This window comes from Dipodomys spectabilis, unplaced genomic scaffold (assembly GCF_019054845.1).
Source record: "Dipodomys spectabilis isolate Male_0828 unplaced genomic scaffold, ASM1905484v1 ptg000173l, whole genome shotgun sequence".
Lineage (NCBI taxonomy): Eukaryota > Metazoa > Chordata > Mammalia > Rodentia > Heteromyidae > Dipodomys > Dipodomys spectabilis.
The window spans coordinates 7,813,050-7,883,938 of NW_024870850.1; the positions used below are offsets into that span (position 1 = coordinate 7,813,050).

The 70,889-nt window shown below is 40.6% G+C and overlaps 2 protein-coding genes and 2 non-coding genes across 4 annotated transcripts; all 4 read left to right on the plus strand.

Moving 5' to 3' along the window:
* The first annotated feature begins 566 nt into the window (after window positions 1-566).
* Window positions 567-24,698, plus strand: LOC122119589 (vomeronasal type-2 receptor 116-like). Its single transcript, XM_042693603.1, has 7 exons — window positions 567-704; window positions 1,721-1,948; window positions 11,510-11,676; window positions 16,879-17,167; window positions 17,548-18,357; window positions 20,472-20,703; window positions 23,779-24,698. The coding sequence occupies exons 1-7, from the start codon at window positions 567-569 to the stop codon at window positions 24,696-24,698; spliced, it is 2,784 nt and encodes a 927-aa protein (XP_042549537.1).
* On the plus strand, window positions 5,392-5,477 carry LOC122119991. Its single transcript, XR_006149613.1, has one exon. It is a non-coding gene; the product is annotated as a small nucleolar RNA SNORD35 (small nucleolar RNA).
* Window positions 24,699-39,575: 14,877 nt separating the features above from the next.
* Window positions 39,576-39,661, plus strand: LOC122120020. The gene has a single exon (XR_006149642.1). It is a non-coding gene; the product is annotated as a small nucleolar RNA SNORD35 (small nucleolar RNA).
* A 4,537-nt stretch (window positions 39,662-44,198) lies between these two features.
* Window positions 44,199-57,317, plus strand: LOC122119590 (vomeronasal type-2 receptor 116-like). Its single transcript, XM_042693604.1, has 6 exons — window positions 44,199-44,401; window positions 49,315-49,603; window positions 49,984-50,793; window positions 52,959-53,186; window positions 54,180-54,303; window positions 56,398-57,317. Exons 1-6 carry the CDS (start codon window positions 44,199-44,201, stop codon window positions 57,315-57,317), a joined length of 2,574 nt encoding a protein of 857 aa, XP_042549538.1.
* The last annotated feature ends 13,572 nt before the right edge of the window (window positions 57,318-70,889 follow it).

Here is a 70,889-nt window from a genome sequence, read left to right on the forward strand (position 1 = left end):
ACTTGAGCCACAGCACCAATTCCATCTTTTTCTGCTTATGTGTGCTGAAGAATCCAACCCAGGACCTCATACATGCAAGGCAAGCACTCTACCATTGAGCCACCTTCCCAGCTCTTCTTTGTTTTCTTAACTTTCCTCACAAAAGAAAGATTCACTTCTTTGCAGAAGGGTGTCCCATCGGCAAAAGTGTGGCAAGCGAGCACAGACACAAGGCAGCCTGCTTTCCTATTTACTCCTAACACAGCAGGCCCTGCATCTCTGCTGATATTGGTTGAACTCTGGTGGACAATCTGCTCTCAAATGGAATTGAATTTCTTGAGAGTTTCTTCATATGCAAATCTAATTTTTTCCACGCTTCTCTCATCTTCTCTCACCATCATAGAAACACTGCTGGGTTTACCAATTTTATTCTGACAGAGACCTTGTGCAAGAACTCAGGAAATAATTCCCTTCCCAGGTCATGGATTAAGTCTGTTTATAGCCTACTGATTAAGTCTGACTGCAGAGACTTGGGGCACTGTTCCTACAATGGTTGTAGGAATTGGTTGCTGAGGCATATTTTTGACATGACCATGTCAAAAGAGAGTTACAACATCTATAACGCTGTGTATGCCATGGCCCATGCCCTCCACCAGATGTTTCTTCGTCACATGGAAGAGCCAGGAATGCACAGTGGGAAACCAAGGGCATTTCTCCCTTCACAGGTAATGGCATTGCTTTAAGTGACCTGCTCTAGGCATGCAGCTTTTCTATTGAAGGTTTCATAGCAGATAGTACAGGGCATCTGGCTCCATTTTGGAAAATACAAGAGACACTGGGCCTATAGTGCTGACCATGAAATGACTGTAGAATTTTGAAGACAAGTTCTTGAAGATCGCTACATCCAAGATAAGGAAATGCTGTGGCTTCTGTCTTCATCCTCACTCTGTGGGAAAAAAACCATCCCCTTTTCAATAGGATATATCCAAATTCTCCTTGTGCATTTTCAAAATAACAGATCAAGGGTGACTAGTTCTTGAAAACCTAAGATTGTCTGGACACAAGTGGCTCACACCTGTGGTTTACTCCTGACTACAATTAACCACCAAATAGATAGAGGTGGAATTGGGGCTCAATGGATGGAATGCTTACTTTGAAAGAAAAAGAAAAACACGTTAAGTTAAGTGCCTTGGCCCTTTGGTTGAGGCACAGGGTAGGCACACACACACACACACACACACACACACACACACACACACACACACACACACACACAAACACATACACACCATGAACTAAGTCTTGCTTAAGGTAATCTTTCATAGTTGTCATAAGTATTTTATGATTTTGCTTAGTTTATAGTTTATCTAGTTTTCAGACTGACTCTGATCACAATCATAAAATAAGTGATAGGAATTCATTATAAAGAGATGATGGAAGACTGTCATATAAAATGAATTCTAATATGAATTCTAACCAAATAATGATACTTAATTGGATGTGGCTAGAGTTTCATTCCCTTGAAATTGAGTTTCTCCATCCCATTTTGGATAACCAGGTTTTAGAAACTTCTTAACAAGTTAGTCCACTGTGGGTCTGAATTTGATACAGTTGATTGGATTCCTGTGATGTATGTGAATCATGTGGTGGGAAGGAAGGAAAATCTGTGTGCATCCATTGTTCTGGGGTCCTGTGATAACTCTGCGAAGCACTTTACCATACTGTAATGTGACCCTTTTAGCTGCATCCCTTTTTGAAGAAGATCAAATTTACCAATCTTGTTGAAGACCAAGTGATTTTGAATGAAGAAAGGAAATTGGAGGCAGAGTATGACATTATGAGCTTTTGGAAATTTCCAGAAGGTCTAGGACAAAGGGTGAAAGTTGACCAGTTTTCTCCAACTATGCCACATGGCCAACAACTGATTTTGTTTGAAAATCTGATAAAGTGGCCCACGGGAATTACCAAGGTGGGTCATTTATACATCTCCATTCTCTCCTTTTTTTAATGTATTGTTCAGGATGGAGAAATGGAATCATTTATAAGAAGAGAAAAAGAACCCGAAAGAGAGGACAAAAACATTAGATACGACAGACTCCATAACTTTCAGTGTTCTTTACAATTCTATGAGAACAAGAATGATTCAGAAGAGTCCCTTAAGACATCAAAAGTGTTCAGGAGCTTGAAGTGGGAATATTGTCAGGCCACCACTGCATTATACAGTCAGGAGTCCAAAGGACAAGCAAGCTCATACCTCTGAGTGCAGAGATCTTGACATCATTCAATGCTGTAGCTGTGGCTCAGTGGAGAGATGTCACCCACACAGTGTTGCCTCTAATTCTGCTGGGCCATTGCTGGAAAACAGAAAAGTATCTGCACAAAGATAGAAATGTCTGGAAGCCCAACAGATTATTCCATTTACAATGAATCAAAGAAGAGAGTGCTCACTGATCTGTAGGTGCTTGTGTAATGGCTGCTATTGTTGGACAACTATGTATTCAACGCAGAGGAGTTGATGAATTTTACTACAATAAAACTTCAAGGAGAACCAAAACAGCTTAAGTTAATAAAGTAAATGGGTGTTAGACTGCCATGTCAAATGTCTACAACAAACTGTATGAAATATCTGATCACTTGCCCACTAGAGAAATGAAAACTTCAAATCCAATAATTTTTTGCCCTTTATTGAGTATAAACTTACAATTTGGGGCTAATAATTAATAGGAAGTTGCCCTTATACATTCATCATACTCCAATAGTAAAGGAAGTTAGTATTAAGTCATTTCTAAGGAAAGAGTCTAAGGTATAAGGCACCTGTTCTTGGATTCTCAGGAAAATAAAATGAATGTTTACCTTGTCAAAGAGGACAACGTACCAGAATGATTCTGATCTCATGTCTTTTGCCCATTAGCAGCAAGCCCAATGCAAACACAGTTGTAACAGTTTGTGTTTAAACAGTCACAAGTTACATTAAAATTGCTCACACTTAGCTGAGTGCCAGTGCCTTAGGCCTGTAAACTTAGCTCCTCAGAGAGCTGATATGTGAGGATCATGGTTCCAAGCCATCCTGGGAAGGAAAGTTCATGATTCTTTTATCTCCAGTAAACCAACAAAAGTCAGAATGTATACATGGTTCAAGTATTCACAAAAACAATGCTCAGAAACAACACCCAGACCCTGGCTTCAACTATCAGAACCAGCACCAAAAAAACAAAACCCATAAGAACATCAGATCACTTTCATTTCTTTAGGTGGCCAAGATGGAAATTCACTGTGAAGTACAGAAAGCTGAAGCATATGAAATAAAAAGAACAAACAGAAGACAGAGATCATAGCTTGGAAAAAATAGGAAGTTCTGAATAATATCATTGATGCTGTTATTTTTTTGTCAGTCTTGGGACTTGAACTCTGGACTTGGGTGCTGTCCCTGAGCTCTTCAGCTGAAGGAGAGTGCTCTACTACTTAAGCCATAGCACCACTTCTGGTTTTCTGGTGATTAATTGGAGATAGTTTCAGAGACTTTCCTGCCTGGGCTGGCACTGAACCACAATCCTCAGATCTCAGCCTGTGAGTAGCTAGGATTACAGGTATAAGCCTCCAGCACCCCACCATTGATGCTGTTTTGATAAATGAGGTCCAGGCCTTTAATATTGTTGCAACAGTTCCTTTTCAGTACTCAGAAAGAGTTTAGAATAATACATGTATTGTAGGTAGGGGAAGACTTCAACAGGAAACAGAGCCAGTACAGTGTAGGTAGAAAAAAAACATTGGTTACCCATTCTGCTAACCAAACACAACTAAGGACGTATAAATCTTGGTGAACTGTGAATACAAGTGTGAAATAATTTTTGCTGGCTACCCAAAGCAATTATGTTCTTATGTATGATTAATAGGTGATATTTCCAAGACTCTTAAGGTATCAATTACATCATTACTTACTAGGTAGAGCTGCTTCTGCCTTTAAATACAACCAAGGGGTAAAGAACCAAAGATCTTTTCAAGCTTGGAGCCCAAGGAAAGCTCAGGCTCCATCCTCAGGACTGACGAACCAGAAGCTGGCCATTGCCAGCCTCTGTGTCAGAGGATACAAGCGTGGAACCTATACCTGTCTCTCCTTTACTCAAGTAAAGGAGAGGAAGGATGGGCTCATCATTGACTTCCATAGGACCTTGGTAAAATCAATGCCCAGAGCTCACAATGAGTCAATTTGTGCATCATATTGGACCAAATCTCTAAGGACACCCAAATAGAAATGGAAGAAGAGGAGAAAAGAGAACAACAGAAACACTAGATTTTTGAGGGGATCTCTTTAGCCATGCTGGCAAAAGATAGTGTGTCCTTTCTTCCACTGCTTTATTTTCTACTTACATTTTTCAGATCCAGTGGTGTTCAATCACCTCTTGATTGGACTAAATTACACATCTTAAAAGTGTTACTGTTTTACAATGAGATATGACAAAGTAAACAAGACACAAGAAACAAAGGTTGGCTTCCTAATTTGTTATATAGTTTCTAGATGACTCTATATACTGGACCGCATATATGGTGTATAAGCATGCACATCTAAGGGAAGCTAAGAGGAGGTCAAAGAACTACAGGAAAATGGGTGAAAAAATACAACAGAGGGGCCCATCAGCTGCACTGGTCATTGATGAAAGTGAACTAAGCAACTCAAGGCTGGTGATGGGAGGGAGGGAAAGCGAGAGAAAGTGGAAACAGCTGATCCTGAGCAAAAGAAAAGAAATGAACATATCACCTGATTTGGGAGAAACAGTTTTATTGTTAAAGTCTGCAGAGTTCATAAGCTTTGTAGATGAAGACAATGACAAGATGCATTGTGAAGGTTGAAATATGTTAGTGACTTCAGCTAAGTATCACTATGCCACAATACTGTGAAATTTATGTAATTATTCTCAATAAAGAAAAAGTGTTACTGTTTTAAAATACTGACTAAACCTTGAGTCATCTGTATTAACTTTTCACATTCTTGTGGAAGTCTATTATTAAATTCATTATTAATTTCAATATTATACACGCAATTTTTTTCAAGTCAGACACTAATGGCTACTTTAGAAGGCTTGGATCTGAGGATCACAGTTCAAAATTAGCCTGGACAGAAAAGTGTATGAGACTCCATCTTTAACTTACAAGTAAAAATACAGGACGGGAGATATTTCTCAAATGGTAAAATGCCACTTGTGAATTACAAAGCCAAGAAAGGGAGTTTGGGTCCTGATTTCCAGGGCTCGTATACACACACACACACACACACACACACACACACACACACACACATACACACACACACACACACACACACACACGATTTTTTCCATAAATTAATTTTTTATTCCCGTTTCTTCCCAGGACCCAACTCTGAAAACCATCAATCCTGTCTTTAATTTTTTTTAAAGCAAGTGATGTCTTTTCTCACGATGGTCTGTGGATGCCACTGTGGGCAGTGCCAATGATGTCAAAGGCTCAGCAGATACCAGGAAATAAAAATGCAGGGAGAGAAAAAATATCCAATATATTAAATGAAAGCCAAACAAGGGTGGGAGATGAAGGGTGGGGAGATGGAAGGGCAGGGATGGGAAGGGGAAACAAAGGAGGAGGCAACAATGCTTGATGAGAAATGTACTCATTACCTTGCTCATGTAATTGTAACTCCTCTGTACGGAATTTTCACAATAAAAAAAACTTATAAATTTTTTAAAAAAAGAAAACCAACCAAATATGCCAGAGCAGGAAAAAAAGAAAAGAGATGCCCATACGTTGCAGGTGAGTCATCTCAACCAGGAGAGGGGCCAGAATAGCAGGAATAGGCTATGGATCCCACCCGTGCTCCCTGGACCTGCTGCTCAGGATCTGCCCTGAGTTGGTGTTGCTGAACAAACCCTCAGACACGGACAAGGCCCTAGCCACATGCAGCCCCTCATGCTCAAGGCCCAGGTCTCCTTCTTATGATGCTCACTTCCCCATGCCCCAGGGCATGCTGGGAGTATCCTTCCCCTTCCAGAGCAGGACCCTGTGCCCCGTCTTCCCCAGAGGTGCCAAAGCATGTGCAGGAGCTAAGCAGCTTAGACATGCTGCTTGTCATGTCTGGGGACCGCTTGATGCACCCGGTGAGGCCTGCACCCTAGGTTGGTTGGCCTGGTAGGGGTAGATCTGGAAGCTCCCAGAGGCAGAAGCCGCACTCCTGCACTAACAGGTGGTGAATGGCTCATGGACCAACCAGACTGGGTACTGTGATCCAGAAGTATCTGCATATGTTCCCAGGAGGATCTGGCAATGGACTGGTAGCTTCCACCAGCCAAAGGGATAGAAGGTAGAAATTTTCTAACTGGCTTTGAGACCATCCAAAGCTAAGAATATTGCCTTGAGTTTTATGGTTTTCTTATTTTACTTCTCTTATTTTGCCACTTCTTGGCAATATTAACTCATCCAAACTCATACTTGCCTTCTTCCTCCCCGCCCCCCCGGAATCCTTTGACAAAACAATCTTGCAGTGTGTGTTCACATTTTCTACTTTCTTATAGATATGGGTCAGATAGATAACGTGCAGTTTGCTCTACATACATATTTTTCCCATTGTCGTTTCCTTTAAGAGTCAAAGAAAAAAGTAGAAACTACGTTTAAATTTTCCTGGCTTTGGTTCGTTATTTACTTCAATGTAAAACCTAATTTATGTTACTGGATTCTTTTTTTTTCTATTTTTTTTTTTTGTCGGTCACAGGCCTTGAACTCTAGGCCTAGGCTCTGTCCCTCAGTTCTTCAGCTCAATGCAAGCAATCTACCACTTGAGCCACAGCACCACTCCTAGTTTTCTCAGTGGCTTATTGGAGATTAAGAGTCTCATGAAGTTTTATGCCCAGGCTGGCTTTGAGCCATGATCCTCAAATCTCAGCCTCCTGAGTAGCTATGATTATGGGTTTGAGCCAGTGACTCCCAGCTATTGCTCAATTCTTTTATTATTATTATTATTATTACTCAATTCTTTACACACCAAAAGGCCAATATATGAGTGTTTTTAACTAAAAGTTGCTTTCCTTTAAATATTACCTGAAGAAAGTTACAAGAGTGATATGTAAAGTGATGCAATCAGCTGCATTTTGAAAACACCAAGAGATGGTCTGAGATCCCTCAAGTTTGTTAAGTTTGGACTCTTCATGCAATGTCAGTCTACATGTGATTCTCCTGTTCTCCCTGCTTTAAAACCAAATGGGAAATATCAATTTCCAACCAGTTTGTCTAAGGATTACTACTTTACATCTTTAAAAATGTCATTTTGAGATCAAATGTTTTCAAAGATTTAATTAAACATGTAATTTTTAAAAACTCAGTAAGGAATCCAGGTGAGAGTGATTCACACCTCTAATCCTAGCTACTCATGAGGTTGAGATCTGAGAATCAGGGTACAAAACCAGCCCAGGCAGGAAACTCCTTAGGACTCTTATCTCCAATTAACCACCAGAAAACCAAAAGCAGTGCTGTGGCTCAAGGGATAGAGCATTCTCCTTGAGCTGAAAACTGAGGGACAGCACCTAGACCCAGAGTTCAAATCTCATGACCAAGGGAAGTTAGTAAATGAAAGTCTTTTTTTCTTTTAATTTAATTTAATTTTATTTGTGAACATACTGTACAGAGGAGTTACAGTTACATGGGCAGGATAATGCGTACATTTCTTACCAAGCATTGCTGCCTCCTCCTTTGTTTACCCTTCACATCCCTTCCCAGCTTCCCCCCTCCCCCCCTAATCCCAATCCTTCTCCTTCCCCCCCTTTCCCCCCCTTCCGCCCCCCGTACCAACGTTGTAAAGCTCGTTTTGGACATGACAACTTGTACTTCTTATTGTTGCAACAGGTCCACCTATATCCTTAAACAACTGGTTTTTCCCCATCTCCTCCACAAGTTATATTGACATCAAATATAGTGAAAGCAGGGGTTACACTGTGGGGGAGGGACATACAAAGCAACAAAGAGATAATCTTATAAATGTGTTAGAAACACATGCATGAAAGAAAAAAACATTAAAATACACATCTAAGGGTTCATTTTCCTGACATCACATTATCTGACCTTTTCCGCTTGACTCATACATATACTAGATATTACAAATAAGGGAAACCATGGGACCTACGTTTCTTTGGGCCTGGCTTACTTCACTTAATATAATTTTTTCCAAGTTTTTCCATTTCCTAACAAATGGGGCAATGTCATTCTTTCTGATGGAGGCATAGAATTCCATTGTGTATATATACCACATTTTCTTTATCCATTCATCTACTGAGGGGCATCTGGGTTGGTTCCGTATCTTAGCTATGGTAAATAATGCTGCAATAAACATAGTTGTGCTGGTAGCTTTAGTGTGGTCTTGTTTGTAAACATTAGGGTAAATGCCCAAAAGTGGGATTGCTGGGTCATAGGGGAGCTCTATGTGAAGTCTTTTGAGGAACCTCCATACTGCTTTCCAAAGTGGTTGAACAAGTTTATATTCCCACCAACAATGAAGTAAGGTTCCTTTCTGTCCACATCCCCTCCAGCATCTGTTGTTGTTAGAGTTCTTGATTTTTGCCGTTCTAACTGGAGTGAGGTGCTATCTCAATGTTGTTTTGATTTGCATTTCTTTTATGGCTAGGGATGTTGAACATTTCTTCATGTGTCTATTGGCCATCCTTCTTTCTTCTTCAGAGAAGTTTCTCTTTAAGTCTTTCGCCCACTTATTTATTGGGCAGTTGTTTCTTTGAGGATTTGTTGTTGGGGGGTTTAATTTTTTGAGTTCCAAGTATATTTTAGATATGAGACCCTTGTCCGTTGTATGGCTAGTAAAGATCTTCTCCCAATCCGTGGGCTTTCTATTGATCTTGCTAGCTATGTAGTAAATGAAAGTCTTGAGAAAGGGAATTGATGAAACAAATTGGTTTCATTTGGATACAAAATGATTTCAAAAGCAAAAACAGTCTTCATTTTTTTTTTTGGTGTGTTGTGGGGCTTGAACTCTGGGCCTTAGCACTGTCCCTCAGCTCTTCAGCTCAAGGCTAGCACTCTACCACTTCAGTCACAGCACCACTTCCCATCTTCAATTTTTATACCCACAAAATGTTCAAGTAAGTAGCAGATGAGTACATTTTGAGTTTCATAAAATAAAGCTTATTATAAAATAATTGGTAATAAATAAGTTGATTAGTTATCAAGAAAATTAATAATAACAGACACTAATGGGGATGTGACCAAAAGGAATATTATAACACCATTGGTAATATAATATGACAAAAGATATAATATTACATGCATATTACACACACACTAGTATGGGTGTTTGTTATGTCTATGTTTATGACACTACTTAGAAGCTGATTGCAGAACCAGGCTCTGTTCCAATCAACACATGAATGGAAAAAGTAAATTGAGTCACACAGACACAAGGAGTCTTGAGTATGCAATTATATGTTTGAGTCAGGAATATGGGTGGAAGTGGAGAACATCGTGTTCAGTTAATCACCCTGACAAATGCAGCAGTGGTATATACTGGACACCATTTGAAAAATGAAGCATACAACCTGTGGGTGGGGTAGGGAGGGAAAAACTGGGTAACATTGTAAAAACAGAAATGTACTCAATACCTGATTTACATAATGGTAACTCGTCCGTACAACACATTTACAATACACACAGACAAACAGACATACAGAAAGAAAGCACACAGACAGATAGAGGCAACACAGATCCCCAAGTTTTCTCTTATTTTTGAAATGTAGGGAGAAGAAGGCTTAGAGTACTAGAGTAGACACCAATGACAATGAAGTAGAAATTGTTAGCTTCTCCAGCAAGGAAACTTGATACACGGTTCAGGCAGAAAAGGCAAATTGCCCACCCTCAGGAGATGGAGGCCCATGGAGAGGACAGAGGAAAAGGAAAAAGAAGAAAATAAAAAGAGAGACAAAGTGACTTGTGGTAAGCCAGGACCACAGCGGATGTGGAAGTGACCACAGAGTCTGGGGAACTTCTCACTGTCCTAGGGAAGTGTGACCAGGATGGTCCAGGAAATGACCTCCATGGATGAGGAAGTGACCTCAGATTGTGGGGTCCTTTGCTGACTCCCAGTCAGGTGATTGACAGGTGATTACTGGTTTCAGGCAGGTGAAGAGGAAGTGGGGAGGGCCTGTTCTCTTGGGCAGACTGAACAGAAATAGTTAGAGTAATAGATGAGGAGAATGGGATAAAAGTTTGTCCTCTGAGGCAGCCACAGGTTGCTCATACCGATAATCCTGGGTATAGAAGCAACAAAGATTTGTACCTCAGAGCCCGAGTCAGGCTAGGCCCCAGCACTGATGCTCTTGCAAGGTCTTGCTGGCTACCAACACCAACTAGCATTTGCATCCTTACTTTTCCAATTTACATTTGCCAAGACCTTCCTCATAAATATATGCAGCCAGTTCACAGAACCAGCCACCATGGTGAAGTCTATGCAGAGCAGGACCCTATGCTGTGACCTTGGTATCACTTCTAGTATGAGGAACTAATAGAGAAGACAGGTAGGGAGACATGGACAGAGCTGGCACCACGCGGTTGTCAAAGTGGGAACAAGAATTCCCGGAGCACTCAGGACATGATGTGGACACAGCACAGCAAGACCCATCCATACACCCACATCTACCAGGATCCTCAGTGTGCAGGCCTGCTATGTTCCCAGAAAGTCATAGATCATGGAACATCTCTGTCTAACAGTGGACTGCCAATATATTGATAGGTGCAGTCTGATGGTCAACAACATGCAAGCACTGAAGAAGTTCAAGGTTCAGAGTGCAAATGTCTAATTGGAAAAGTGCATTGACCTTGAAGTATTTATCTGTAATGGTAGAATTCCGGGACACTGTTGGTAATACCTGCAGCAGTAAATAAATACATTGAGCTCTTCTGAATTCTTATGCATGTGCAGTTGGTATAAAAACCTGAATGGGTCATTTCACATAACTTCTGTGGCTCCCTTATGCCTAGGTTGTGAGCCTGCCCATCCTCATCTTTGATGGTGCTCCAAGAACTCTGACTGGGCCTTTGCTGGCCATGGCGCTCTATGATCATTTGACCTTCACATGGCATCCACTGCTGTCATCCATTCCCATCATCCTTAGTGACCCTTGATTGGTTGTGCTTTTTTTGTTTTCAACTTTTTGCTTTCACACAAGTTTGTGAACAACTCAACAAGAGAGGAATCCATCCCTGGAGTTTCATTATCTACTGTCTTGGATGAAATCATGGTCCTGAGGGTGTGGAGAGGAAAATGGTACACATGTTTTCTAACTTCTGTTTTGACCTTGAATCTGGGCCCTAGATGCAGAGCCAGTGGGCAGAATGGGCTCTGTATTCCTCTAGGACAGTGGAAGCCTTCCATGTATCAAGAAGCCACAAAAACTGAAGATCCATTTAGACGCCCACCTGACACTGCAGGCACAGTCAGCATCCAGAAACACAGCTCCATGTCAAAGCAGCAGCAATGTTCCCTGTGGCTCTGACACTGCTTCTTCTCCAGCATCCTCTCCTGATCACTTTCTCTGAAGATGGCAGACACATTTGCACAGAGAAATCCGTAGCATGCAGCAAAGGAGATGTGGTCATTGCTGAATTTTACTCCCTCTATTCTTGGGAATTGGTCGTTCAAGGCTTGAATGACCCTACCCTGCAGCAACAGAACATTCAGTAAGTGATTTCTTGGATTTTCTTAAATTTTGAATTTTCTCTTTGTGTTACAGTCAGATATGGGGAAAGTTTGGACACAATCACTTATGTGCTCTGCATCTTCTACACTGCCCTCATTACAACAGCTCTACTTCATTTCAGGTGTTCCCAATGAATATTTTTCTTTCTTCCAAGTGTACAGATTTTGCTTTCTGTCTTCCACTCCACTCCCCTTTCCAGAGATGTCCCGACCACCCCACCATCACTGTGACTCCTCCACTCATCACTGTTACTCAGGGTCACTGGGGTGACCAAGAGTCCATACAAAGACACTAAAGTGCAATGTCCCCATCCATAGGACAAAGGCCAGGGAATCTTCAATCCATTCTGCTCTTTATACTTCTTAAAACAGGACCAATGTTTGGACCTCTTTCAGGGCAATGTTTCTTAGGATAGACCTGCAGTTTCTGTTTCTGGGGTTATTTCATGTCAGCAAAGCTGGGAATGGGGAGCTGCTGGACAGATCAGTAATAAGAGATGCATGACAGATTTGATTTTTTCTCCTTAACTAATGTAAGTAAGCTTCTGTCCTGCTATCCATGTCTTGGCCTGTCTCCTATGTCATTCCCAGAAACTCTGTTTCCATTCCTTATTTATTGTTCCCTGCCAATAACTTCCTAAACTAGATTTGAATGTTTTTTTTTCATATATATTGTCAGTAATGGGTCTTGAACTCTGGGCTTGGATGCTGTCCCTGTGCAATTCAGCTTAAGACAAGTGTTCGATTGCTGGCAACACAGTGCCATTACCAATTTTCTAGTGGTTTATTGGAGATAAGAGTCTCATGGACTCTTCTGCCCTCGTTGGCTTTGAACCCTGTTCCTCAGATCTCAGCCTCCTGAATAGATAGGATGACAGGTGTGAGCAAAGGTGCCTGGCTTTTTCATATGTTTTATACACACTTTCATTCATGCATTTGACCCAGGTGAGCTCACTACTTTCAGATCTATACAATTCACTGTAAACTAGGGAAGTCATGAATGAATCTTCTCAGACAAGTTGTGTGGAAACACCCTGTATGGGGTTTGTTCAGGAGAGGAATACTTTATTCCATGAGAGACTTATGAGAGATACTGAACCCAAATTAGTGTGGTGAGGAAGTGAGTGAGAAAGATGGGGCTCATGTGTAAACCCAGCATTAGAAACGTACCGCCATGGGAGGTGGGAGATGTCAGAGCTATCCTCTTCACTGTCCATTCTCAAATTGAGCTGTGTGTGTGTGTGTGTGTGTGTGTGTGTGTGTGTGTGTGTGTGTGCATGTCCACACACACTCTGGTACTCAGGCATCATCTCAAGTCCTTATGGCTGTTCCTTGGCATTTTTTCTGTCCTGGTTGGCACTCTACCACTTGACCTACAGCTCTGCAACAGTTTCTGTGGAGTTGCACAAAAAATGTGTCACAGACATTACTGCCGAAAGTGAATACAATACAAAATTCTCCTATATCATCCTTCTTAGTAGTTATAATTGCAGGCCTGAGCCACCAGTTCCCAGTTCATATTTAGTATTACTGATATTCTAGATGTCAAGCCTCAGTTACATTGCACACAATGACATCAGCAAACATCCATGAAGTTGAGATTCTCTCTATGAGAATTTCCCTAAAATGATTATATTGAATGCTAGGAGAACTCGTCGTTCTGGAACATTCTTGATTCATATTGGTATGTGATACCATCTGGCCTTTCAAATGTCTCCGAATTATACCAGTCTGTGCCTGTCTTTCCAGAAATTCCATGCAGGCTTCAGTGTTCCTGAGTCTGTAGTGACTTCCACAATGTCAACACTAGAGGGAGCTCAGGGACTGTGAGAAGTCAGCTGTAGGCAATAAACCACTTCAGCAGCAGAGAAAACCAAAAGCAATTTTGGTGACAAATACTCTGTGGTCCAAAAAACCTCACGAGAACCCCAATGAGTCATGGGTCCAAATATGCCTTCTCCTGGGTGCACAGGAGGCCCATATGCCTCATCCACAGGGATTCTGCCTAGCAGTAGCAAGATCTGTGTGCTGGAACAGGCCTTAGACACAGCTGTGGCCACCAGAACTCTATTACACCTGGAATACTAACCAACAGGGTCACCAAAACTGATGAAGGTTAATGAAGTTTCCCTCTAAAAGTAGGGACTCTTCAGTTGGGATCTTGGACTCTGATCACAGAAGAAGAAATTCTAGACAAGTCACAACAGTAAGAAAATGTGGCAGAGCTTTCCTGAGTAAGGAAGAAAACAAACAAGCAGGTAGACAAACAGGAAACAAAAAGGCAAAGACACACTCTAACTGAGGAGAGACACACAGCTCTTGGGCTGCCAGGGGTATACAGATGGTAAAGGCAGGACGTCTGACTTCAAAGTTACACAAACATCAGTTTGTCATCTTTGCACTAATCACTCCTGGTGTTACACTTTCTGAGTTTCTGTATGTTTTGGCCATTCTTTCCAGATGACAGGGAAGGAAGGTGTGCTGTTGTCTATATTTGGCGTAGGATGTTGCATATGTTTTGGGGGAGCATTTTGGGGGGAAGGCATTTGCCCTACAAGACAACTGATAATTCATATGATGAGAAATGCATCTCTCAGGAAGCAATGCAACCTGTTGCCTCTCTTTGAAGTAAAGATACTAGCCCTGTGTTTCTAAATCACATGTTTCTGAGTTGCCTTCTCTAGAACTCATTTTTTTCCTTAATTTATCCAGCTTCTTTTTGTGCTCAATGACTTTGGTCCCTTAATATTAAGTTATTTAGATGGATGAATAGCTCTCTGTTTACTGTGAGCTTCCCAGACCTCATTTTTTACTAATCTGTTCTATTCCATTTTCCCCTAAATGACTTCATTACCTTAATATTAAGGGAAGTAGATGGACAAGCTTTAAGCTTTGAGTTTTTGAATTCCTGGAATGCATTAACCAGGCCTCATTTTCCTTAGTCTATCCTGCCTGAGTACAGCATCCTCAGTCTACTGAGATCAAGACCAATACAGTGCTGGGTGAGGACTAAGACTGACTCAGCTTGAATGTGGTAGAGGTGTGCTCATGAGCCAAGATGCCCACAACAATATACAATTAGTGATAGCTAATATAGAATTCAGATTGTCTGGTTGTAGATGACTTTCTCAGGTATTGAGGTTATTACAAAGTCTGCCAGAGGCTGTCCTGGCTATATGGTAATGGCACAGTTCTAATGCTATTACCTAGCCCAAACTAAGCTGTGGGAAAATATCACCATCTTACTTCCCTGTCTTACCTATTATAATTGGGATGGAAAACCATGCAATGCTACAGCAGCATGGTAAATTTTGTAAAGGAAGCCACAAGCTGGGCATAGGTGGCTGACGCCTAGAATTCTAGCTACTTAGGAGGCTGAGATCTGTGGACCGGGGTTCAATGCCATCCCAGGCAGAAAAGACTGTGAGACTTTTATCTCCAGTAAAGCAAAAAAAAAGCCAGATGTGGCTCTGTGCCTCATGTGCTAGAGAGCTAGTCTTAAGGTGAAGATTTTAGGGTCAGATGCCAGGCCTAGAGTTCAAGCCCCACAACAAACAAAAAATAAAAGCAAGCCACAGGACCATCTTGGTGAACATCACCATCTACTCAGGCTATCTAGCATCCCCAAAGCCCAAATTGTCATGTGGATACACTTAAGCCACAATCTAGCTTATGCTGATGTAGACTAATGCACACTGGATTCCTAGAGAGCCTTCAGTTCCTGCCTGGTGCCATCTTGAGCACTGTCCTTCTAGGGCAGTGGTCCCTGAAATTATTCACTGTGCAACGAGACTGGACTGAGCCAGATAACAACAGAGTCACATAGCCACAGTGGCTTCACAACGCTAAGCAAGAAGACAGGTGTCACCCTACTCCACTCAGGGTGGAAACTGATGCAAATGGCATTTGGTTCTGCCTCAGCTACTTTCCAAAACCTCCTGAAAGATTCTAATGGAAGCTGTGGTGCTAGCACCAAACAGTGCCTCTAGATTATTCTGGATAATTGGTCCAATCATGACATGCCTGACAAAGGGTTCTAAGAAAAACTGTGACCAAATCTTCTGCCCTGCTCACTATAAGGTTGTATCCCACAGCTGCTGTCGTTCACGAGAATGGAGGAGGGAGGTTGAGGCAGTGTCTTCCTTCTCTGTCCTAAACCAGTTCTAGAGGCACAATCTAAAGGTTGGACCCAAGAGTAGAAACTATAAGCACATCCCCAGCACTGGTCTCAGTGTATGGGGATGGTGCTGAGATTTAACTTTAATTCTCTCCCTCCCTGCAATGTCGGAGGGTTTCAGTCCATAATGAGCTACTAATGCTGTTAATGGGGAGGAAAATGGAGATGGCTTCTTCCCCTTTTTCTCACACATCCTTTCCTGTTGTTTGTTCTACTAGAGAAGTATCTTCCAGTCCACACTCCCTTACTCTCTTCTGTTCATTGTTGGGAGAGGCAATCTTTATGTTATAGCTTCCTTGGCTGTCATCTTGCTCTGCTTCTAGGAATCCCCTTGAATGATGAGATACTCTGAGTCAGCTTAGTGTGCCTCTACCACATCAAATGGATTTTGTACTTCTGTGATTTCTTTACTTTCCTCACAAGGCAAGATTCACTTCTTTGCAGAAGGATGCACCATTGGCAAAGGTGTAGCAAGCGAGCACAGACACAAAGCAGACTGCTTTCCAATTTACTCCTAACACAGCAGGCCCTGCCTCTCTGTTCATACTGGCTGAACTCAGGTGACAATCTGCTCCCAATTGGAATTGAATTTCTTAAGATTTTTTCCATATGCACAGCTTATTTAAGGTACTAAATGATTTGGGATGTAAGCTGGGCCTGCTCCTATGTCACGGCACACAGCAGTGTTTTTCACTTATCCATATGGGGCAGAGAGGAAAAGCCAGCTGGCTCATTCCCCCCCCCCCGCCTCTCTCTCTCTCTCTCTCTCTCTGTCTCTCTGCAATCTCAGAAGAAAAGTCATCTCATGTATGCTGATCAAAACCTGTTCAGGAACTCTCCCAATTCTAAGAACTTTTCTTAGACTCCAAATTAGAATGCCACCTGGTTGGATCTATACATATTACTGTGTGTAGAAATCAACATTTGATTCAACAAAGTCATGAGATTTGCAGTTAATCATTTGTAATACTTGTATACCTACCCAAATTTTGTGATTTCTGTGCAGGATCAACTTAAAGAAATACCAATTACTTCTCACCCTGGTGCTGGCTGTGGAGGAGATCAACAAGAATCCCCATCTGCTACCCAACATGACTCTGGGGTTTGAGATCTATACTGTGCATTATTCAGGTACTGATCTGTTAGAGGATCCACTCACCTGGCTGTCTGGGAAGAATAAAAACATCCCTAATTACACCTGCAGAAGAGACAGCAAAGCTATAGCGGCACTCACAGGAACCTCAAGCACATTTGTCCCAATAGGGACACTGCTGGACCTCTACAAACTTCCACAGGTGAGGCTGGGAGGGGTGGGCAGATGTGAAGCCATATCCACAGTGACCCTGCCCTCAACAGGCTGAAGAGGAGGTGGTATCACAAACCCTTCTAAATGCATAATCTCACAGGGAGAAGCCTCCAAAAGTGGGTGGGACATACACATTTTTATTGCTGCAAATAGAAGGAGGGGTGTTGAGAGGAAAGGATGATCCAAAACTCTGAGCCTTATCTGTACATGTCTACAAAGACTTCAGAACATGGGAGATGACTTTGCAAATGGGATAAGCAAACTTTTGTTCCCACCACTGTACTACCAGTTGTTGTTTCATTCACATCAGGACTGAGATTTGCCTATGACCATCCTCTTCCTGATGTTGTTTCCATTTGTTCCTTGTAGTTCATCTTTGGGGCTTTTGATCCTCTCCTGAGTGACCATGGAAAGTTTGGTATTGTCTATCAGATGGCTGCCAAGGACTCAGGTCTAGCCCTGGCCATGGTCTCCTTGATGCTTCATTTCAGCTGGAACAGGGTGGCACTATTCATCACCGAAGAAAACTATGGAATGTGGTTCCTCTCAGAATTGAGGGAAGAGATGGGCAAGAGTAGAGTCTGCTTTGCCTTTGAGAACATGATCACTTACAATGTCCTTTCAGATATATCAGATGATCTATCGATGCAGCGCCAGCTAATGGACTTATCAACCAATGTGATTATCATTTATGGGGACAGTAAATTTCTACTAAGCTTTATTCTTAAATGTAGGCACTTTTTAATTACAGGCAAAGTCTGGGTCCTGAACTCACCCTATGATGATGTGACTATTGCTAAAAGACATTTTCTGATTGACTCTTTCCATGCACCTCTTATCTTCTCTCACCATCATAGAAACACTGCTGGGTTCACCAATTTTATTCTGACAGAGTCCTTCTCCAAGAACTCAGCAAATAACTCCCTTCCCAGGTCATGGATTCAGTCTTTTTATAGCCTACTGATTAAGTCTGACTGCAGAGACTTGGGGCACTGTTCATACAATGCCACACTGCATTGGTTGCTGAGGCACATTTTTGACATGACCATGTCAGATGAGAGTTACAACATCTACAATGCTGTGTATGCTGTGGCCCATGCCCTCCACCAGATGTTTCTTCATTACATGGAAGAGACAAGAGTGCACAATGGGCAACTCACGGCATTTCTCTCTTCACAGGTAATGGCTTTGCTTTTGGGTGACCTACTCTAGGCATGCAGAACTTCTATATAAGCTTTCATAGCAGATGCAACTGGGTTGTCTGGCACCATTTTGGCAAATACAAGAGAGTCTGTTGTGCTCTCCATGAAGTGACGATAGAGCTGTGAAGACAATGTTCTTGAAGAACGCTGCATCCGTGACAAGGGAATGTTGTGTCTTCTGTCCCCATCCTCACTATGTTTGGAAAAAACCGTCCCCTTTTCAATAGGATATATTCAAATTCTCCTTGTACCTTTTTAAAATAACAGATTAAGGGTGACTAGTTTTTTTATTGTGAAAATATTTTACAGAGGGGTTACAATTACATGGGCAAGATAATGAGCACATTTCTTACCAAGCATTGTAGTCTCCTCCTTTGTTTCCCCTTCCCATCCCTTCCATAACGACTTCTACATCCCATTGTTGCAATTGGTTCACCTGTATGCCTATTTAAACGATTTCTTTTTCCCCTTCCCCTCCACAAATTATACCGACATCAAATACAGGGGTTATACTGTGGGGGAGGGACATACAAAGCAACAAAGAAATAAACTTATAAATGTGTTAGAAACAATCACATGAAAGAAAAAAAACATTTGAATATATATCTTAGGGTTCATTTCCCTTACATCACCTTATCTGAACTTTTCTGCTTGACTCAGACATATACTAGATGTTGGAAATAAGGGAATCCATGGGACCTATGTTTCTTTGGGCCTGGATTACTCTACTTAATATAATTTTTTCCAAGCCTTTCCATTTCCTAACAAATTGTGCAATGTCATTCTTTCTGATGGAGGCATAGAGTTCCATTTTGTATATATAACACTTTTTCTTGATCTATTTATCTACTATGGGCATATGGGTAGGTTCCACATCTTAACTATAATAAATAATGCTGCAATAAGCATAGTCATGCTAGTAGCTTTAGTGTGGTCCTGTTTGTAAACATTTGGGTTAATGCCCAAAAGTGAGATTGCTGGGTAATAGGGGAGCTCTACGTGGAGTCTTTTGAGGAACATCCATACTACTTTCCAAAGTGTTTGAACATATTTACACTCCCACCAACAATGCAGTAAGGTTCCCTTCTGTCCACATCCCCTCAGCATCGGTTGTTATTAAAGTTCTTGATTTTAGCCATTCTAACTGGAGTGAGGTGATATCACAATATTGTTTTGATTTGCATTTCTTTTAAGGATAGGGAGGTTGAGCATTTCTTCATGTGTCTATTGGCCATCCTTCTTTCCTCTTCAGAGAAGTTTCTCTTTAAGGCTTTAGCCTACTTATTTATTGGGCAATTGCTTCTTTGAGAATTTCTTATTGGGGCATTTAATTTTTGAGTTCCAAGTATATTTTAGATATGAGACCCTTGTCTGTTGTATGGCTAGTGAAGATCTCCTCTAAGAGTGACTAGTTCTTGAAAACCTAATATTGCCTACACACAAGTGGTTCACACCTGTGGCTCACTCATGACTACAATTAACCAACAAAAAGACAGAGGGGGAGCTGTGGCTCAATGGACCGAATGATTACTTTGAAAAGAAAAAAAAAAAAAAAAACGAGTTGAGCACCTAAACTGTGAGAACACACCACAGGGCAGGCATGAACACACCACAGGGCAGGCATACACACACACACACACACACACACACACACACACACACACACACACACACACAGAGAACAAAGTCTTGCTTAGGTAATCTTTCATAGCTGTCACAAATATTCTATGATTCTAGTAAGTTTATTATTTACCTATATTTCAGACTGATTCTCTTATCAGAATCACAAAACAAGTGATTGGAATGCAATTTAGAGAGTCTGTTGGGGTCTATCATATGATAATTCATTATTTTGTTGGATGTGGCTAGAGTTTCATTCCCTTGAAATTGAGTTTCTGCAACCGATCCTGGATACCCAGGTTTTAGAACTTGGTAACAGTTTAGTCTGCTGTGGGCCTGCATTTGATACAGTTGGTTGGATTCTTGTGCTGTGTGTGAATCAGGGGATAGGAATGAAGAGTAATCCATTGTTCTGGGGTTCTGTGATAACACTGGGAAGCACTTCACCATACTATAATGTGTCCCTTTTAGCTGCATCCCTTTTTGAAGAAGATCCAATTTACCAATCCTGTTGGAGACCAAGTGGTTTTGAATGAGGAAAGGAAATTGGAGGCAGAGTATGACATTAAGAGCTTTTGGAATTCTCCAGAAGGTCTGGGACAAAAGGTGAAAGTTGGCAAGTTTTCTCCATCTAGGCCACATAGTCAACAACTGGTTTTGTTTGAAAATCTGATAGAGTGGCCCATAGGAATTACCAAGGTGGGTCATTTCTACTTTTGTTACTCTCTCTTTTTAAAAAAATGTATTGCTTTTAGGAAGTAGCTGTAGAAAGACCTTACAATTCCCTAAGTCAGGTTATGATCACAATGCTTCTAGGCAATGTCACCACATCCTTATTTCTCCCCCAGGGTCAGCCGTTTCTAACCATAATGGCATGATCTATATATAAATGAGCAGTAAGCTTATCCTGTTTTAAAGTTAGCTCAATGAAACTATGGCTCATTGGTGTACATTTCAAAACTTTCTGTTTCTGGAAGTTTCTTACTAACAGATTCATGGAAGGAACAGGGGAACATATCATGATCAAAATGTTGTTCTATGTTTGCATAGTGAATATCATAAAAGTTAAATGACACCTGTGAATCATCATTCCAGCACTGTGACAAAATATCTGAGGGAATCAAATGAGAAGGCAGAAGGGCTTGCTTTGCTTCTGCCTGGAGATTTCAAACCATGGTTGGATAGAGAGTTGCTTCTTAGTCTAGTGAGACAGGATGTAATGAAATGAGCATCTGCCAGTAAAATTCACCCACTTCATGACAGCTAGGAAGCCAAGAGAGATGTGAATGTCCCTGGGTACAGTAGCACCTCTACAGCAATCAGCCATGCTTTAGAGTGTGGGTTTGAAATTTCCCTGAGTGATTTTCCTCTCATGCTCTTATTCATCTGTAAACAGATCACATAATTCAAGAATAGGATGCAGGATTAACTTCCATTTCCTAATTTCATAGAGTTAACATCCAACACTTCAAGGCTCCATGACTTCCCGATAGTATGAGTGCTGGGTGTTGAGGCCCCACATATTCTTCAGCTCATGTCAGATGAAACTGTAAGAAGGTTCAGTAAATTCATTTGCTGTGTGCATATAAAGATTATGTGTTTTTATTATCATTTCCCCTAAATCACTGGAGTTTCTCAGATGTCAATTGAAAGGATAAAATGTCACTAACTTTCATATGAATATTCTCAGACTCCTCAGTCTGTGTGCAGTGAGAGCTGTGGTCCTGGATTCAAGAAAGCCTCTCTGGAGGGAAATGCTACCTGTTGTTTTGATTGCACTCCTTGCCCAGAGAATGAGATTTCTAATGTGACAGGTGAGTCTGTTAGTTAGAGAAATTCCCCATCTCTCCTTCCTACCCTTCAGTCCATGCAAGCCAGTGGAGTGATCTACAGTAACATGGCAGGAACACACATGCACCTTCACGCAGAGTTCCAGGGCAACGTTAACCATACTTCTCCTTAGAAGAAACACCCACTGCCCCTCCATACATCTCTGACTGTATTTTCTAATCTATTACAGACTTCATCTTGAGAATACCCATGTTCCCCTCTCCTCAATCACATTTTTTATATTTAAAGAAAATGTTTACCCATGGTTTCCATTATTTGTAATACCTACTGTTTGTCTAGGACAAGCAGAAAAGGTCAAAAGCTAGGTACTATGACCATATAAGTTGATGTTAAGTGAAATGAACGCCAAGATTGGGGCGTTTATAATGACCATGTAATTTTTTTCTTTCTTTGGTATGTTCCACCCGCATGGTATAACCCCTGTTTTCAATGTATTGGATTTGGTGCCCTGCATCTTGTATATACATTTTCCTAATTTGGGGAGGGCAAGGAAAAAACAAACTGCTTAAATAGGGATACAGTTGCCCCATTTTAGCCAGGAGATGTACAAGACACTATATTGAAAACGAATTTACAACTTTGGCATTGTTGGGGGAGTACTTGGGGATGTGGACAAAGAAGGGATGGTTAGGCAAAAACAAAGCAGGAGGCAAAATCCTAGAAGGGAAATGTACACTTTACCTTACTCATGTAAATGTAACTACTCTGTACAGTATTTTTACAATAAAAAACATTAAAAAAAAAGGGGGGAACAATGCTCCATAGGAAAATACTCATTACCTTAATCATGTAACTGTAACCACTTTGTACAGTATCTTAACAATAAAACATATATTTAATAAACAAGGGAGAAATGGAGAAAATAAGAGCTAAACTGAAAAAAAGGAAATATCAAGGACCAGTTGTTGATCTTTGAAATGATATGCAAATCATCATGGAATTGTGGACCTAACACAGCCTTTCATTTCTGAGTGCCTATTGCTGCTCATTTCTAATTAAATGTTATTTACTATTTAGCATGCACTAATAATACAACGGGCTTTGTTATGGTCACTCCATGCCTGACACTGGCACTAGGCTGCTAGCAATTCTTCAAATATAAAAGATTCAGAAATAGTTTATCATCTCCATTTCATTTCTCTTCTCCCTCCTCCAGCTGATCTTTCCCAGACCTTATCATATCAGTGGAGGAGCACTGTTCTTGACACAGATCAAATGCTCAAGAAGTTTGTGAGATTGAGGAGATTGAGGTTTGGATTAGACCCTCTTGCACAAAGTGAATTGGTTGGGCTGAGTCTCTATTCTCCATTATGTCTTGAATGAGTAGCAGAGAGCCAGAGTGCTATGACCTGTCAAGAATGCAGAACATAATGCTGGTAATCATATATTACACCTGTAATCCAAGCGATTTAAGCAGTTGAGATTTGAGGATGGAACTTCGATGTAATGATGTACAGGAAACTCAGTAAGATTCTTTATCACCATTAAGCACCCAAAAAGCTGTAATTGGAGCTGTGGCTCAAGTGGTAGAGTGGTAGTTTTGAGCATGAATACTCTGAAAAACATCCCATGGCAAGAGTTCAAGCACTGGAGGAAAGACAGACAGATGGAAGGAAGAAAGGAGCTAGAGAAGGAAGGAGGGAGGGAGGGAAAGAGGAAAGGAAGGAAGGAAGGAAAGAGAAGGAAGGAAGGAAGGAGGAAAGAAAGAAAACATAAACATAAAAACGGAAAGGGAAGAGGGAAAGAAGAAATGTGAGAAAGAGATTTGATGTGAAAGCATTTTGATATAGAGTTACTCTGTTGGTATTGAACTCACTACTGGTCAACTGGTGAATCAGGGGAAATGTGATAGCTACTTGAATGAAGGGGGTTGAGAGGAAAGACAAATACTAAACACAAACTAATAGTGATTCTCACACCTCACCAGACATGGAGCAGTGTGTCAGGTGTGCAGATCATCAGTTTGCCAACATGCAGAGAAATCACTGCCTGAGGAAAACTGAGGGCTTCCTGGCTTATGAAGACCCCTTGGGTATGGCTCTGGCTTGCACTGCTCTTTGCTGCTCTGCACTCACAGCTGCTGTTCTTGGGGTGTTTATCAAGCACGAAGACACCCCTATTGTCAAGGCCAATAACTGGGCCCTCAGCTACATCCTGCTCATCTCCCTCATCTGCTGCTTCCTCTGCTCCTTGCTCTTCCTTGGCCGTCCCCACACAGCCACCTGCATCCTGCAGCACACCACATTCGCAGTGGTCTTCACTGTGGCTGTCTCCACGGTCCTGGCCAAGACCATCACTGTGGTTCTGGCCTTCACGCTCACTGCTCCAGGGAGAAGCACGAGGCAGTGGCTGCTGTTCTGGGTTCCTAACCTCCTCATCCCCATCTGCACTCTCATCCAGGTGACCCTCTGTGGCCTCTGGCTGCGAATCTCTCCTCCCTTTGTGGACAAAGATGCACAATCTGAACATGGCTACATCATCATCCTGTGCAACATGGGCTCTCTCACTGCCTTCTACTGTGTCCTGGGATACCTTGGCTCTCTGGCCCTGGCCAGCTTCACTTTGGCTTTTCTGGCCAGAAACCAGCCTGACACCTTCAATGAGGCCAAGTTCCTGACCTTCAGCATGCTGGTGTTCTGCAGTGTGTGGCTCACCTTCCTGCCTGTCTACCACAGCACCAAGGGGAAGGCCATGGTAGCCGTGGAGGTGTTCTCCATTTTGGCCTCCAGTGCAGGTCTCCTAGGCTGCATCTTTGCCCCCAAGTGCTACATCATCCTGATAAGACCTGAGAGAAATTCTTTCTCCAGGTTCAGGGAGAGATCAGGTTCTGGAAGAAACAAACATTAAGATAAACATAGATGTTGCCTAGAATATTTAGAGGCTCTGAGAGCAATCTGTATCACATCTTAGTTTACTGTGAGGACTTCTTTGAACAAACAAGTTACTCTAATTCATTCCTCTGGTTATGTTAGAGACATAGCACATTCCCAACAAGACCTCCAAAATTTGCATTCTAACTTGGATATTTTATGATTCCTCCAGTGTAATCTGTCCTTTATACTATCATACTTTCTAATGACTACATTATCTACTGTGCTTATTCTTTTCTCTTTCCTGTATCAATTATTCTTCCTACCTATACTATATCACTGCTTGAATATCACTATATTAGTATAGGAAGTTACTCGTATAGGAAGTTATGTTGTTGAACATTTCCATGCTTTCATTATGGTAACTCAAGTCCATTCTCTGACCTAGCTGCATATTTCTGTTCACATATTTTCTATTTTGCTACATTACTGAGTTTATTTTACTGGAAAATCTCTCATTCTTTCTTTTCTTTCTTTAAGAATTTTAGAGCACGATGTTAATCTATTGCAGTTTCCAACAGGAATCTATAAATGTATTTTTTAGGGAAGAAATGCGAGTGCACCAACATAACTACAGTTGTCCAAATGAGCAGCTGCAGCAATCGTTTGCTTATTGGATATTATTTCTTATTGAAATCCAAAAATACTGAGTACACAATTGGCCAAGCAGAGCCTTGTCATCCCAGTCCCTAAGAATCCTCAATATTAATGGATGGAGAAATAGAAGCATTTACAAGAAGAGAAAAAGCTCCCCAAGAGAGGACAAAAACATCAGATAGGATCAGACTTCAAAACTCTCAATGTTCTTTACAATTCTATGAGAACAAGAATGATTCTGAAGAGTCCCAAAGAAATCAAAGTGTTGAGGAGCTTGAAGTAGGAATATTGTCAGGCCACCACCACGTTGTACAGCCAGAAGGAGTCCAATGGATAAACAAGCACATGCTTCTGAGTCCAGAGATCTTGATGTCATTCAATGCTGTAGTGTGGCTCAGTGGTGTGACGTCACCCCCACATGGATGACATAGATACGCATAGTGATGTCTCTAATTCTGTTGGGCCATGGATGGAAAATAGAAAAGCATCTGCACCGAAACAGAAATATCTGGAATCCAAACAGATTATCCCACTTACAATGACTCAAAGAAGAGAGTACTCACTGTTGTGTATAGGTGCTCATTTAATAATTGCCACTTCTGGTTTTCAGTGGTCCATTGGAGAAAAGAGTTTCTTGGAATTCCCTGCCTGGGATGGCTTTGAACTGCAATCCTCAGATCTCAGCATCCTGAGTAGCTAGGATCACAGGCATGAGGCACCAGCACCTTGTCATTGATGCTATTTTGATAACTGAGTTTCAGACCTTCAATATGATTGTGAAAGTCCCTCTGCAGTACTCAGAAAGAGTTTAGAATAATACAGATATTGTAATTTGGGGAAGAACTTAACAGGATCAGAACCATTACTGTATAGGTAGAAAGAAAAAAAATTTTGGTTACCCATTCTGGTAACAAATCACAACTATAAGAACGTATAAAACATAGGGAACTGAAGCATTCACACAAGTGGTGAAATAATTTTTACTGCGCTGTCCTACCATCTGACTTCCCAAAACCATTATGTTGATATTTATGATTAAGAGGTGGTATTTCCAAGACTCTTCATGTATCTAATACATCAGTACTTACAGGGTAGAGATGCTTCTGTCTTTAGACACAACCAAGGGGTAAAGAACCAAGGATCTCTTCAAGTCTGGTGCATAGAGAAAGCTCAGCCTCCATCCTCAGGACTGACAGACCAGGAGCGGGCTAGTGCCAGCCTCTGTTTCAGAGGACCGCAGCTGTCCAGGAGATGCTCAAGTGAAGGTGGGAAAGGATGGACTCATCATTGACATTAGGAAAATTAATCTCCAGAGCTCACAATTAGCAAACTTGTGCATCTTATTGGGCCAAATCACTAAGGACTTCCAAACAGAAATGGAAGAAGAGAAAAGAGATGAATAGCCATACTCTATTTTTGGAGGAGATCTCATTAGCTATGCTGGCAAAAGTTAGTGTGCCCTTACTTCCATTGCTTCATTTTCTGCTTATTTTTTTAAGATCCAGTGATGTTCAATCTCCATTTGATTGGACTAAATTACATGTCATAAACATGTTTTACATTGAAATATGACAAAGTAAACAAGACCCAAGAAATAAAGGACCTCTTCTTACTTTTCATATAACTTCTAAATCACTGTATGTTCTTGTCCCCATATATGCTGCATAGGCATGCACATCTGAGGGAAGCCAGAAGGAAGTCAAAGAAGTGGAGGAAAATGGGTGAAAAAAATACAGCAGAGGGCCCATCAGCGGCACTGGTCATTGATGAAAGTGAACTAAGCAGCTCAACAGTGATGATGGGAGGGTGGGAATGAGAGAGAAAATGGAAACAGCTGATACTGAGCAAAAGGAAAGAAATGTACATATCACCCAATTTGGAGGAAACAGTTTTATTGTTAAAGTCTGTAGAGTTCATAAGCTTTGTAGATCAAGACGATGACAAGATGCATTGTGAAGATTTAAATGTGTTAGTGACTTTAGCTAAGTATCATTATGCCACAATAGTGTGAAATTTATAAATTACATAATCTCAATAAAGAAAAAAGTGTTATTCTTAAAATATGGACTAAAACCTTAGGTAATGTGTATTAAATTTTCACATTCTTGTGGAAATCTATTATTAAACTCATTTTGAATTTCTATATTAGACACGTAATTTTTTGCCATCCAGACACCAGTGGCTCTCTTAGAAGGCTTGGATCTGAGGATTACAGTTCAAAATTAGCCTGGACAGAAAAGTCTATGAGACTTTATCTCTAACTTACAAGTAAAAATATGGGACAGGAGGTATTTGTCAAATGCTAAAATGACACATGTGTATTACAAAGCCAAGAGAGGGACCTTGGGGCCCAGACTTCCAGTGCTGATACACACACACACATACACACACACACACACACACACACACACACACACACACACACACCGACGTTTTCATAATGAAAACATAAATTTCTCTTTAATTCCCTCTACTTTTTGCCACCCAACTCCAATAAATATCAATCCTGTATTTAAATTTTTTAAAGAAAAGGCAAGTGGTTTCATTTCTCATGAGGGTCTGTGGATGCCACAGTGAGCAGTGCCAATGATGGCAAAGGCTCAACAGAAACACGGAGATAAAAAAGAGTGAAGACAGACAGATAGACAGACAGACAGACAGAATAGCCAATGTATTAAAGCCACACAATCATTAAATGAAAATCATCCCAAACTCTGAGAGTAGAAGAAAAGAGAAACCCATGCGGCGCAGGTGAGACACCTCAACCCAGAGAGGGGGCAGAATAGCAGGAATAGACTATGGATCCCACCCCTGTCCCCTGGAACTGCTGCTCAGGATCTGCCCCGTGTTGTTGCTGCTGAATCTGCGCCCAGACACGGGCAAGGCCCTGCGGTATTCCGGAACCATATGCAGTCCCACAGGCTCAAGGACAAGGTCTCCATCCTATGATGCTCACTACCCCATGCCCCAGGGCATGCTGGGAGTATCCTTCCATTTCCAGAGCAAGACCCTGAGCCCCATCTTCCCCCAGAGGCACCAAACCATGTGCAGGATTTTCCCATTAACTCCACCCCCCCCCAAAAAAAATTTCAGGAACTCTTTCTTGGATCTTTTATTAAATTTTTAAAAAATAAACAATATTTTTAATATTTTTTTTGCTCTTATAATTTTTATTTTAGGTATATATGTTGTGTGTGCTTTTTTAAATCTCGATATTTTGGTCCTTTTTTTTCTTCATATTTTCTTTTTTTTCTTTCTTTTTTGCGTGACTTAATTGCTGTTCTGGTCATCCTCAGGTATATACCCATCATCGATTATTAGACCGTATTCCTCATTGTGTACATATTTAATCCAGAAATTTATTCTTCAATTCAATACTTCTTAGCCTAAAATTCTTTAATAGCAGTATTATCTCTTTTAACGTATATAATTTTGTAAGAATTTTTATTGTTTACTTTTTCATGTCTCCTTTCTATCCTTCCACTCCTCTCATTCTATCCCTTTCTTCTCACAATTTCACTTAGATAAATTTTAAGTTTCACTTTTTAAATTGACATTTTTTTCAGTTTCTCTTGTCTCTCTTTTTTTCTCTCTCTCCTATTAATCTGTTCAACCCATTTCCCTCTTTGAGATTAGGACTTGGTTAATTTCACTCTCCCTTTACTCTCCACATCCCTCCCTAAAGCTAATAATTTCTGGTTAGCCAAATTCTTCTTTGCTGTTTTTAGCTCATTTATCCATAATTGTTTGAAGATGAATAGATTGTATCTGTTCAACTAGATTGTATCTGCAACCTTTTGACTGTGCAAGTACAGGACGTTGTTGGTGCTTGACTTAAAATAGTGTTCTAGCACAAAATTGGTGTTACTTTCATACCAAATGGGCAGAACAAGCCAGATTAACACAAGGAAAATGGCAAGTCTGGGTATCTCAAATCCCACTCATGATAATCAGGTAACAGAACAGATAATGAAAAATCCAGAGGAGAGTTCCCAAAAAGCTCTACAAACACTACTGCTAACATGATGAATGGAAAGATTGAAAACCTGCAAAGGACTCATTGTGAGCATGAAAGGAACAAGAGGAGGCAAACCAAAGATCAATAGAGGAATCTTATGAGTGTGAAGAAGCTACTCAAAGATTAATACAGGAATTGCATGAGAAGGTTGAGAACACTCAAAGAGAAATAAAGGAATTGTGTGAGCAGGCTGAGAACAAAGAAAACTAACAGGAATTGGGTAAAAGCGAGGAAGCTAATCAAAGAGTAATTCAGGAATTGCAAGAGTGGGATGAGAATAGACAAAGATCAGTAGAGCCATTCATGGAATCCATAAACAGACAGTTGAAAGAAGTCAGGGAGACCACAAAGGGAATGCTGAATAGAGCTCAACAGAAGGAATGGGAGTCCAAGGAAACCATAACCATTCAACTAAGTGATTTGAGAATAAACAATGAACACCAAATTAAGGAAGTAAAGAAGTTCATACAAGATCTAAAACAAAGCTCCAACTAAGAATTTGAAGCCATCAAAGCCAATCAATTACAAGGAAAAGAAATAAAAAACAAAGTAGGAAGCCTTGACAGTTGGTAAGACCATGCAGAAGATTGAATCTCAGGGACAGAAGACAGCCTACATATTATAAAGAAAGAACATACACCTATCCAAGACAAATCCAAGAAATATGACAGATCTATTCAACATTTGGAAGACACCATCAGAAGGCCAAATCTAAGCATAATGGATGTAGAGGAGCACCAAGAGGCACCTAGTCTAGGAAATTTGGTTAACAGGATCCTAGTATGAAATTTCCCAAACATGCAAAAAGATAGGCCTATTCAGATACAAGAAGCTTTTAGAACCCCAAGTAGACCACACCAGAACAGGAAATACCACTGTCACATTATAATCTGCATAGGATCAATTGAGACCAAGGAAAAGGTCCTTAAAGCAGTCAAGGAGAAAAGATCAATCACATATAAAGTGAAACCAATTAGAATCACCTCCGATTTCTCAGCAGAGATAAATAAACCAAGAAGAGCCTAGAATGTCCTATACCACTCCCTAAAGACAGACAACTATCAAGCAAGAATACTGTACCCAGCTAAACTCTGCTTCATAACCAAAAATCAAATAAAAACCTTCCATAGCAAAGAAAAACTGAAACAATATATCTCCACCAAACAAGCTCTACAAAAGATACTTAAAAATGTCCTACACATAGAGAACCGACAAGACCACAATAAAGACTAAGAAATTGCACCCAAATGGAGAATCCAAGAACCACAGGAAGAACCCAGTTGCTGCAGCACCTAAGAAGATGGATAACATGGCAGGAACTCCCAAACACCTCTCAGTTCTGTCCTTCAACATTAACAGACTTAACTCTCCAATTAAGTGACATAGACTGTCTAGCTGGATTAAAAAGCAAGATCCTTCTATCTGCTGCCTTCAGGAGTCAAACCTAGTCCATAAAAACAGACACATTTTAAAGGTGAAAGGCTGGAACAAAATCTACCAAGCAAATGAACCCATAAACAGGCAGGAATTGCAATCCTAATATCAGATCAAACAGACTTCAAATTAAAATTAGTGAGAAGAGATAAAGGGATCTCTCCTTCAGGAGGATATTACAATTCTAAATACCTATTCACCAAACTACAGAGAGCACCCAAATTTATCCAAGAAACACTATTTTCCCTCAAACGTCACATAGATCCAAAAACTTAATTGTTGGGGATTTTAACATACCACTATTCCCACTAGAATGATCAATTCTGCGAACACTCAACAGAGAAACTGCAGATCTAAACAACTACATAGATCAACTAGATTTAACAGACATCTACTGAATATTTCACCCAGCAGCATCAGAATACACATTTTCTCAGCAGCACACAGAACATTTTCCAAAATAGACCACATTTTAGGTCACAAAGCAAACTTGTCCAAATTCAGAGACATTGAGTTTATACCTTGCATTCTCTCAGACCACAAGGGAATAAAATAAGAACTCAATAGCAAAAGCCACTAAAGAAAGTCCTGTAACACATGGAAGCTGAACAACACACTGTTGAATCACGAGTGGGTCATGGAAGTGATTAGAAAGGAAATTAATATGTTCATGATATTCAACAAAATGAATACACAAATTACCAGCTCCTCTGGGACACAACAAAGGCAGTACTCAGAAACAAGTTTATAGCTCTGAGTTCCTATATCAACAAATTGGAGAGATCATAAACTGACAATTTAATAAGACATCTCAATCTCCTTGAACAATTCATCCAAAAAAATCATACACTACAATCAAACAGGATTCATTCAGGGATACAAAGTTGGTTAATATAATTCATCACATCAACAAGAGCAAGGATAAGAGCCACACGGTTACCTCAACAGGTGCAGAAAAGGCATTTGAGAAGATCCAACACCCTTTATGATGAAGATTCTGGAAAAATTAGGAATCCACAATACTATAAAATCTGTATATAACAAACCTACAGCCAGCATTATACTTAATGGTGGAAAACTAAAGCCATTTCCTCTTAGCTCAGGAATGAGATAAGGATGTCCACTTGCTCCACTTCTCTTCAATTTAGTATTAGAATGCCTCGCTACAGCAATAAGACAAGATGCAAGCATAAAAGGAATCCAAATAGGGAAAGATGAAGTAAAACTCTCCCTCTTTGCAGATGACATGATTTTGTATATAAAGCACCCCCAGACTCCACTCACAAATTGCTCAAGCTGATTCAAAACTTTGGCAAAGTAAAAGAGTATAAAATTAGCCCTCAAAAAAGCAATGGCTTCTCTGTATTCCAATAATGAGAAAAGCGTAGCTGAAATCCGGAAAGCAACTCCATTAGTTAAATAGCCACACAAAAAATAAAAAACCTAGGAATTAACTTAACCAAAAAAGTGAAGGACCTTAATGATGAAAAATTTGAAAAACCTGAAAAAGGAAATCAAAACAGAGCTTAGAAAGTGGAAAAACCTCTCATGCTCCTGGATTGGAAGGATCAACATAGTGAAAAGGCAATACTTCCTAAGGCTATCTACAAAATCAATGCGATACCTATCAATATTCCAACCTCATTCTTCAAGGAAATAGAAGAGGCAATCCAAACATTCATATGGAACAATAAAGACCCCGGATAACAAAAAACGATCCTCAACAGAAAGAACAGTCCTGGAGGAATATCAATACCAAATTTCAAACTCTACTGCAAAGTAATAATATCAAAACAACTTGGAACTGGCACAAGAACAGACCTCAGGACCAATGGAATAGAACTGAAAACCCAGAAATGAACCTAGAGACACATAGCCATCTAATCTCCAATAAGGGAGCTAAAAATAGAAGGGAAGAAAGACAGCCTCTTCAGTAAATGGTGCTGGCAAAATTGGTTAACTACTTCTAGAAAACTAAAGCTAGATCCTCATATATCACCCTGCACCAGAATCAACTCCAAATGGACCGAAGACCTCGGAGTCAAAGCAGACACTCTGAAAACATTACAGGATGGAATAGGAGCAACCTTAGGTCTCCTTGGCACAGGCCAAAATTTGCTTAATAGAGACCCAAAAACACAACAAATCAAAGAAAGGTTGGACAAATGGGATTGCATGAAATTGCAGAGCTTCTGCATGGCAAAGGACATAGCTAGAAAGATCAATAGAAATCCCAAGGATTGGGAGAAGATCATAACTAGCCACACAACTGACAAGAGTCTCATATCTAAAATATACCTGGAACTCAAAAAATTAAATCCTCAAAGAAACAACTGCCCAATAAATAAGTGGGCTAAGAACTTAAAGAGAAACTTCTCTGAACAGGAAAGAAGGATGGCCAATAGACACATGAAGACATGCTCAACCTCCCTAGCCATAAAAATAATGCAAATCAAAACAACATTGAGATACCACCTCACCCCAGTTAGAATGGCTATAATCAAGAACTCTAATAACAACAGATGCTGGAGGGGGTGTGGACAGAACGGCAGTTTACTGCATTGTTGGTGGGAGTGTAAACTTGTTCAACCACTTTGGAAAGTAGTATGGAGGTTCCTCATAGGACTCCATATAGAGCTCCTCTATGATTCAGCAATCCCACTTTTGGGCATTTACCCAAATGATCACAAACAAGAGCATACTAAAGCTACCAACACAACTATGAGTATTGCAGCATTATTTACCATAGCTAAGATATGGAACCAACCCTGATGCCCCTCAGTAGATGAACGGATCAAGAAAATGTGGTACACATACACAATGGAATTCTATTCCTCCAACAGAAAGAATGGCATTTCCCCCAGTGTTAGGAAATGGAAAAACTTGGAAAAATTATATTAAGTGAAGTAAGGCAGGCCCAAAGAGACATAGGTCCCATGGTTTCCCTTCTTCGCAATAACTAGTACATGTCTGAGACAAACAGAAACTGTCAGACAAGTTGATATTAGGTGAAATTAACCCCAAGATAAGGATTCAATGTTTTCTTTTTTCTTGCGATTGTTCCCATCATATTTATAAGATGATTTCTTTGTTACTTTGTATATACCTCCCCCATGGTATGACCCTGCTTTCACTGTATTTGATGTTGGTATAATTTGTGGAAGGTAAAGGAAAAACCAATTTGCTTAAATAGAGTTACAGATGGACGCATTGCAACAATGAGATGTACAAGACGTTATGTGGAAAAACGAACTTTGCAACTTTGGCAGTGGAGTGGGGGATGGAAAGGGGAAGGGATGGAAAGGGGAAACAAAGGAGGAAGCAACAACGCTTGATAAGAAATGTACTCACGATCTTGCCCATGTAATTGTAACCCCTCTGTATGGCATTTTCACAATAAAAAATAATAGAAAGAAAGAAGGAAAGAAGGAAGGAAGGAAGGAAAGAAAGAAACAAAGATGGAAAGACAGGAAGAAGACAGAAAGGAAGAAAGAAAGACAGAAAGAAAGAAAGAAAGAAAGAAGGAAAGGAAGAAAGGAAGGAAGGAAGGAAGGAAGGAAGGAAGGAAGGAAGGAAGGAAGGAAGGAAGGAAGGAAGGAAGGTATGTAGTAGCTTACCCATGTAATTATAACCCCTCTGTATGATATTTTCACAATAAAAAAAGTTTTAAAATTAAAAAAATAGAAAAAATGTGATAAAATATAAAAAAGAAAAGAAATTTAATAATAACAGATGCTATTCAAGTGTTGCCAAAAGGAATATTATAACACCGTTGGTAAAATAATATGACAAAAGACATAATATTATATGCACATTACACACATACAAATATTGGTGTTTGTTATGTTTATGTTTACATATGATGAGTGTTTATCATGACACTACTTAGAAGCTGAGTTTCAGAACCAGGCTCCATTCCAATCAACACATGAATGGAAAAATTGAATTGAGTAATACAGACATAAAGGAGTCTGGAGTATGCAATTATATGTTTGAGTCAGAAATTCAGGAGAAAGTGGAGATCATCATGTTCAGGTAATCACCCTGACAAATGCAGCAGTGGTATATACTGGACACCATGTGAAAAATGAAGCATACAACTTGTGGGTGGGGAAGAGAGGGAAAAGCTGGGTAACATTATAAAAACATAAATGTACTCATTTCCTGACTTACATAATGGTAACTCCTCTATACAACACATTTACAATATACACAAACAGACAGACAGACAGACCGACAGACCGACAGACAGACAGACAGATAGAGATGCATAACACCCAACACAGATCCCCAAGTTTTCTCTCATTTTTGAAATGTAGGGAGAAGAAGGCTTACAGTACTAGAGTAGATATCAATGACAATGAAGTAGAAACTGTTAGCTTCGCCAGCAAAGAAACCTGACACATGGTTCAGGCAGAAAAGGCAAACTGCCTACCCACAGTACATGGAAGCACATGGAAAAGACAGAGGTAAAGGAAAAAGAGGAAAAGAGAAAGAGAGAGAAGGGAACTTGTGCTGAGCCAGGACCACAGTGGATGTGGAAATGACCAGAGTCTGGGGAACTTCTCACTGTCCTATGGAGGTGTGACCAGGGTGGTTCAGGAAGTGACCTCCGTGGATGAAGAAGTCACCATGGAGTGTGGGGTCCTTTACTGAATCACAGTCAGGTGACTGACAGGTGACTACTGGTTTCAGGTAGGTGAAGAGGAAGTGGGGAGGGCCTGTTCTCTTGGACGGATTTAACAGAAATAGAGTAATAGATAAAGAAAACAGGATAAATGTTTTTCTTCTGAGCGAGCCACAGGTGGCTCATACTGGTAATTCTGGGTATAGAAGCAACAAAGATTTTTACTTCAGAACCCAAGTCAGGCCTAGGCCCCAGCACTGATGCTCTTGCAAGGTCTTACTGGCTACCAACACCAAGTAGCATTTGCATCCTTACCTTTCCAACTTACATTTGCCATGCCCTTCCTCATAAACATACGCATCCAGTTCAACAAACCAGCCACCATGGTGAACTCTGTGCAGACAGGACCCTATGTTGTGACCTTGGTTTCACTATTATGAGGAACTAATAGAGAAGACAGATAGGGAGACATGGACAGAGCTGGCACCACACAGTTGTACAAGTGGTAACAAGAATTCCCAGAGCACTCTGGACATGATGGGGACACAGCAGAGCAAGACTCATCCATACACCCACAGCTACCAGGATCCTGCAATGTTCCCAGAAAGTAACAGATCATAGAACATCTCTGTCTAACAGTGGACCTCCACAATATATTGATAGGTGCAGTCTGATGGGCAAGGACATGCAAGCACTGAAGAAGTTCAAGATTCAGAGTGCAAATATCCAATTGGATATGTGCATTGACCTTGAAGTATTGATCTGTAATAATTGAATTCAGGGAGACTGTTGGTAACACCAGCAGCAGTAAATAAATGCATTAACCACTTCTGGATACTTATGCATGTGCAGTTGGTATGGAAAGCTGAATGGTTCATTTCAGCAAACTTCTGTGGCTCACTTGGCCCTGGATTGTGAGCCTGCCCATCCTTACGTTTGATGGTGCTCCAATAACTCTGATTGGGCCTTTTCTGGCCATGGCACTCTATGACCATTTGACCTTCACATGGCATCTTCTGGTGTCATCCATTCCCATCATCCCTAGTGACCCTTGATTTTGTGCCCACACATGCATGACAGAAACACACACAGTGTTGTCTCTAATTCTGCTGGGCCATGGCTGGAAAACAGAAAAGTATCTGCACAAACATAGAAATGTCTGGAAGCCCAACAGATTATTCCATTTACAATGACTCAAAGAAGAGATTGCTCACTGTTCTGTAGGTGCTTATGTAATGGCTGCTATTGTTGGACAACTATGTATTCAACACAGGGGAGTTGATGAATTTTACTACAATAAAACTTCAAGGAGAACCAAAACAGCCTAAGTAAATAAAGTAAATGGGTGTTAGACTGCCATGTCAAATGTCTACATCAAACTTTATGAAATCTCTGATCACTTGCCCACTAGAGAAAAGGAAACTTCAAATCCAAAAATTTTCTGCCCTTTATTGAGTATAAATTTACAATTTGGGGCTAATAATTAATAGGTAGTTGCCCTTATACATTCATCATACTCCAATAGTAAAGGAAGTTAGTGTTAAGTCATTTCTAAGCAAAGAGTCTAAGGTATAAGGCACCTGTTCCTGGATTCTCAGGAAAATGAAATGAATGTTTAGCTTGTCAAAGAGGACAACGTACCTGAATGATTCTGATGTCATGTCTTTTGTCCACAAGCAGCGAGCCCAATGCAAACACAGTTGTAACAGTTTGTGTTTAAACAGTCACAAGTTACATTAAAATTGCTTACACTTAACTGAGTACCAGTGCCTTAGGCCTGTAAACTTAGCTCCTCAGAGAGCTGATATGTGAGGATCATGGTTCCAAGCCACCCTGAGAAGGAAATTTCATGAGTCTTTTATCTCCAGTAAACCAACAAAAGTCAAAATGTATACGTGGTTCAAGTGGCAGAGTACTCACTTTACACAAAAACAATGGTCAGAAACAACACCGAGACCCTGGCTTCAACTATTAGAACCAGAACCAAAAAAAAAAAAAAAAAAAAAAAAAAAAACCCATAAGAACCTCAGCTCATTTTCATTTCTTTAGGTGGCCAAGATGGAAATTCACTGTGAAGTAAAGAAAGATGAAGCATATGAAATAAAAGAACAACACAGAAGACAGAGATCATAGCTTGGCAAAAATAGGAAGTTCTGAATAATATCATTGATGCTGTTATTTTTTTTTGTCAGTCTCGGGACTTGAACTCTGGGCCTGGGTGCTTTCCCTGAGCTCTTCAGCTGAAGGAGAGTGCTCTACTACTTAAGCCAGAGCACCACTTCTGGTTTTCTGGTGATTATTTGGAGATAAGAGTTTCAGAGACTTTCCTGCCTGGGCTGGCACTGAACCACAATCCTCAGATCTCAGCCTGTGAGTAGATAAGATTATAGGCTAAAGCCACCACCACCCCACTGTTTTGATAACTGAGGTCCAGGCCTTTAACATTGTTGCAACAGTTCCTTTTCAGTACTCAGAAAGAGTTTAGAAAAATATATGTATTGTCGTTAGGGGAAGACTTCAACAGAAACAGAGCCAGTGCTATGTAGGTAGAAGAAAAAACATTGGTTACCCATTCTGCTAACCAAACACAACTAAGGAGGTATAAAACTTGGTGAACTGTGAACACAAGTGTGAAATAGTTTTTACTAGCTACCCAAAGCAATTATGTTTTTATGTATGATTGAGAGGTGATATTTCCAAGACTCTTAATGTATCAATTACATCATTACTTACTAGGTAGAGCTGCATCTGCCTTTAGACACAACTAAGGGGTAAAGAATCAAAGATCTTTTCAAGCTTGGAGCTCAAGGAAAGCTCAGTCTCCATCTTCAGGACTGACAAACCAGGAGCTGGCCATTCCCAGCCTCTGTCTCAAAAGATACAAGCGTGGAACCTATACCTGTCCAGGAGACACTCAAGTAAAGGAGAGAAAGGATGGGCTCATCATTGACTTCCATAGGACCTTGGTAAAATCAATGCCCAGAGCTCACAATGAGTCAATTTGTGCATCATATCGGGCCAAATCTCTAAGGACACCCAAATAGAAATGGAAGAAGAGGAGAAAAGAGAACAACAGAAACACTAGATTTTTGAGGGGATCTCTTTAGCCATGCTGGCAAAAGATAGTGTGTCCTTTCTTCCACTGCTTTATTTTCTACTTACATTTTTCAGATCCAGTGGTGTTCAATCGCCTCTTGATTGGACTAAATTACACATCATAAATGTGTTACTGTTTCACAATGAAATATGACAAAATAAACAAGATACAAGAAACAAAGATTGGCTTCCTAATTTGTTATATAGTTTCTAGATGACTCTATATCCTGGCCGCATATATGGTGTATAAGCATGCACATCTAAGGGAAGCTAAGAGGAGGGCAAAGAACTACAGGTAAATGGGTGAAAAAATACAGCAGAGGGGCCCATCAGCTGCACTGGTCATTGATGAAAGTGAACTAAGCAACTCAAGGCTGGTGATGGGAGGGAGAGAAAGAGAGAGAAAGTGGAAACAGCTGATACTGAGCAAAAGGAAAGAAATGTACATATCACCCAATTTGGGAGAAACAGTTTTATTGTTAAAGTCTGCAGAGTTCATAAGCTTTGTAGATGAAGACAATGACAAGATGCATTGTGAAGGGTAAAATGTGTTAGTGACTTTAGCTTAGTATCACTATGCCACAATACTGTGAAATTTATGTAATTACTCTCAATAAAGAAAAAGTGTTACTGTTGTTAAGTACTGACTAAAACATTGAGTCATATGTACTAACTTTTCACATACTTGTGGAAGTCTATTATTAAATTAATTACTAATTTCATTTTTATACATGCAATTTTTTTCAAGTCAGACACCAATGGCTACTTTAGAAGGCTTGGATCTGAGGATCACAGTTCAAAATTAGCCTGGACAGAAAAGTGTATGAGACTCCATCTTTAACTTACAAGTAAAAATACAGGATGGGAGGTATTTCTCAAATGGTAAAATGAAATTTGTGAATTACAAAGCCAAGAAAGGGAGTTTGGGTCCTGACTTCCAGGTCTGGCACACACACACACACACACACACACACACACATACACACACACAGACACGATTTTTTTCGTAAATCAATTTTTTCCCTTTTCTTCCCACCAACCAACTCTGAAAACCATCAATCCTGTCTTTAAGTTTTTTTTAAATCAAGTGATGTCTTTTCTTGCAATGGTCTGTGGATGCCACTGTGGGCAGTGCCAGTGATGCCAAAGGCACAGCAGATACCAGGAAATAAAAAGGGGGAGAGAGAAAAAATACCCAAATATATTAAATGAAAACCAACCACAGAGTGAGATGAAGGGTGGGAAGATGGGAGGGCAGGGATGGGAAGGGGAAACAAAGGAGGAGGCAAGTGCTTGATAAGAAATGTACTCATTACCTTGCTCATGTAATTGCAACTCCCCTGTACGGTATTTTCACAATTAAAAAAACTTATAAAGTTTTTTTAAAAAGAAAACCAATCAAATCTGCCTGAGCAGGAAAAAAAAGAAAAGAGATGCCCGTACATTGTAGGTGAATCATCTCAACCCAGAGAGGGGCCAGAATAGCAGGAATAGGTTATGGATCCCACCTGTGCTCCCTGGACCTGCTGCTCAGGATCCGCCCCGAGTTGGTGTTGCTGAACAAACCCTCAGACATGGGCAAGGCCCTACCCACATGCAGCCCCTCATGCTCAAGGCCCAGGTCTCCTTCTTATGAAGCTCACTGCCCCGTGCCCCAGGGCATGCTGGGAGTATCCTTCCCCTTCCAGAGCAGGATCCTGAGCCCCATCTTCCCCAGAGGCGACAAAGCATGTGCAGGGGCTAAGCAGCTCAGACATGCTGCTTGTCATGTCTGGGGACCGCTTGATGCACCCGGTGAGGCCTGCACCCTAGGTTGATTGGCCTGGTAGGGGTGGATCTGGAAGCTCCTAGAGGCAGAAGCCGCACTCCTGCACTAACAGGTGGTGAACGGCTCATGGACCAACCAGACTGGGTACTGTGATCTGGAAGTGTCTGCGTATGTTCCCAGGAGGATCTGGCAATGTACTGGTAGCTTCCACCAGCCAAAGGGGTAGAAGATAGAAATTTTCTAACTGGCTTTGAGACCATCCAAAGCTAAGAACATTGCCTTGAGTTTTATGGTTTTCTTATTTTTCTTCTCTTATTTTGCTCTACATACATATTTTTCCCATTGTGGTTTCTTTTAAGGGACAAAGAAAAAAAGCAGAAATTGCGTTTAAATTTTCATGGCTTTGTTTAGATATTTACTTCAATGTAAAACCTATGCTACTCGATTCTTTTATTTTGTCGGTTATAGGGCTTGAACTCTGAGCCTAGGCTCTGTCCCTCAGTTCTTCAGCTTAAGGCAAGCAATCTACCACTTGAGTCACAGCACTCCTAGTTTTCTGAGTGGCTAATTGGAGATAAGAGTCTCACGAAGCTTTATGCCCGGGCTGGCTTTGAACCGTGATCTTCAAATCTCAACCTCCTGAGTAGCTAGGATTATGGGTTTTAGCCACCTGCTCTCAGCTATTTCTCAATTCTTTTATTATTATTATTATTACTATTATCATTGCTCAATTATTTCCACACCAAAAGGCCAATATATGAGTGTTTTTAACTAAAAGTTGCTTTCCTTCAAACATTACCTGAAGAAAGTTACAAGAGTGATATGTAAAGTGATGCAATCAGCTGCATTTTGAAAACACCAAAAGGTGGTATGAGATCCCTCAAGTTTGTTAAGTTTGGACTCTTCATGCAATGTCAGTCTACATGTGATTCTCCTGTTCTCCCTGCTTTAAAACCAAATGGGAAATATCAATTTACAACCAGTTTGTCTAAGGATTACTACTTTACATCTTTAAAAATGTCATTTTGAGATCAAATGTTTTCAAAGAGTTAATTAAACATGTAATTTTTTAAAACTCAGTAAGGAATCCAGGTGCCAGTGATTCACACCTGTAATCCTAGCTACTCAGGAGCTTAAGATCTGAGGATCAAGGTACAAAGCCAGCCCAGGCATGAAACTTCATACAACACTTATCTCCAATTAACCACCAGAAAACCAAAAGCGGTGCTGTGGCTCAAGCGGTAGAGCATCCTCCTTGAGCTGAAAACAGAGGGACAGCACCTAGACCCAGAGTTCAAGTCCCATGACCAAGGGAAGTTAGTTAATGAAAGTCTTGAGAAAGGGAATTGATGCAACAAATTGGTTTCATTTGGATACAAAATGATTTCAGAAGCAAAAACGGTCTTCAATTTTTTTTGGTGGGTTGTGGGGCTTGAACTCTGGGCCTGGGCGCTGTACCTCAGATCTTCAGCTCAAGGCTAGCACTCTACCACTTCAGTCACAGCACCACTTCCCGTCTTCAATTTTTATACCCACAAAGTGTTCAAGTAAGTAGCAGAGGAGTACATCTTGAGTTTCATAAAATAGAACTCATTATAAAATAATTAGCAGTAAAAACGTTAATTGATTATCCAGGAAATTAATAATAACAGACACTAATGGGGATATGGCCGAAAGGAATATTATAACACCGTTGGTAACATAATATGACAAAAGATATAATATTACATGCGTATTACACACACACTAGTATGGGTGTTTGTTATGTCTATGTTTACATATGGTGAGTATTTATCATGACACTACTTAGAAGCTGAGTTGCAGAACCAGGCTCCGTTCCAATCAACACATGAATGGAAAAAGTAAATTGAGTCACACAGACAAAAGGAGTCTTGGGCATGCAATTATATGTTTGAGTCAGGAATATGGGAGGAAGTGGAGAACATTGTGTTCAGTTAATCACCCTGACAAATGCAGCAGTGGTATATACTGGACACCGTGTGAAAAATGAAGCATACAACCTGTGGGTGGGACAGGGAGGGAAAAACTGTGTATAAAAACAGAAATGTACTCAATACCTGATTTACATAATGGTAACTCCTCGGTACAATACATTTACAATACACACAGACAAACAGACATACAGAAAGAAAGCACTCAGATAGATAGAGGCAACAGAGATCCCCAAGTTTTCTCTTATTTTTGAAATGTAGGGAGAAGAAGGCATAGAGTACTAGATTAGACACCAATAACAATGAAGTAGAAATTGTTAGCTTCTCCAGCAAGGAAATCGGATACACGCTTCAGGCAGAAAAGGCAAACTGCCCACACTCAGGAGATGGAGGCCCATGGAGAAGACAGAGGAAAAGGGGAAAAAATAAATAAAAAGAGAGAGAAAAGGACTTGTGCTGAGCCAGGACCACAGGGGTTGTGGAAGTGACCACAGAGTCTGGGGAACATCTCACTGTGCTAGGGAGGTGTGACCAGGATGGTCCAGGAAGTGACCTCCGTGGATGAGGAAGTGACCTCAGATTGTGGGGTCCTTTGCTGACTCCCAGTCAGGTGATTGACAGGTGACTCCTGGTTTCAGGCAAGTGAAGAAGAAGTGGGGAGGGCCTGTTCTCTTAGGCTGACTGAATAGAAATATAGTAATAGATGAGGAGAATGGGATAAAAGTTTGTCTTCTGAGCCAGCCACAGCTGGCTCATACCAATAATCCTGGGTATAGAAGCAGCAAAGATTTCTACCTCAGAACCCAAGTCAATCTAGACCCCAGCACTGATGCTCTTGCAAGGTCTGGCTGACTACCAACACCAAATAGCATTTGCATACTTACTTTTCCAACTTACATTTGCCAAGACCTTCCTCATAATTATATGCAGCCAGTTCACAGAACCAGCCACCATGGTGAACTCTGTGCAGAGCAGGACCCTATGTTGTGACCTTGGTTTCACTTCTAGTATGAGGAGCTAATAGAGAAGACAGGTAGGGAGACATGGACAGAGCTAGCAAAATGCAGCTGTCCAAGTGGGAACAAGAATTCCCGGAGCACTCAGGACATAATGGGGACACAGCAGAGCAAGACCCATCCATACATCCACAGCAACCTCAGTGTGCAGGCCTGCTATGTTCCCAGAAAGTCATAGATCATAGAACATCTCTGTCTAACAATGGACTGCCCATATATTGATAGGTGCAGTCTGATGTTCAACAACATGCAAGCACTGAAGAAGTTAAAGATTCACAGTGCAAATATCTAATTGGATAAGTGCATTGACCTTGAAGTATTCATCTATAATGGTGGAATTCCAAGACACGGTTGGTAACACTTGCAGCAGTAAATAAATACATTGAGCATTTCTGGATTCCTGTGCACGTGCAGTTGGTATAAAAACCTGAATAGGTCATTTCACCGAACTTCTGTGTCTCCCTTTTCCCTAGGTTGTGAGCCTGCCCATCCTCATCTTTGACGGTGCTCCAGTAACTCTGACTGAGCCTTTGCTGGCCATGGCGCTCTATGATCATTTGACCTTCACGTGGCATCCTCTGCTGTCATCCATTCCCATCATCCCTAGTGACCCTTGATTGGTTGTGCTTTTTTTGTTTTCAACTTTTTGCTTTCACACAAGTTTGTGAACAACTCAACAAGAGAGGAATCCATCCCTGGAGTTTCATTTTCTACAGTCTTGGATAAAATCATGGTCCTGAGGGTGTAGAGAAGAAGATGGTACACATGTTTTCTAACTTCTGTTTTGACCTTCACGCTGGGCCCCAGATGCAGAGCCAGAGGACAGAATTGGCTCTGTATTCCTTTAGGACAGTGGAGGCTATCTAGGTAACAAGAAGCAACAAAAACTGAAGATCCTTTTAGACACCCACCTGACGCTGCAGGCACAGTCTGCATCCAAAATCACAGCTCCATGTCAAAGCAGCAGCAATGTTCCCTGTGGCTCTGACACTGCTTCTCCTCCAGCATCCTCTCCTGATCACTTTCTCTGAAGATGGCAGACGCATTTGCACAGAGAAATCTGTGGCATGCAGCAGGGGAGATGTGGTCATTGCTGGATTTTACCCCCTCTATTCTTGGGAATTGGTCTTTCAAGGCATGAATGACCCTACCCTGCAGCAACAGAACATTCAGTAAGTGATTTCTTGGATTGTCTTAAATTTTGAATTTTCTCTTTGTATTACAGTCAGATGTGGGGGAAGTTTGGACATAATCATTGATGTGCTGTGCATCTATTACACTGTCCTCACTACAACAGTTCTACTTCACTTCAGGAGTTCCCAATGAATATTTTTCTTTCTTCCAAGTGTACAGAGTTTGCTTTCTGTCTTCCACTCCACTCCCCTTTCCAGAGATATCCCGACCACCTCACCATCACTGTGACTCCTCCACTCATCACTGTTACTCAGGGTCATTGGGGTGACCAAGAGTCCATACAAAGACACTAAAGTGCAATGTCCCCATCCATAGGGCAAAGGCCAGGGAATCTTCAATCCATTCTGTTTTTGTACTTTTTAAAACAGGACCAATGTTTGGACCTCCTTCAGGGCAATGTTTCTTAAGATAGACATACAGTTTCTGCTTCTGGGGTTATTGCATGTCAGCAAAGCTTTGTAAATGGGGAGCTGCAGAAAGATCAGTAATAAGAGATGCATGACACATTTGATTTTTTCCTCTTAACTAATTTAAGTAAGCTTCTGTCTTTCTATCCATGTCTTGGCCTGTCTCCTATGTCATTCCCAGAAACTCTGTTTCCATTCCTTGTTCTCCAACGTGTTTCCAGGCTTATTTATTTTTCCCTGCTCATAACTTCCTAAACTAGATTTGAATATTTTTTTCATATATATTGTCAGTAATGGGTCTTGAACTCTGGGCTTGGATGCTGTCCCTGTGCTATTCAGCTTAAGACAAGTGCTCGGTTGCTGGCACCACAGTGCCATTTCCAATTTTCTAGTGGTTTATTGGTGATAAGAATCTCATGGACTTTTCTGCCCTGGCTGGCTTTGAACCCTGATCCTCAGATCTCAGCCTCCTGAATAGATAGGATGACAGTTGTGAGCAAAGGTGCCTGGCTTTTTCATATTTTGTACACATTTTCATTCATGCATTTGACCAAGGTGAGCCACTACTTTCAGATCTATAGAATTCTCTGTAAAGGGAAGTCATGGATGAATCTTCTCAGACAAGTTGTGTGGAAACAACCTGTATGGGGTTTGTTCAGGAGAGGAATACTTTATTCCATGAGAGATTTATGAGAGTTACTGAAGTCAAATTAATGTGGTGAGGAAGTGAGTGAGAAAGATAGGGCTCATGTGTAAACTCAGCATTAGAAACGTACCCCATGGAATTGGGAGATGTCACAGCTATCCTCTTCTCTGTCCATTCTCTAATTGAGCTCTGTGTGTGTGTGTGTGTGTGTGTGTGTGTGTGTGTGTGTGTGTGTGTGCATGTTCACACACAGTCTGGTACTCAGGTGTCATTTCAAGTCCTGATGGCTGTCCCTTAGCATTTTTTCTGTCATGACTGGCACTCTACCACTTGACCTACAGCTCTGCACCAGTTTCTGTGGAGGTGCTTGCACATAAAATGTGTCACAGACATTCCTGCCCAAAGTGACTACAAAAAATAATTCTCCTATATCATCCTCCTTAGTAGTTATAATTGCAGGTCTGAGCCACCAGTTCTCAATTCATATTTAGTATTACTGACATTCTAGATGTCAAGTCTCAGTTACATTGAACACAATGACATCAGCAAATATCCATGAGAGTTGAGATTCTCTCTATGAGAATTTCCCTAAAATGATTATATTGAATGCTAGGAGAACTCATCGTTCTGCAACATTCTTCATTAATATTGGCATGTGATACCATCTGGCCTTTGAAATGTCTCCGAATTATATCAGTCTGACTGGTCTGGCTTTGTGCCTGTCTTTCCAGAAATTCCAGGCCAGCGTCAGTGTTCCTGAATCTGTAGTTACTTCCACAATGTCAACACTAGAGGGAGCTCAGGGCCTGTGAGAAGTCAGCTGTGAGGTTATAAACCAGTTCAATACCAGAGAAAACCAAAGGCAATTTTAGTGACAAATACTCTGTGGTTCTAAAAACCTCACGAGAACCCCAATGAGTCATAGGTCCAAATATGCCTTCTCCTGGGTGCACAGGGCGCCCATATGCCTCATCGACACTTAATGGCCTTGTGAGTGGATTCTGCCTAGCAATAGCAAGATCTGTGTGCTGGAACAGGCATTAGACACAGCTGTGGCCACCAGAACTCTATTACACCTGGAATATTTGTTCTAATCACTCCTGGTGTTACACTTTCTGAGTTTCTGTATGTTTTAGCCATTCAATCCACATGATTATCCTTGAGAGAAGGAAGGTGTGCTGTTGTCTATATTTGGCGTAGGATGTTGCATAAGATTTGTGGGAGTGTCTTGGGAGGAAGGCATTTGCCCTACAAGACAACTGCTAATTCATATGATGAGAAATGCATCTCTCAGAAAGCAATGCAACCTGTTGCCTCTCTTTGAAGTAAGGATACTAGCCCTGTGTTTCTAAATCACATGTTACTGAGTTGCCTTCTCTAGGACTCATTTTTTTCCTTAATTTATCCAGCTTCTTTTTGTGCTCAATGACTTTGGTCCCTTAATCTTAAGTTATGTAGATGGATGAATAGCTCTCTGTTTGCTGTGAGCTTCCCATACCTCATTTTTTACTAATCTATTCTATTCCATTTTCCCCTAAATGACTTCATTCCCTTAATATTAAGGGAAGTAGATGAACAAGCTTTAAGCTTGAGTTTTTTAATTCCTGACATGCATTAACCAGGCCTCATTTTCCTTAGTCTATCCTGCTTGAGTACAGCATCCTCAGTCTACTGCAATCAAGACCAATACAGTGCTGGGTGAGGACTAAGATTGACTCAGGTTGAATGTGGTAGAGGTGTGCTCATGAGCCAAGATGCCAACAACCATACACAATTAGTGATAGCTAATATAGAATTCAGATTGTCTGGTGGTAGATCACTTTCTCAGGTATTGAGGTGAATCAAAAGTCTGCCAGAGGCTGTCCTGGCTATATGGTCATGGCAAGTTCTAGTGCTATTACCTAGCCCACACTAAGCTGTGGGACCATATCACCATCTTACCTCCCTGTCTTACCTATTATAATTGGGATGGAAAACCATGCAATGCTACAGCAGCATGGTAAGGTTTGTAAAGGAAGCTACGAGCCGGGCATGGGTGGCTGACGCCTAGAATTCTAGCTATTTAGGAGGCTGAGATTTGAGGACCGGGGTTCAATGCCAGCCCAGGCAGAAAAGTCTGTGAGACTTTTATCTCCAGTAAAACAAAAGAAAGCCAGAAGTGGCACTGTGCCTCAAGTGCTAGTGAGCTAATCTTAAGCTGAAGATTTTAGGGTCAGATCCCAGGCCTAGAGTTCAAGCCCCACAACCAACAAAAAAGAAAAAAAGCCACAGGACCATCTTGGTGAACACCACCATCCACTCAGGCTATCTAGCATCCCCAAAGCCCAAACTGTCATGTGGATACACTTAAGTCACACTATAGCTTATGCTGTTGTAGACCAATGCACACTGAATTCCTAGAGAAACTTCAGTTTCTGCCTGGTGCCATCTTGAGCACTGTCCTTCTAGGGCAGTGGTCCCTGAAGTTATTCACTGTTCAACTTGACTGGACTGAGCCAGATAACAACAGAGTCACATAGCCACAGTGGCTTCACAACGCTAAGCAAGAAGACAGGTGTCAGCCTACCCCACCCATGGTGGAAACTGATGCAAATGGCATTTGGTTCTGCACCAGGGACCTTCCAAAACCTCCTGAAAGATTCTAACGGAAGCTGTGGTGCTAGCACCAAACAGTGCCTCTAGTTTATTCTGGATTATTGGTCCAAGCATGACATGCCTGACAAAGGGTTCTAAGAAAAACTCTGACCCAATCTTCTGCCCTGCTCACTAGAAGGTTGTATCCCATACCTGCTGTCCTTCACAAGATTGGAGGAGGGAGGTTGTGACAGTGTCTTCCACAGGCACAATCTAAAGGTCTGGGCACAGGAGTAGAAACTATAAGCACAACCCCAGCACTGGTCTCAGTGTATGGGGATGGTACTGAGAATTACCTTTAATTCTCTCCCTCCCTGCAATGTCAAGGATTTCTGTCCATAATGAGCTACTAATGCTGGTAATGGGGAGGAACATGGAGATGGCTTCTTTCCCCTTTTCTCACACATTCTTTTCTGTTGTTTGTTCTACTAGAGAAGTATCCTCCAGTCCTCACTCCCTGACTCTCATATCTTCTTTGTTTGGTGAGGCAATCTTCATGTTCTAGCTTCCTGGGCTGCCATCTTGCTCTGCTTCTGGGGAATCCCCTTGAATGATGACATTCTCTGAGTCAGCTTAGTGTGCCTGTACCACATCAAATGAATTTTGTACTTCTGTGATTTCTTTACTTTCCTCACAAGGCATGATTCACTTCTTTGCAGAAGGATGCACCATTGGCAAATGTGTGGCAAGCGAGCACAGACACAAGGCAGCCTGCTTTCCTATTTACTCCTAACACAGCAGGCCCTGCCTCTCTGCTCATACTGGTTGAACTCAGGTGGACAATCTGCTCCCAATTGGAATTGTATTTCTTAAGAGTTTTTCCATATGCACAGCTAATTTAAGGTACTAAATGATTTGGGATGTGAGCTGGGTCTGCTCCTATGTCATCACAACAGACAGTAGTGTTTTTCACTTATCTATATGGGGCATAAAGGAAAAGCCAGCTGGCTCATTCCCCCTCCCCCCCTCGCTCTCTCTGCAATCTCAGAAGAATAGTCATCTCATGTATGCTGTTCAAGACCTGTTCAGAAACTCTCCCAATTCTAAGAACTTTTCTTAGACTCCAACTTAGAATGCCATCCCATTGGATCTATACATATTACTGTGTGTAGAAATCAACATTTGATTCAACAAAGTCATGAGATTTGCAGTTAATCATTTGTAATACTTGTATACCTACCCAAATTTTGTGATTTCTGTGCAGGATCAACATGAAGAAATACCAATTGCTGTTCACCCTGCTGCTGGCTGTGGAGGAGATCAACAAGAATCCCCATCTGCTACCAAACATGACTCTGGGGTTTGAGATCTATACTGCACATTACTCACGTACTGATCTGTTAGAGGATCTACTCACCTGGCTGTCTGGAAAGAATAAAAACATCCCTAATTACACCTGCAGAAGAGACAGCAAAGCGATAGCAGCACTCACAGGAACCTCAAGCACATTTGTCCCAATAGGGACACTGCTGGACCTCTACAAACTTCCACAGGTGAGGCTGGGAGGGGTGGGTAGATGTGAAACCATATCCACAGTGACTCTTCCCTCAACAGGTTGAAGAGGAGGTGGTATCACAAACCCTTCCAAATGCCTAATCTCACAGGAAGAAGCCTCCAAACGTGGGTTTGACATACACATTTTCATTGCTGCAAATAGAAGGAGGGGTGTTGAGAGGAAAGGATGACCCAAAGCTCTGAGCCTTATCTGTACATGTCTACAAATAGTTCAGAACATGGGAAATGACTTTGCAAATGGGATAAGCAAACTTTTGTTCCCACCACTGTACTACCAGTTGTTGTATCGTTCACATCAGGACTGAGATTTGCCTATGACCATACTCTTCCTGATGTTGTTTCCATTTGTTCCCTGTAGTTCACCTTTGGGACTTTTGATCCTCTCCTGAGTGACCATGGAAAGTTTGGTACTGTCTATCAGATGGCTGCCAAAGACTCAGGTCTAGCCCTGGCCATGGTCTCCTTGATGCTTCATTTCAGCTGGAACTGGGTGGGACTATTCATCACTGAAGAAAACTATGGAATGTGGTTCCTCTCAGAATTGAGGGAAGAGATGGGCAAGAGTAGAGTCTGCTTTGCCTTTGAGAACATGATCACTTACAATGTCCTTTCAGATTTATCAAATGATCTATCGATGCAGCGCCAGCTAATGGACTTATCAACCAATGTGATTATCATTTATGGGGACAGTACATTTCTACTAAGCTTTATTCTTAAATGTAGGCACTTTTTAATTACAGGCAAAGTCTGGGTCCTGAACTCACCCTATGATGATGTGACTATTGCTAAAAGACATTTTATGATTGACTCTTTCCATGCACCTCTTATCTTCTCTCACCATCATAGAAACACTGCTGGGTTCACCAATTTTATTCTGACAGAGACCTTCTCCAAGAACTCAGCAAATATCTCCCTTCCCAGGTCCTGGATTCAGTCTGTTTATAGCCTATTGATTAAGTCTGACTGCAGAGACTTGGGGCACTGTTCATACAATGCCACACTGCATTGGTTGCTGAGGCACATTTTTGACATGACCATGTCAGATGAGAGTTACAACATCTACAATACTGTGTATGCTGTGGCCCATGCCCTCCACCAGATGTTTCTTCTTTTCATGGAAGAGCCAAGAGTGTACAATGGTCAACCCAGGGCATTTCTGTCTTCACAGGTAATGGTTTTGCTTTTGGGTGCCCTACTCTAGGAATGCAGAACTTCTATATAAGCTTTCACAGCAGATGCAACTAGGTTGTCTGGCACCATTTTGGCAAGTACAAGAGAGTGCTCTCCATGAAGTGACGGTAGAGCTCTGACGACAATGTTCTTGAAAAACGCTGCATCGTGACAAGGAAGTGCTGTGTCTTCTGTCCCCATCCTCACTATGTGTGGAAAAAGCCAACCCCTTTTCAATAGGATATATTCAAATTCTCCTTGTACCTTTTTATAATAACAAATTAAGGGTGACTAGTTCTGTTTTTGTTGTGAAAATACTGTACAGAGTGGTTACAATTACATTGGCAAAATAATGAGTACATTTCTTACCAAGCATTGTAGCCTCCTCTTTTGTTTCCCCTTCAAATTGCTACCCATCCTCCCCCTGCCCTCCCTACCCAATCCTCCCCGCCCCCCCTGAACCAAAGATGTGAAGCTCATTTTCGATGTAACGACTTGTATATCTCATTTTTACAATGGTTCCACCTGTATCCCTATTTAAACCATTTGTTTTTTCCCTTTCCGTCCACAAATTATACCAACATCAAATACAGTCAAAGAAAAGGTTATACTGTGGAGGAGGGACATACAAAGCAACAAAGTAATAAACTTATTAATGTGTTAGAAACAATCTCATGAAAGAAAAAAATTTGAATACATATCTTAGGGTTCATTTCCCTAACATTACCTTATCTGACCTTTTCTGCTTGACTCAGACATATACTAGATATTGCAAATAAGGGAAATCATGGGACCTATGTTTCTTTGGGCCTGGCTTACTTCACTTAATATAATATTTTCCAAGCCTTTCCATTTCCTAACAAATTGGGCAATGCCATTCTTTCTGACGGAGGTATAGAGTTCCATTTTGTATATATAACACTTTTTCTTGATCCATTCATCTACTGAGCGGCATCTGTGTTGGTTCGACATCTTAGCAATAGTAAATAATGATGCAATAAACATAGTGATGCTAGTAGCTTTAGTGTGGTCTTGTTTGTAAACATTTGGGTAAATGCCCAAAAGTGGGATTGCTGGGTCATAGGGGAGCTCTATGTGGAGTCTTTTGAGGAACCTCCATACTACTTTCCAAAGTGGTTGAACATGTTTAAACTCCCACCAACAATGCAGTAAGGTTGCCTTCTGTCCACATCCCCTCCAGCATCTGTTGTTATTAGAGTTCTTGATTTTTGCCATTCTAACTGGAGTGAGGTGGTATCTCAATGTTGTTTAGATTTGCATTTCTTTTAAGGATAGAGATGTTGAGTATTTCTTCATGTGTCTTTTGGCCATCCTTCTTTCCTCTTCAGAGAAGTTTCTCTTTAAGTATTTAGCCCACTTATTTTTTGGGCAGTTGTTTCTTTGAGGATTTGTTGTTGGGGCATTTAATTTTTTGTGTTCCAAGTATATTAGTTATGAGACCCTTGTCCGTTGTTTGGCTAGTGAAGATCTTCCTATGGGTGACTAGTTCTTGAAAACCTAATATTGCCTAGACACAAATGGCTCACACCTGTGGCTCACTCATGACTACAATTAACCACCAAAAAGACAGAGGGGTGCTGTGGCTCAATGGACAGAATGATTACTTTGAAAAGAACAAAAGAAGTTGAGTGCCTAAGCTGTGAGGTCACACCACAGGGCTGGCATACACACACAGGCACACACACACATACACACACACAGAGACATACACAGATACACACACATGCAGTGAACTAAGTCTTGCTTAAGATAATCTTTCATAGTTGTCAAAAATATTATGTCATTCTACTTAGTTTATTATTTACCTATATTTCAGACTGATTCTCTGATCAGAATCACAAAATAAGTGATTGGAATGCAATTTAGAGAGTCCATTGAGGTCTATCATACGATAATCCATTATTTGGTGGGTTATGGCTAGAGTTTCATTCCCTTGAAATTGAGTTTCTACACCCCATCCTGGATACCCAGATTTTAGAACTTGGAAATACTTTAGTCTGCTGTTTGCCTGCATTTTATACAGTTGGTTGGATTCCTGTGGTGTGTGTAAATCCAGTGTGGGAATGAAGAGTAATCCATTGTTCTGGGGTTCTCTGATAACACTGGGAAACACTTCACCATAATATAATGTGTCCCTTTTAGCTGCATCCCTTTTTGAAGAAGATCCAATTTACAAATCCTGTTGGAGACCAAGTGATTTTGAATGAGGAAAAGAATTTGGAGGCAGAGTATGACATTAAGAGCTTTTGGAATTTTCCAGAAGGTCTGGGACAAAAGGTGAAAGTTGGCGAATTTTCTCCATCTAGGCCACATGATCAACAACTGATTTTGTTCGAAAATCTGATAGAGTGGCCCATAGGAATTACCAAGGTGGGTCATATCTACTTTTTTTTACTCTCTCCTTTTACAAAAATTTATTGTTATTAGGAAGTAGTTGTAGAAAGAGCTTACAATTCCCTTAGTCAGGTTATGATCACAATGCTTGTAGACAATGTCACCACATCCTTATTTCTCCCCCAGGGTCAGTTGTTTCTAACCATAATGGCATGAGCTATGTATAAATGGGCAATAAGCTTATCCTGTTTTAAAGTTTGTTCAATAAAACTATGGCACATTGGTGTACTTTTCAAAACTTTCTGTTTCTGGAAGTTTCTTACTAACAGATTCATGGAGGGAACAGGGGAACATATCATGACCAATATGTTGTTCTATGTTTGCATAGTGAATATCATAAAAGTTAAATGACACCTGTGAATCATCATTCCAGCACTGTGACAAAATATCTGAGTGAATCAAATGAGAAGGCAGAAAGGCTTGCTTTGCTTCTGCCTGGAGATTTCAGACCATGGTTGGATAGATTGTTGCTTCTTAGTCTAGTGAGACAGGATGTAATGAAAGGAGCATCTGCCAGAAAAATTCACCCACTTTGTGACAGCTAGGAAGCCAAGAGAGATGTGAACGGCCCTTGGTACAGCAGCACCTCCAAAGCAATTAGCCATGCTTTAGAGCGTGGGTTTGAAATTTCCCTGAGTGATTTTCCTCTCATGTTCATATTCAGCTGTAAACAGATCACCTGAATTCAAGAATAAGATGCAGGATTAACTTCCATTTCCTAATTTCCTAGAATTAACATCCAACACTTCAAAGCTCCATGACTTCCCGATAGTGTGAGTGCTGGGTGTTGAGGCCCCACATATTCTTCAGCTCATGTCAGATGAAACTGTAAGAAGGTTCAGTAAATTCATTTGCTGTGTGCATATAAAGATTATGTGTTTTGATGATTATTTCCCCTAAATCACTGGAGTGTCTCAGATGTCAGGTAAAAGGATAAATGGTCACTAACTTTCATCTGAATATTCTCAGACTCCTCAGTCTGTGTGCAGTGAGAGATGTGGTCCTGGATTCAGGAAGGCCTCTCTGGAGGGAAATGCTACCTGTTGCTTTGATTGCACTCCTTGCCCAGAGAATGAGATTTCTAATGTGACAGGTGAGTCTGTTAGTTAGAGAAATTCCCCATCTGTCCTTCCTAACCTTCAGTCCATGCAAGCCAGTGGAGTGATCTACAGTAACATGGCAGGAAAAACATGCATCTTCACGCAGAGATCCAGGGCTACAGTTAGCCATACTTCTCCTTACAAGAAACACACACTGCCCTCCATTACTTCTCTGATTGTATTTTCTAATCTATTACAGGCTTCATCTTGAGAATACACATGTTCCCCTCTCCTCAATCGCATTTTTTGTATTTAAAGAAAATGTTTACCCATGCTTTCCATTATTTGTAATAACTACTATATGTCTAGGACAAGAAGAAAAGGTCAAAAGCTATGTACTTATGACCATATAAGTTCATGTTAAGCAAAATGAACACCAAGATAGGGACACAAGTGATTTTTTCTTTGATTTTAATGTATTTATAATGTCCATGTGATTTTTTTTGTTTCTTTGGTATGTTCCACCCACATGGTATAACCCCTGTTTTCAATTTACTGGATTCTGGTGCCCTGCATCTTGTATATACATTTTCCTAATTTGGGGAAGGCAAGGAAAAAAATCATCTGCTTAAATAGGGATACAGGTTGACCCATTTTAACCAGGAGATGTACAAAACACTATATTGAAAAAAGAACTTTACAACTTTGGCATTGTCGCGGGTGTACTTGGGGAGGTGGACAAGGAAGGGATGGTAAGGCAAAAACAAAGGAGGAGGCAACAATCCTAGAGAGGAAATGTACACTTTACCTTACTCATGCAACTGTAACTACTCTGTACAGTATTTTTACAATAAAAAACATAAAAAAGGGAAATATACTCCTTAGGAAAAGTACTCATTACCTCAATCATGTAACTGCAACCACTTTGTACAGTATCTTAACAATAAAACATATATTTAATAAACAAGGGAGAAATGGAGAAAATAAGAGCTAAAGACTGAAAAAAAGAAAATATCAAGGACCAGCTGTTGATCTTTGAAATGATATCCAAATCATCATGGAATTGTGGATCTAACACAACCTTTCATTTCTGAGTGCCTACTGCTGGTTATTTCAAAATAAATTTTATTTTCTACTTAGCATGCACTAATAATACAAGGGGCTTTGTTATGGTCACTCCATGCCTGACACTGGCACTAGGCTGACTAGCAGTTCTTCAAATATAAAAGATTCAGAAGTAGTTTATCATCTCCATTTCATTTCTTTTCTCCCTCCTCCAGCTGATCTTTCCCAGACCTTATCATATCAGTGGAGGAGCACTGTTCTTGACACAGAGCAAATGCTCAAGAAGTTTGTGTTTGGTGTAATGAAGAGATTGAGGTTTGGATTAGACCCTCTTGTACAAAGTGAAGTGGTTGGGCTGATTCTCTATTCTCCATTATGTCTTGAATGAGTAGCAGAGAGCCAGAGTGATATGACCTGTCAAGAATGCAGCACATAATGCTGGTAATTATATATCACACCTGTAACCCAAGCGATTCAAGCATTTGAGATTTGATGATGGAGCATCAATGTAATGATGTACAGGAAACTCAGTAAGATTCTTTCTCACCATTAAGCACCCAAAAAGCTGTAATTGGAGCTGGGGCTCAAGTGGCAGAGTGGTAGTTTTGAGCATGAATAATCTGGAAACCGTCCCATGGCCAGAGTTCAAGCACTAGAGGAAATATAGATGCATGGAAGGAAGGAAGGAGCTAGAGAAGGAAGGAAGGAAGGAGGGAGGGAGGGACGGAGGAAGAGAGGAAAGGAAGGAAGGAAGGAAGGAAGGAAGAAAAGAGAGAAAGAAAGAAAGAGAGAAAGAAAGTAAAAAGAAAGAAAGAAAGAAACAAACAAACAAAGAAACAAAGAAAGAGAAAGAAAGGTAAAGAAAAACATAAAAACGGAAAGGGAGGAGGGAAAGAAGAAGAAATGTGAGAAAGAGATTTGATGTGAAAGCATTTTGATATAGAGAATTACTCTATTTGTATTGAACACAATACAGGTCAACTGGTGAATCAGGGAAAATGAGCTAGCTACTTGAATGAAGGGGGTTGACAGGAAAGACAAATACTGACCACAAACTAACAGTGATTCTCCCACCTCACCAGACATGGAGCAGTGTGTTAGGTGTGCAGATCATCAGTTTGCCAACATCCAGAGAAATCACTGCCTGAGGAAAACTGAGGGCTTCCTGGCTTATGAAGACCCCTTGGGTATGGCTCTGACTTGCACAGCTCTTTGCTGCTCTGCACTCACAGCTGCTGTTCTTGGGGTGTTTATCAAGCACCAAGACACCCCCATTGTCAAGGCCAATAACTGGGCCCTCAGCTACATCCTTTTATTCTCCCTCACCTGCTGCTTCCTCTGCTCATTGCTCTTCCTTGGCCGTCCCCACACAGCCGCCTGCATCCTTCAGCACACCATATTCTCAGTGGTCTTCACTGTGGCTGTCTCCACGGTCCTGGCCAAGACCATCACTGTGGTTCTGGCCTTCATGCTCACTGCTCCAGGGAGAAGCACGAGGCAGTGGCTGCTGTTCTGGGTTCCTAACCTCCTCATCCCCATCTGCACTCTCATCCAGGTGACCCTCTGTGGACTCTGGCTGCGAATCTCTCCTCCCTTTGTGGACAAAGATACACACTCTGAACATGGCTACATCATCATCCTGTGCAACATGGGCTCTCTCACTGCTTTCTACTGTGTCCTGGGATACCTTGGCTCTCTGGCCCTGGCCAGCTTCATTGTGGCTTTTCTGGCCAGAAATCTGCCTGACACCTTTAATGAGGCCAAGTTCCTGACCTTCAGCATGCTGGTGTTCTGCAGTGTGTGGCTCACCTTCCTGCCTGTCTACCACAGCACCAAGGGGAAGGCCATGGTGGCCGTTGAGATCTTCTGCATTTTGGCCTCCAGTGCAGGTCTCCTAGGCTGCATCTTTGCCCCCAAGTGCTACATCATCCTGATAAGACCTGAGAGAAATTCTTTCTCCAGGTTCAGGGAGAGATCACGTTCTGGAAGAAACAAACATTAAGATAAACATAGATGTTGCCTAGAATGTTTAGAGGCTCTGACAGCAATCTGTACCACATCTTAGTTTAATGTGAGGACTTCTTTGAACAAACAAGTTACTCCTATTTATTTCTCTGGTTATGTTAGAGACATAGCACATTCCCAACAAGTCCTCCTAAATTTGCACTCTAACTTGGATATTTTATGATTCCTCCAGTGTAATCTGTCCTTTATGCTATCATACTTCCTAATGAGTACATTATCTACTGTGCTTTTTCCTTTCTCTTTCCTGTCTCAATTTTTCTTCCTACCTATCCTATATCACAGCTTCAATATCACTACATTGCTAAGCTACTAGTATAGGAAGTTACGTTGTTGAATATTTCCATGCTTTCTTTATGGTAACTCAAGTATGGTAACTCTGACTTAGCTGTATATTTCTGTGCACATATTTTATTTTTTGCTATTTTACTGAGTATAATTTACTAGAAAATATCTCATCCTCTCTCTTCTTTCTTTAAGAATTTTAGAGCAGGATGTTAATCTGTTTCAATTTCCAGCAGGAATCTATGAATGTATTTTTCCCAGATGAAATGCGAGTGCACCAAAATAACTACAGTTGTCCAAATGAGCAGCTGCAGCAATAGTTTGCTTATTGGTAATTATTTCTTAGTGAAATCCAAAAATACAGGATACACAATTGGCCAAGCAGGACATTGTCATCCCAGTCTGTAAGAATTCTCAATATTAATGGATGGAGAAATGGAATCACTTATAAGAAGAGAAATAGCTCCCCAAGAGAGGATAAAAACATCAAATAAGCTCAGACTTCAAAACTCTCAATGATCTTTACAGTTCTATGAGAACAAGAATGATTCTGAAGAGTCTCTAAGAAAGCAAAGTGTTGAGGAGCTTGTAATAGGAATATTGTCAGGCCATCACCATATTTTACAGCCAGGAGGAGTCCAATGGACAAACAAGCACATGTCTCTGAGTCCAGAGATCTTGATGTTTTTCAATGCTGTAGCGGTGACTCAGTGGAGTGACGTCACCCCCACATGCATGACAGAAATACACATAGTGCTGTCTCTAATTCTGCTGAGCCATGGATGGAAAACAGAAAAGCATCTGCACAGAGACAGAAAAGTCTGGAAGCCTCACAGATTGTACCACTTACAATGACTCAAGGAATAGAGTGCTCACTGTTCTGTATAGGTGCTCAATTAATGATTGCCACTTCTGGTTTTCAGTGGTCCATTGGAGAAAAGAGTTTCATGGAATTCCCTGCCTGGGATGGCTTTGAACTGCAGTCCTCTGATCTCAGGATCCTGAGTAGCTAGGATCACAGGCATGAGGCACAAGCACCCTGCCATTGATGCTGTTTTGATAACTGAGTCCCAGACCTTCAATATGATTGTGATAGTCCCTCTGCAGTACTCAGAAAGAGTTTAGAATAATACAGGTATTGTAGTTTGGGGAAGACCTTAACAGGATCAGAGCCAGTACCATATAGGTAGAAAGAAAAAAAAATTTGGTTACCCATTCTGGTAACAAAACACAACTATAAGAACGTATAAAACATAGGGAACTGAAGCATTCACACACACAAGTGGTGAAATAATTTTTACTGTGCTGTCCTACCATCTGGCTACCCAAAACCATTATGTTGATATTTATGAGTAAGTGGTGGCATTTCCAAGACTCTTCATGTATCTAATACATCAGTACTTACTCGGTAGAGATGCTTCTGTCTTTAGACACAACCAAGGGGTAAAGAACCAAGGATCTCTTCAAGCCTGGTGCATTAGGAAAGCTCAGCCTCCATCCTCAGGACTGACAGACCAGGAGCGGGCTAGTGCCAGCCTCTGTTCCAGAGGACTGCAGCTGTCCAGGAGATACTCAAGTGAAGGTGGGAAAGGATGGACTCATCATTAATCTTAGGAAAATCAATCTCCAGAGCTCACAATTAACCAATTTGTGCATCTTATTGTACCAAATCATTAAGGACTTCCAAACAGAAATGGAAGAAGAGAAAAGAGAAGAATAGCCACACTCGATTTTTGGAGATCTCGTTAGCTATGCTGGCAAAAGATAGTGTGTCCTTCTTCCATTGCTTCAATTTCTGCTTATATTTTTAAAATCCAGTGATGTTCAATCTCCATTTGAATGGACTAAATTACATGTAATAAACATGTTTTACATTGAGATATGACAAAATAAGTAAGACCCAAGAAATAAAGGACCTCTTCTTACTTTTCACATAACTTCTAAATCACTCTATGCCCTTGACACCATATATGCTGCATAGGCATGCACATCTGAGGGAAGCCAGGAGGAGGGCAAAGAAGTGGAGTAAAAGGGGTAAAAAAAATACAGCAGAGGGCCCATCTGCGGCACTGGTCATTGATGAAAGTGAACTAAGCATCTCAAGAGTGATGATGAGAGGGAGGGAAGGAGAGAGAAAGAGGAAACAGCTGATACTATCAAAAGGAAAGAAATGTACATACCATCCAATTTGGAAGAAACAGTTTTATTGTTAAAGTCTGTATAGTTCATAAGCTTAGTAGATCAAGACGATGACAAGATGCATTGTGAAGGTGAAAATTTGTTAGTGACTTTAGCTAAGTATCATTATGCCACAATAGTGTGAAATTTATGTAATTACATAATCTCAAAAAAGAAAAAGTGTTACTCTTAAAATATGGACTAAAACCTTGGGTAATATGTATTAAATTTTCACATTCTTGTGGAAATCTATTATTAAATTCATTTTGAATTTCAATAGTAGACACGTAATTTTTGTGAGCCAGACAACAGTGGCTCTCTTAAAAGGCTTGGATCTGAGGATTACAGTTCAAAATTAGCCTGGACAGAAAAGTCTGAGACTCCATCTCTAACTTACAAGTAAAAATATGGGACAGGAGGTATTTGTCAAATGCTAAAATTCCACATGTGTATTACAAAGCCAAGAGAGGGAGCTTGGGGCCCTGACTTCCAGGGCTGATACACACACACACACACAAACACACACACACACACAGAGACGTTTTTCATATTGAAAACATAAATTCATATTTAATTCCCTTTATTTTTGCCACCCAATTCCAATAAACGTCAATCCTGTATTTAAATTTTTTTAAAGAAAAAGCAAGTGGTGTCATTTCTCACTAGGGTCTGTGGATGCCACAGTGAGCAGTGCCAATGATGGCAAAGGCTCAACAGAAACACGTACAAAAATAAAGGGTAAGACAGACAGACAGACAAACAGACAGAATAGCCAATATATTAAAGCCACACAATCATTAAATGAAAATCATCCCAAACTCTGAAAGCAGAAGAAAAGAAAAGAGAATCCCACGTGTGGCAGGTGAGACACCTCCACCCAGAGAGGCAGCAGAATAGCAGGAATAGACTATGGATCCCACCCGTGTTCCCTGGGCCTGCTGCTCAGGATCCACCCCGTGTTGTTGTCGCTAAATCTGTGCCCAGACATGGGCAAGACCCTGCGGTATTCCAGAACCACATGCAGTCCCTCATGCTCAAGGCCCAGCTCTCCTTCCTATGATGATCACTGCCCCATGCCCCAGGGCATGTAGAGAGTATCCTCCCCCTTCTAGAGCAGGACCCTGAGCCCCATCTTCCCCCAGAGGCGCCAAACCATGCGCAGGAGCTGGCAGCTCAGACAAGCTGCTTGTCATGTCTGGGGACAGCTTGATGCACGTGGTGAGGCTTGTGCCCTAGGTTGGTTGGCCTGGTAGGGGTGGATCAGGAAGCTCCCAGAGGCAAAAACCAGACTCCTGCTCTAACAGGTGGTGAATGGCTCAAAACCAACTAGACTGGGATACTGCGATCCGGAAGTCCCTTGGCAATGCACTGGAAGCTTCCACCAGCCAAAGGGATAGGAGGTAGAAATTCTCGAACTGGCTGTGAGAACAGCCAATGGTAAGAATATTGGCTTGTGTTTTACAGTTTTTTTTATTTTTCTTCTCCTATTTTGCAACTTCTTGGCAATACTAACCCATCTAAACTCATATTTGCCTTCTTTTATCCCACAGGATTCCTTTGATAAAACAATTATGGAGTGTGTGTTTAGATTTTCTATTTTCTCATAGACATATTTCAGATAGATAATGTGCATAATGTGCAATTTAATTTGCATACATATTTTTCCCATTGTGGTTTCCTTTAAAAGACAAAGAAAAAAATAGCAACTAATTTAAGTTTTCGTGGCTTTGGTTAGATATTTACTTCAATGTAAAACCTAATTTATGTTTCTCAATTCTTTTTTTTGTTGGTCACAGTGCTTAAAATCTGAGCCTAGGCTTGGTCCCTCTGTTCTTCAGCTCAAGGCAGGCACTTTACCACTTGAGCCAAAGCACCATTCTCAGTTTTTCTGAGTGGTTTATTGGAGATAAGAGTCTCACTGAATTTTTTGCACAAGCTGGATTTGAACCATCCTCATATTTCAGCCTCCTGAGTAGCTAGGATGACGTTTTTGAGCCACCAGCTCCCAGCTATTGCTCAATGCATTTTTTATTATTGTTGCTCAATACTCAGGGAACAGAGGAGGGAAGGCCACCCCTCCCCTACCCCACCGGAATTCTCCATCTCTGATACTGACAAAGGCCTGGCTGAGCAACTAGCTTCCACACAGGCCTTGGAAGGAAACAATTGGAGCCAATAGTAGGTCCCAGAACACTGACCTGACCTGCCAGGCTCAGCTCCACCCATGGGAAAGTAACCCAGCCCAGGCAGAAGTCGCTCCACCGCCTGAGGAGTGACTTTCTTCACTGAGTAAACAGAGCCAGGGGATGCGCCTCCTTACAGCAGCCTAGACAAGCAATTGAAACTCTGTAAATATAAACCATGAGAATGGCTCTTTGCTGGGCTCAGTGAGTTTCTCTGTGAGTTTTCCCCTCGGGGAAAAGCTACTGTTTGCTCAAAGGCTTCATTCAACCCTACCCAGAACCTAGACTCAACACAGCATCTCCAAAATAGAGGAAACAGTCACCTCCCTCTTTTGTGATACTCAAAGCAGATCTCCCTCCCACTGAACTAGACTGAGAGGAAGATCACACAATCCAGCATAAAGCAGAGCATTTTTCTGTCTGCTCAAACAAACTGACTTAAGAAACAAATCAAGTCACAGGAGAAAAAAAAAAACACCACAAGCAGACCAGAGATTCCATCAAGAGATTGGTTACAGACACAAGGGAGATACAGGACCTTCTCATGACCCCCCCCCCCAAAAAAAGCAGGAACTATGTCTTGGACTTTTTATTAAATTTTTAATTTTTAAAAAATAAACAATATTTTTAATATCTTTTTTCCTCTTATAATTTTTATTATATATATATATGTGTGTCTGTGTGTGCTTTTTTAAATCTCTTTTGACCTTTTGGTCCTTTTTATTCTTCATATTTTCTTTTTTTTCTCTTTCTATTTTGTGTAACTTAACTGCTGTTCTCGTCATCTTCAGATATATACCCATCATCGATTATTAGACCTTTTCCCCCATTGTGTACATATTTAATCCAGGAATTTATTACTCAATTCAACACTTGTTAGCCTTAAATTCTTTAATAACAGTATTATCTCTTTAAATCTATATAATTTTATAAGAATTTTTATTGCTTAGTTTTTCATGTCTCTATTCTAGCCCTCCACTCCTCTCATTCTATCCCTTTCTTCTCACAATTTCACTTAGATAATTTTTAACTTTCACTTTTTAAATTTACATTTTTGTTTTTCCAGTTTTACTTGTCTCTCTTTTGTTTTTTCTCTCTCTTCTATTACTCTGCCCAACCCATGTCCCTCTTTGAGATTAGGACTTGGTTAATTTCACTCTCCCTTTACCTCTCCACATCCCTCTAATCCTATTTTCCCCACATTTCTCCCTAAAGCTAATAATTTCTGGTTAGCCAAATTCTTCTTTGCTGTTCTTAGCTCATTTATCCATAGTTGTTTGAAGATGAATAGATTGTATCTGTTCAGCTAGATTGTATCTGCAAACTTTTGACTGTGCAAGTAGAGGACGTTGTTGGTGCTTGACTTAAAATAGTGTTCTAGCACAAAATTGGTGTTACTTTCATACCAAATGGGCAGAAAAAGCCAGACAAGCACAAGGAAAATGGCAAGTCTGGGTATCTCAAATCCCACTCATGATAATCAGGTGACAGAACAGATAATGAAAAATCCAGAGGAGAGTTCCCAAAAAGCTCTACAAACACTACTGCTAACATGATGAATGAAAAGATTGAAAACCTGCAAAGGACACAGTGTGAGCATGATAGGGAGCAAGAGGAGGCAAACCAAAGATCAATAGAAGAATCTTATGAGTGTAAAGAAGCTACTCAAAGAGTAATACAGAAATTACATGACCAGGTTGAGAACACTCAAAGAGAAATAAAGTAATTATGTGAGCAGGCTGAGAACAGTCACAGAAAACTACAGGAATTGGATGAATGCGAGGAAGCTAATCAAAGAGTAATTAGGAATTGCAAGAGTGGGATGACAATAGACAAAGATCAATAGCGACATTCATGGAATCCATAAACAAACAGCTGAAAGAAGTCAGGGAGACCACAAAGGGAATGCTGAATGGAACCCAACAGAAGGAATGGAAGTCCAAGGAAACCATAACCAATCAACTAATGATTTGAGAATAAACACTGAACACCAAATTAAGGAAGTAAAGAAGTTCATACAAGATCTAAAACAAAGCTCCAACTAAGAATTTGAATCCACCAAAGCCAATCAATTACAAGGATAAGAAATAAAAATAAAAACAAAGTAGGAAGCCTTGACAGTTGGTAAGACCATGCAGAAGATTGAATTTCGAGGATTGAAGACAGCCTACATATTATAAAGAAAGAACATACACCTATTCAAGACAAATCCAAGAAATATGACAGATCTATTCAACATTTGGAAGACACCATCAGAAAGCCTAATCTAAGCATAATGGATGTAGAGGAGCACTTAGAGGCACATAGTCTAGGAAATTTGGTTAACAGGATCCTAGTAGAAAATTTCCCAAACATGCAAAAAGATAGGCCTATTCAGATACAAGAAGCTTTTAGAACCCCAAATGTATAGCACCAGAACAGGATATCACACTGTCACATTATAATCTGCACAGGATCAGTTGAGACCAAGGAAAAGGTCCTTAAAGCAGTCAAGGAGAAAAGATCAATCACATATAAAGGGAAAACAATTAGAATCACCTCATATTTCTCAGCAGAGACAATAAAAATAAGAAGAGCCTAGAATGTCATATACCACTCCCTAAAGACAGACAACTATCAAGCAAGAATACTGTACCCAGCTAAACTCTCCTTCATAACCAAAGATCAAATAAAAACCTTCCAAAGCAAAGAAAAACTGAAACAATACATCTCCACCAAACCAGCCCTACAAAAAATACTTAAAGATGTCCTACACATAGAAAACCAACAAGACCACAATAAAGACCAAGAAACTGCACCCAAACGGAGAATCCAAGAACCACAGGAAGAACCCAGTTGCCGCAGCACCCAAGAAGATGGATAACATGGCAGGAACCCCCAAACACCTCTCAGTTCTATCTTTCAACATTAACGGACTTAACTCTCCAATTCAGCGACATAGACTGTCTAGCTGGATTAAAAAGCAAGATCCTTCTATCTGCTGACTTCAGGAGTCACATCTTGCCCATAAAAACAGACACATTTTAAAGGTGAAAGGCTGGAACAAAATCTACCAAGCAAATGGCTCCTATAAACAGGCAGGAGTTGCAATCCTAATATCAGATAAAACAGACTTCAAATAAAAATTAGTGAGAAGAGATAAAGAAGGTCGCTACATATTAATTAAGAGAGCTCTCCTTCAGGAGGATATTACAATTCTAAATACCTATTCACCAAACAACAGAGAGCAATCAAATTTATCCAAGAAACACTACTTTCCCTCAAATGTCACATAGATCCAAAGACTTAATTGTTGGGGACTTTAACATACCACTATCCCCACTAGAAAGATCAATTCTGCAAAAACTCAACAGAGAAACTGCAGATCTAAACAATTGCATAGATCAACTGGATATAACAGACATTTACCCAATATTTTACCTAGTAGAATCAGAATACACATTTTTCTCAGCAGCACACTGAACATTTTCAAAAATAGACCACATTTTAGGCCACAAAGGAAACTTGTCTATATTCAGAAATATTGAAGTTATACCTTGCATTCTCTCAGACCACAAGGGAATAAAATAAGAGCTCAACAGTAACACATGAAAGCTGAACAACACACTGTTGAATCACCAGTGGATATTGGAAGAGATTAGAAAGAAAATACAAATGTTCATGATATTCCACAAAAATGAATACACAAATTACCAGCTCCGCTGGGACACAACAAGGCAGCACTCAGAAGCAAGTTTACAGCTTTGAGTTCCTACATCAATAAATTGGAGAGATGTGAAACGACAATTTAATAAGACATCTAAACCTCCTTGAAAAAGAGCAGCAAGATAAACCCCAATTGAGTAGACAGAAAGAAATAATTAAAATTAAATCAAAATTCAACGAATTAGAATTTGAAAAACCATACAAAGAATCAATACAACAAAGGGTTGGTTCTTTGAAAAAATTAACAAAATTGACATACCCTTAGCAAATCTTATCAGAAAAAGAAGAGAACACACCCAAATAAGTAAACTCAGGCATGAGAATGGAAACCACCACAGACAAAAACAAGATTCAGAACGTTATAATGGAATACCTCTCAAAACTTTATGCTAATAAGTTTGAGAACTTAGCAGAAATGGTCCTTTTCCTCACAAATATCGACATGAGGAAAGTAAACCAAAACATCTTAAACGATGTTAACAGGTCCATATCAGGCATTGAAATAGAAACAGCAAGAAGAAACGTCCCATCTAAGAAAAGACCAGGAACAGATGGCTTTAGAGAGGAATTCTACAAGGCCTTCAATGCAGAGTTCACACCAATACTCCTCCAACTCTTCAATGAAATTTAAACAGAAAGTTCACTACCGAACACATTCAAAAAATTTTTGACCAACAGTCATCAACAATTCATCCAAAAATCATACACCATGATCAAACAGGATTCATTCAGGGATACAAAGCTGGTTAATATAATTCATCACATCAACAAGAGCAAGGATAAGAACCACATGGTTATCTCAATAGGTGCAGAAAAGGCATGTGAGAAGATCCAACACCCCTTTATGATGAAGATTCTGGAAAAACTAAGAATTCCTGGAACAGTCCTCCACAATACAATAAAGTTTGTATATGACAAACCTACAGCCAGCATTATACTTAATGGTGGAAAACTAAAGGCATTTCCTCTTAGGTCAGGAGTGAGCTAAGGATGTCTACTCTCTCCACTTCTCTTAAATTTAGTATTAGAATGCCTAGCTACAGCAATAAGACAAGATGCAAACATAAAAGGAATCCAAATAGGGAAAGATGAAGTAAAACTCTCCCTCTTTGCAGATGACATGATTTTGTATTTAAAGAATCCCCGGGGACTCCACTCCCAAATTACTGAAGCTGATTCAAAACTTTGGCAAAGTAGAAGGGTATAAAATTAGCCCTCAAAAAATCAATGGCTTCTCTGTATTCCAACAATGAGAAAAGCATACCTGAAATCAGGGAAGCAACTTCATTAGTAATAGCCACACAAAAAATAAAAAACCTAGGAATTAACTTAACCAAAGAAGTGAAGGACCTCTATGATGAAAAATTTGAAAAACCTGAAAAAGGAAATCAAAACAGAACTTAGAAAGTGGAAAAACTTTCATGCTCCTGGATTGGAAGGATCAACATAGTGAAAATGGCAATACTTCCAAGGCTATCTACAAATTCAATGTGATACCTATCAATATTCCAACCTCATTTGTCAAGGAAATAGAAGAGGCAATCCAAGCATTCCTATAGAACAATAAAGACCCGAATAGCCAAAACGATCCTCAACATAAAGAACAGTGCAGGAGGAATATCAATACCAAATTTCAAACTCTACTGCAAAGTAATAATATCAAAATAACTTTGTACTGGCACAATAACAGACCTCAGGACCAATGGAATAGAATTGAAAACCCAGACCTGAACCTACAGACACATAGCCATCTAATCTTCAATAAGGGAGGTAAAAATAGAAGGGAAGAAAGACAGACTCTTCAGTAAATAGTACTGGAAAAATTGGTTAACGACTTGTAGAAAACTAAAGCTAGATCCCTATTTATCACCCTGCACCAGAATCAACTCCAAATGGATCAAAGAACTCGGAGCCAAAAAAGACACTCTGAAAACATTAGGATGGAATAGGAGAAACCTTAAGTCTCCTTGGCACAGGCCAAAATTTTCTTAATAGAGACCCAGAAACACAACAAATCAAAGAAAGGTTGGACAAATGGGATTGCATGAAATTGCAGAGCTTCTGCATGGCAAAGGACATAGCTAGAAAGATTAATAGAAAGCCCAAGCATTGGGAGAAGATCATAACTAGCCACACAACTGACAAGGGTCTCATATCTAAAATATACATGGAACTCAAAAAATTAAATCCCCCCAACAACAAATCCTCAAAGAAACAACTGCCCAATAAATAAGTGGGCTAAAAACTTAAAGAGACTCTCTGAAGAGGAAAGAAGGATGGCCAATAGACACATGAACACATGCTCAACCTCTCTCGCCATAAAAGAAATGCAACACAAAACAACATTGAGATACCACCTCACCCCATTAGAATGACTATAATCAAGAACTCTAATAACAACAGATGCTGGAGGGGATGTGGACAGAAGGGCAGTTTACTGCATCGTTGGTGGGAGTGTAAACTTGTTCAACCACTTTGGAAAGTAGTATGGAGGTTCCTCATAAGACTCCGTATAGAGCTCCTCTATGACTCAGCAATCCTACTTTTGGTCATTTACCCAAATGATCACAAACAAGACCATACTAAAGCTACCAACACAACTATGATTATTGCAGCATTATTTACCATAGCTAAGATATGGAACCAACCCAGATGCCCCTCCGTAGATGAATGGATCAAGAAACTGTGGTACACATACACAATGGAATTCTATTCCTCCAACAGAAAGAATGGCATTGCCCTCTATGTTAGGAAATGGAAAGATTTGAAAAAATTATATTAAGTGAAGTAAGGCAGGCCCAAAGAGACATCAGTCTCAAGGTTTCCCTGCTTTGCAATAACTAGTATACGTCTGAGACAAACAGACAATCAGACAAGTTGATGTTAGGCGAAATTAACCCCAAGATAAAGATTCAATGTTTTTTTTTTCTTTCTTGCGATTGTTTCCAACATATTTATAAGATGATTTCTTTGATACTTTGAACATACATCCCCCATGGTATAGCCCTGCTTTCACTGTATTTGATGTTGGTATAATTTGTGGAGGGTAAAGGAAAAACCAAATTGCTTAAATAGAGTTACAGGTGGGCGCATTGAAACAATGAGATGTACAAGACGTTATGTGGGAAAAAAAACTGCAACTTTGGCAGTGTAGTGGGGGTGGAAAGGGGAAGGGATGGGAAGGGAAACAAAGGAGGAGGCAACAATGCTTGATAAGAAATGTACTCACTATCTTTCCCAAGTAATTGTAAACCCTCTGTATGGTATTTTCACAATCAAAAATGAAAGAAAGAAAGAGAGGGAGAGAGAGAGAGAGAAAGACAGAGAAAGAGAGAGAGAGAGAAAGAGAGAGAGAAAGAAAGAGAGAAAGAAAGAAAGAGAGAAAGAAAGAGAGAAAGAAAGAAAGAGAGAAAGAAAGAAGAAAGAAGGAAGGAAGGAAGGAAGGAAGGAAAGAAAGAAAGAAAGGAACTTGGAAGGAAGGAAGGAAGGAAGAAAGGAAGGAAGGAAAGAAAGAAAGAAAGAAAGGAACTTGGAAGGAAGGAAGGAAGAAAGGAAGGAAGGAAGGAAGGAAGGAAGGAAGGAAGGAAGGAAGGAAGGAAGGAAGGAAGGAAGGAAGGCATGTAGGTACAGAGTAGTTTACCCATGTAATTATAACCCCTCAGTATGGTATTTTCACAATAAAAAGTTTTAAAATAAAAAAATAGAAAAAATGAGATAAAATATAAAAAAAAAGAAATTTAATAATAACAGACGCTATTAAAGCTGTTGCCAAAAGAAATGTTATAACACCGTTGGTAACATACTATGACAAAAGATATAATATTATATGCACATTACACATACACAAATATTGGTGTTTGTTATGTTTGTGTTTACATATAATGAGTGTTTATCATGTCCCTACTTAGAAGCTGAGTTTCAGAACCAGGCTCCATTCCAATCAACACATGAATGGAAAAAGTGAGGTGAGTAATACAGACATAATGGAGTCTTGAGCATGCAATTATATGTTTGAGTCAGAAATAGGGGAGAAAGTGGAGATCATCGTGTTCAGTTAATCACCCTGACAAATGCAGCAGTGGTATATACTGGACACCATGTGAAAAATGAAGCATACAACTTGTGGATGGGGAAGAGAGGGACAAATGGAGTAACATTATAAAAACATAAATGTACTCATTACCTGACTTACATAATGGTAACTCCTCTGCACAACACATTTGCTACACACAGACAGACAGACAGACAGACAGACAGACAGACAGACAGAAAGATAGAGAGAGATGCATTAACACCCAACACAGATCCCCAAGTTTTCTCTCATTTTTGAAATGTAGGGTGAAGAAGACTTAGAGGAATAGAGTAGATATAAATGACAATGAAGTAGATATTGTTAGCTTCAACATCAAGGAAACCTGACACATGGTTCAGGCAGAAAAGGCAAACAGCCTACATGCAGGAGATAGAAAAGCATGGAAAAGACAGAGGAAAAGGAAAAAGAGAAAAAGAGAGAGAGAGAAGGGGAATTGTGCTTAGCCAGGACCACAGCGAATGTGGAAATGACCACAGAGTCTGGGGAACTTATTATTGACCTACGGAGGCCTGACCAGGGTGGTTCATGAAGTGACCTCTGTGGATGAAGAAGTGACCACAGAGTGTGTGGTCCGTTGCTGAATCACAGTCAGGTGACTGACAGCTGATCACTGGTTTCAGGCAGGTGAAGAGAAAATGGGGAGGGCCTGTTCTCTTGGGCAGATTTAACAGAAATAGAGTAATAGATGAAGAGAACAAGATAAATGTTTCTCTTCTGAGCCAGCCACAGGTGGCTCATACTGGTAATCCTGGGTATAGAAGCAACAAAGATTTATACCTCAGAACCCAAGTCAGGCTAGGCCCCAGCACTGATGTTCTTGCAAGGTCTTGCTGGCTAAGATACCAAATAGCATTTTCATCCTTACTTTTCCAACTTACATTTGCCAAGCCCTTTCTCATAAATACATGCAGCCAGTTCACCGAACCAGCCACCATAGTGAACTCTGTGCAGAGCAGGACCCTATGTTGTGACCTTGGTTTCACTTCTATTATGAGGAATTAATAGAGAAGACATGTAGGGAGACATGGACAGAGCTGGCACCACACAGTTGTACAAGTGGTAACAAGAATTCCCAGAGCACTCTGGACATGATGGGGGCAGAGAAGAG

Excerpts from the sequence above, each read along its gene's own strand:
- LOC122119589 (XM_042693603.1), top strand. The coding sequence starts at position 567 with ATGACCATGTCAAAAGAGAGTTACAACATCTATAACGCTGTGTATGCC. Across the intron at positions 705-1,720 it reads GGGCATTTCTCCCTTCACAG|CTGCATCCCTTTTTGAAGAA; the intron begins GTAATGGCATTG and ends TGACCCTTTTAG. Across the intron at positions 1,949-11,509 it reads GGCCCACGGGAATTACCAAG|CATCCTCTCCTGATCACTTT; the intron begins GTGGGTCATTTA and ends CTTCTTCTCCAG.
- LOC122119590 (XM_042693604.1), top strand. The coding sequence starts at position 44,199 with ATGTTCCCTGTGGCTCTGACACTGCTTCTCCTCCAGCATCCTCTCCTG. Across the intron at positions 49,604-49,983 it reads ACCTCTACAAACTTCCACAG|TTCACCTTTGGGACTTTTGA; the intron begins GTGAGGCTGGGA and ends TGTTCCCTGTAG. Across the intron at positions 53,187-54,179 it reads GGCCCATAGGAATTACCAAG|ACTCCTCAGTCTGTGTGCAG; the intron begins GTGGGTCATATC and ends GAATATTCTCAG.